This window comes from Equus przewalskii, chromosome 11 (assembly GCF_037783145.1).
Source record: "Equus przewalskii isolate Varuska chromosome 11, EquPr2, whole genome shotgun sequence".
Taxonomy (NCBI): Eukaryota; Metazoa; Chordata; class Mammalia; order Perissodactyla; family Equidae; genus Equus; species Equus przewalskii.
In genome coordinates this window covers 12,862,156-12,934,244 of record NC_091841.1, presented here as the reverse complement: position 1 = coordinate 12,934,244, position 72,089 = coordinate 12,862,156, and the positions used below count along the sequence as shown (strand labels likewise).

The following is a 72,089-nucleotide window of genomic DNA, read 5'->3' as shown; positions in this document are numbered from 1 at the left end:
AACCTGTGCCTGCCCAACTGGAAAACAAATAGGCAGCCAGAAATCAAGATTGCAGTGCATATGTCAGAGACAAGACACAAATAATTATCCACATATACCACAAACTCTAGATGCTAACCAAGTCTCTTGTCGTTCAGACATTTGCGGCAGTGTCTAATGGATTAGTGGATCCTAAGGATGCAATAGAAGGGAAACCAACCTATGTACTATTGTTTTTATAAAGAAAAAACATTTTTAGTTGGACAAAACTAGCTCAAGATGTTCTAGTAGAGAGATACGGTCCCTTACATAATTCTCTGACCTAGGCTAGTTTACAGCCACCGAAGCCGTAGAACGATGGGGAGGAAGTCTCTCTGAGGAAGGTCCTAAAGCTAGGCCGACGTGTACACTGTAGATATTCCTCTAAGCCGTCTTCTGGATGGCTTGTAACCATTTAAGAGGGTAATCCTGCATTGGAAAACGAGAAGTACTCAGATCTTCTGAGGGTTACTAGATACTGGCTCTGAACTGACACTAATCTCCAGAGTTGGAAAAACACCAGAGGTACACACTCACCAGTGGAGTTACTGGAAACAACGTGAAAGATAATTTTGGCCTGAGTGTATCTCTTAGTGTAGCCAATGGGACCAGATATATAGCTGACCATTATTTACCCAGATCCAGAAATCATTTTGGGCATAGACATACAGAATAAAACAGAATCTTCATTTTAGTTCCTCGTACTTGACCCTTGGAATGAGCATTATTATTGTGGGAAGGCTCAAGTAGAAGTCCCTGAAATTGCCCCCCGCTCCCCGCAGACATCCACTGCTAATACAGGAAACAAAATGAAATACTGCACCCCTGGGGGAGGTGGAGAGATTCATGTTCTTATCAAAGACTTGAAAGATGAAAGGGTGGGGATCCCAATTCATTCTTTTTAATTCGTCTCTTTCTCTGAGGAGAAAAGAATTGAGGATCTTCACGGCGGAGGTCATGTGTGAGCAATTTCACAGGTAGACAAGTTTGAGAAAGAATGCAGGAACAGTAGCTTTTGTTTTGGGGGAAAAATGTAGGAAATCAGTTTGGAGTAAAAATAAATGTATAGCCTCAGAAACTGTATAGTTGATCAGGCTCACATTAGCACTAAGCAGTTGTAGCCTTTGAGGGGTAAATAATGCATTTTGAGGCAATTGGGTTTGTAGTGGAGGCTGAGAGACGATCATATTTTATTAAATCTTCAAAGTCATAGCCTTTCTTTGCATGTCTAAACCCTTTATGCTCACACATATGTAAAGAATATTCCATACAAGCATATATTGGGAGTCTCTCACTCATCAAGTGGATGCAGTGGCATAGTCTGTGAATGTTAGTCAGCCTCTCTCATCACGCACCTCAGTTCATGTACAATGGGCCCTCATATAAAGTGGCCATAGAATTTGGCATGGGCTCAACAACATGGTCTTCTTCTCACCAGAGTTCATGTTTTTATCACTAAAACATGTAAGTTCCAGAGATTTTTTGCATGGAGAAGAGCACCCATAAAATATTCGTACTTTTATTTATTTTTTTTTTTTTGAGCAAGATTAGCCCTGAGCTAACATCCACAGCCAATCCACCTCTTCTTTTTCTGAGGAAGATTGGCCCTGAGCAAACACCTGTGCCCGTCTTCCTCTACTTTATATGTGGGACGCCTGACACAGCAAGGCTTGACAAGCAACGCGTATGTCCACACCTGGGATCCCAACAAATGAACCCTGGGCCGTCCAAGCATAACGTGCAAACTTAACCGTTGCACCACTGGGCCACCCCAACTATTCGTACTTTTAAAAAATGTTTATTAAAACTCACATATCTAAAAGACACAACTTACAACTTACTTTTTTGTAAGACTTCAAGCTTCATTTGTTATTTGAGTAATAAAATTCCCAAGGAATTCATACAGTAATTTCAAATTAATATGGAAGATTCTTTTGAAAGTTTCACAACTATAAACTGCAATGAAACTTTCCCAACAGTGAGTAAAAATCTTATTGCCAAATTTATACTTAAACATATTCTACAACATTTTCTAAAACAATCAATGCTATTTGTTTAATTAGATTTTTATAAGATTCTTATTTATGCTTATGTCTTCCTAAAACTATTATTAACTGCACTTTATCTTCTTACTGGGGTATCTTGGTAATGTGATTTAGAGTTGATTCCGGAGTTAAGATTACTTATCCATACACAAAATAATATAATTGTATACTTAGGCCACTGAAAGTTACAGTATCTGAGTTTATATTGATAATTATTTGGAGAATAAGACTTGGCTGCTTCTCTTAAAAGACTTAACATAAGAGTTCTTAATTTCATTTTTTGTACCTGATGTTTCCACTGGAATGATATATTTTCTAGTTTCATGTAAACAACATTAAATAACTGAATTTCTGCCACTCTAATATACCACCTAGATCTATTAATATTGTTTTCAAAAATATGTGCTACAGGAATTTCATTATTAGTGGGAAGCACAGAGATATCTTTTAGAAAATAAGAATTAGAGTTGACATAAATAACTTTCTGTTTTAGAACATTGTCTACTTCAAGCATCTTGGACTCATACTGTTGGGTCCTGTGTCTATTGGGTTACTATGTGTTACAACTAGTACTGATTATACACCTTGGATTTACTTTTCTGGTTAATGTGAGTCACTGCCAGTGATAAATCTTTCCTACTCTGCATGGAACTCCTACGTTTTGGGGCAACTACTTGCTTAAATTTCACTTTATTGCTTTTTCATTCTAGTTACTGCTTATACTCATAGAAACAATATAGTCATGCTTTATTGACATAAATTATATCAAGATTGCCTCACTTTTAAAAGCCAAACTTAAAAGCAACTCATCATGTCTGCCCTTTTTGCTTTATCACTACCTGTATATATTCCCTATAAAATTTTTTTCTCTTTTGAGTAATGTGTACTCATAGACTTTTATTTCTCAGTTGTTTCTCCTCACTACAGTTATTATTTTTATTACAATAATTTTATGTCAGTTGCCACAGTTTGGATATAGAAGTCCTTGCAGGTTCACTCCTATAAAATAAAAGAGAAGCCCTGGTAGTTATTTAGTGACTCATAAAAATAATATCTGTGAGGACTTGACCATTTTTTCTTAATTGAGGAGCTTATGTAGGAGACCTGTATGTTGGAGAGATCATGCTTGTTGAGTCTAGTTGTACTGAGTTATTTCACAGTTGCCTCTGGATCTTTGTGCTAATGCCTCTGGGGGCAAAATTCACATATAAAAATGGCTAAGAAATTTAGTTAATGGAATGGAAAGTGGTGATTTCAACTAGTTAATAGCTACAGGAAAATAATAAAAATTAATTCAGCATATTTGTTCCTATTTCTTAGAAAGAACTATAAAGATACATTCTATAAATATCAGTCAGCCAAACATAGTCTTATCCTAAAGGAGTAGGCTGTTCTGTCACATTATGAAAGCAGAGGACAGTTTTTGGTTTGGTTTTAAGTTTTTGTTTTTAACTTAGAATAATATGAAATTAAATACAAATATTTATATTTTATATTTAAATTTTATATCCTAAATTGCCCTAATTTTCTCATCTTAAGTTGCGTGAATTGCCATGTATCAAGAGTGCAAATTCTTTAACTTGCATTGTAAGAATACTTGATCGTGATGCAACACAATGGCAGCTTTTCTTGAAATATAATAACCTGATCAAATATTGTCTCTGCATTCCTTTAGAAGGTGAGAATCTCAATTTATTTGAAGAGTTTATTCAGAGCCTCTTTTATATCCTTATTCCTCAAGCTATAGATCATGGGATTCAACATAGGGAAGACCACAGTGTAAAATATAGAAACTATTTTGTCCCTATCCAAAGAATAGCTAGATCGAGGACGAGAATAGATGTAGAGAATGGAGCCATAGAATAAAGTGACAGAGATCAAATGAGAGGAGCATGTGGAGAAGGCTTTGAGGCGGCCCTGGGGGGAGCGGATCCTCAAGATGGCGGCAATGATGAAGAGGTAGGAGGCCAGTATGAGCACAGTGGGAGTAATGACATTGGAGGCCAGGAGGAAGTACAGCACAACCTGGTAGCCATCTTTCCTGCCACAAGCCAACTTCACCAGGGGAAGCAAATCACAGAAAAAGTCATCAATGACATTATCACTACAGAATTCCATCGCAAAAGTTCTTTTGGTGGTGATGGAAGAGGTAATAAAGCCACCAAGGTACGAGGCTGCTACCAAAAATACACATAGCTTTATGGACATAGCCTGTGAATAAAGCAGTGGCTTTGAGATAGCCACATAGGGGTCATAAGCCATGGCAGCCAACAGGTAACACTCACTGTAGGCCAGCCCAGCAGAGAAGAAGAACTGAGCTATACAGCCAGCAAAGGAGATGGTTTTGTCTTCAGAGATGCAGGTCATTAGGATCTTTGGGGTGTAGACAGAGGAATACCAGAGATCCAGAAAAGACAGATTCCCAATGAAAAAATACATGGGTGTGTACAGCCGGGAGTCATTACAAATTAACATGAGGAGGGTGGTATTTCCTACAACAGTCATAGAATATACTCCAAGGAATACCACAAACAGGATCAGCTGCATCACAGGGTCTGTTGTGAAGCCCACTAGGATGAACTCTGTCACTGTATGATTGCCTCTCTCCATGGCGATAGGGAACCTCACCTAAGAGAAGAGAAAATGAGAGTTCCACTTAAATCACTGCACTGAATAAATAGAGTATATGGTAAATTAATAACATTACATCACTGCTAAACCTAGAAATCCAGGATCCAACAATGTGAATTGTTGTTTTAGAAAGAGTTTTCATTTTGCAACAAACCACTTAGACGTAATGACTACATATTGTTAAAAGACAAACAGGCACATTCAATTTTTTAAGAGTTTATGTGAGCTTACGTCGATTTGAATTGGGCAAGTGTCAAATCAAAAGTGGTCAGGAGATCTCCACCATCAAGAGCTAGGGGGCAGGTTTTCATAGAGAAGACACAAAAGGAAAGCAAGGAAATTATTTGATTGACTATAGCTTAAATGTTTGATTTATCTGGGAAAACTTAGCTGGAAGTTTGTGATGGGTTGCTCTGAAGTTTCATTTTCTTGGATTCAAGTGCATTTACTCTGTCTTAGATATTGGTTTGCTTACATAGGCTACCAATGTGTAAGAGCCACCTCAGTGTAATGGCCTCCTTGTTTAATTACTTTAACAATATTCAATTCCAAATTTCTGAAGTTGGTTATTTATTTTTTCCGTTAGGAATGATTATTCAAGTAAATAAAGATGTACTTATAATTTCTATTTTCTTGTGCTTTGGTCTTCTTCATAATGTCAATTTTCTTTTTTGCTAAATGTGTGACTTCTTAGCTTAAAGTGTTACTTATTTGGACGTGAGATTTTCAAATTCACCTGTTTTTAATCTACGTTTTGAATAATCAAGTATTTGTGTTTCTGTATAGTGAGACATCCTACACCCATTATAAATTCATATTTCATACTAATATCTACAGGCAAAAGAAAATACTCAGGAGTGTATAAGGAAAAAAAGAGAAATATGCAAAATTTTGGAAAAAAGTATACAGAAGAGTGATATGCAATGATGGCATGGTAAAGTAGACAGGATTTACTGTCTTTTGCATATATTCTAACAATAAATAATATATGACTAATATAAAATCAATTATGAATTTAAATAATTCATGTATATTACATAAGTAATGTAGCACGAGAAACTTACATTTTCATTTCTTTTATAATTTTTTATTATTAGGGATTTTTTCCCTAATGATAACAATTAGCCAAAAATATATATCTTGGAATATGATGATAAGACTCACTGTTCCATCTGATAACAAAGAAATCTGCTCACTGTCTTCAGGATTCTCTGCTTATACAACTATGAGTGCTGTATTGAAATGGATAGATGGGACTACATCTAGCAACTGTACATCTATATTACACTTCATGAGCAATTCCAGTCACACTAACTTCCCATCAACCTAAGTGGTTTTGTAGCCAAAATGAATATGATTATATATGCCCATACTCTTTGAACCCAGGAAAAAACTCAGTTTTTATTAGACTGTCAATGTCAGTGTTAATGTATACCAAAATTAATAAATTGACTTGTTTCTGAGTAAAGTATAGAACAATAGATGATTCTTCCACCTAGGTTTTTGCTACTAATACTCCACTGAATGTGCCCTCATCTAGGTTCAGTGACCACACATAACTCAATCCAATGACCATGTTTCAGTCCTCATCTGACCTGATTTATCTGCAGCATTTGACAGTTTATCAGTCCTTCCTGCTGAAAACACTCTCTTCCTTGGTTTGCAGGTCATCAAACTTCCCTGGGTTTCCTTCTGCTTCTGTGGCTTTGTGTTCTCAGTAGCATTATTGCCCCCAGCTTTTAATTTTGGAGTGCCCAGAATCAATTCTGGAATCTTTTCTCTCTTCCTTCCACCATCACTCCTTGTTGAGTCATCCGATCTAATGACTTTAAGTGATCTGCATATGTGAATCTTATTATTATTTTTAATCTCCTGATAATTTCTCCCTGAACTCTAGCTCATGGGTACAAATACCTACTTAGTATCTCCAACAAGATGTCCATTGGGCATTTCAAGAAAAACTGAGTTCCTAACAATCCTTCTTAAACCTGCTTTTCTCTCACATTTCTCCACTGCAGTAAATGGCATTATCTCAGTTTAGGGAAGATCGTTGAATATTTTTGACTCCTATTTGTCTTTTACATTGTAACTGACTAATCAGAAACATTTTGATTCTTCCTTCAAAAGAGATCCAGATATCTGACCAATTTTTCCCATCTTCAGTGGTTCCACTCTAGACTAATCCACCATTATCTCATGTTTGCCTTATTGCAGAGCTTCCTAATGGTCTCCCTCCTTCCTCCCTGCTCCTATGCTTGCCTACTTGACTCTTTCAACAAGGCAACTAGAGTGATCCTGTTAAAATACCAATTAGATGATGCCACTCCTCTTCTTCAAACACACCAATGACTTTTTAATTTATTCATAGTAAAAGCCAAAATCCTTAAAAAGATGTACAATCTTATTACTTTTCTGCTTCTGACTCTTCCTGTTCTCCCCTCCACTGTTGACTCCACTCCAGCCATGCTACCCTCCTTTCCAAGCATAGAATAAAGAACACATGCTCAGAGCCTTTGGAGCTGCTCTTCCCTGAGACTAGAATGCTCTTCCTCAGATATCTTTATAGTGAACTCCCTCACATTGTTCAAGTTTTAATTGCGACTAACATCACCCCTTTTCAGGTGTTCCCTGATCACCATATTGCGTTCTACTTCCATGACATTTCTTAATCTGTTTTCTACTTTATTATTCTCCCTAGCTTTGCTCATTATCTAATATTACACACATCTAGTTAATTTAACTTACTTTCCTTTCCCTTCAGTAGCATATACTGTTCCCCATCTCCTTTTGGTGGAAAAATATCAGTTCAATGTTTATCCCATTTTAATTAGTATATCTCTTATGGGATTTTGTGGGCTGTTTATTTTAAATGAATCACTCAATGCAAACAGAACATTTTGTGGCTGCGCAAAATCTCTGAAAAGGAGTTTCCTGGGAGAAAATGTTGAAAACCCCTGGACTTAATCTTAAACTTAGTGTCTCCTGATTCTATTGTTCTGACTCTCATAAGTCTCCCAGGGTTTGATCATTTATAAAAATAATAGCTAACAAATTTGAATACTTTATTCTAAGTCAAACACTGTCCTTAGTGTTTCACGCATTATTTTATTTTCTCCCACAGCATCCATCATAGGTATGTTTAAATATTAATTAAAATAAATTTACAGATGACTAAACTGAGGTTTAATAAATAATTAGCAGTTACACAGTTAGTAAGTGGTGTTGTCTTACTCCAGAGACCGGGTATTTAACCACTAACCACTTCCTTTTATCTTTGATATTAGGTTAACAGTTAATTTTGTGCTCCATGGGTCCCTCTCTTTTTGTTATAACACATTAACTAAAACCAATAAGATAATGCTGAAAGATTCAGATGCTATCCCATCTGAGTACCTCATACACGTGGGGTCAGATAAATGCCTCCAAGTGGTGCCAAAATTATCTTCTGGCAGAGTCCTGTGTCTCTTACCTTTATAGCCAACTCTGATAATGAGTGCAGAAACATTCTACTCACCTCACCCAGGACCAGGACACTGCAACTCTCACAGTCCCAACGAATAAAGGACAACAACATGGATTCAGATAACTTGTACTTGCTCAGGCTCCCCAGTGTATGTGATCCCTTAAGAATCTTAGGGGCTCATAGCTTTGACATTCTCAGAAAAGACAATTAACCAAAGAGTATGCTAACTTTATTTAGGAGAATCTCGCTCAATGCAAAAGGAGAGAATGACTTAGAAAGTAATAATAATAATCACTATATTTGGAGGAACTACTCCTTGCAAAACACCTCTTTGGGAACTTATTTAGTTACCAAAAAACTCTATGGAGTCTGTGTTACAGTTCCCATTATAGACAAGAAAATAGATCCAGAGCAGTTAATTAACGTTCTGAAGGTAAACGCAGAAGTAAGTGCAGGCAGGATTGAAACTCAAGGAGATCTAATTATAAAATCCATAGTCTTTCCCCTACCAAGTGTACTTCAGTCATAGTCTTTGAGTATCTATTTAGCTATGACTATATTGTTTTAGAAGTGGATTTCACTTATCCTGAGTGTCTATATAAACAGATTTTTGTAACAAACATATTGTCTCACTTTTCATCAACTCATTTCCCAATTTTTAAGTGACAAGAATGGTGTCAGATTGGCCAAAGTCCCCAAAAGCAACTTGTTAAGATTCTCCATTATTTATCATAATATTTAATGAATACTTAGTATGTGCCAGGCACTCTGCTGAGTGCTTTAAAGGAGTCATTTTATTTTAGTCTTCACAATAATCTTATGAAGTAAATGTGATTGCTATTCCCATTTTACAGATGAGTTATCTAACACATAGAAATGTTTGTACATACATTGTTCAAGGCAATGAAAGTTGAGGCTTGTAGAGCCAAGATTCAAAACCAGTTCTCCCAGTGCTCATCATCTGTCCTCAAACCAGCATATCTTCCTAGCATTTGCTATTTTCTAAATACTCTGCTAGGTACTACAAACAACAGACAGAACTAAGGCATGGGACCTGACCTCAAGAAGGGTGTAGTTTATTGGGAGAAACCAAATCTTTGTAAACAGTAAGTATAATAGGTTAGGATAGAATAATCTATCACACCTGAAAGTGGGAGGCAGACCAGAGCAGACAGCTTACTAGGAGCAATGAAGGAAGTGTTGTGTGTGCTGTGAAACATTTCACATAGGAGGGAAAAACATGTTTGTGTGCTTGGAGATGCATGGACAGCTACCATGTGGGAGGGAGATTTCTGGCAAGGAAAAAGAAACTACAACCATCAAAGCACAGAAGCAGGAAATGGAATGACTGGAGGGTGGAGAAACTGTCAAGAGGGTGTCAAATCTGTCTGGAGTATGTAGTGTATTTGTTGGAATGATGTTAGATGAGATTGCAGAGGGCTTTTCATGTCATGCTGAGAACATTCTCTGAGACAATGGCTTCACCTAGACCAGCATTAAATGTTTGACATGTTTGCAGCTGTAGTAAAAAGCTTGGTGGTGTTAGGCAGGCAACTAGAACTGCTCGAGTCAAACCATGTGCAACAAGCCTGAAAAATGAATGCGTAAACATTCTACCCCACCCCTACTTCCAGATCAGAAAAATGAGGAGAGACATCCTAGAGATGCAAAATGGCTACTGGGAACTATAAAGCAAAGCAGTGGGTATGACTGAGTCTAAAACTCAGTGCCCTTGACTCCTCATTCTGTGCTCTTTCTTGCACAGCAAATTCCTCCTAAGCCTCCTCCTGCCATGACATAAATCCTCCTGACTTTTAGGCATTTTTGCTCTTAGTCACATCTTCAAGAGAAGCTGCAAATAACCCTTTTCCTCCTGAGTCTCATGCCCTAATCCACCCTGTGTTCTCATAAAGATAGTTGATAATCCAGTGAGAGGGGAGCATAGGTGGAAATGAGATAGCTTTGCAAGGCAATGGGACATTTCTTTCTCAGTAAAACTCTTGGCTAGATGCCTGTATTTCTGTGCATGAACTCTGCACACTTATAAGTACACACAGACTTTATTTGTAGCCCAAAGGGCATTCGCATTTGAAATATTTGCACTTGCTGTTCATCTTGCTTAGAATATTGTTTTACTTTCTTTAGTGGCTCAAAAACATATCACCTTCTCTGAGAGGTCTTCCCTGATCACCCTTTTCAAAATTGTGGCCCCTCCACACTCCCCAGCACTCTCTATCCTCTCTGCCTACTTTATTTATATTTTTATATTTAAATACTTGTACAAGCAGGGCATGCTTTGTTGCTCATTTTGTTCACTGCTAGATGCAAGTGCTCAAAACGCTATCCAGCATAGAGTAGGCACAAATTATATTTGCTGAATGATTGAATAGATGGACTGTTCTAATTCTTGAGAAGGATGTCAATCAAACACACATTCTGATTTCCTCTAATGATGGCATTTAAGCCTTAAAGGAATTGTTTGCTATCCCACCTTACTTGCAGTATCTGAGTATTCTGTGCTGATTACTGGCATGTGAAAGAAAAACCAAGAATAAGAAGTCAGAGAATATACAGTCTGACCACTGAGATATACAGCCAAATTGTATTTCAAAATAGAATGTATTTGTGAGGTAGGTAGTTTCCATTTGAGCAGCAAATTATCTTTCATATTGAAGAGCTATTAGGAACCGTGTCTACAAAATCAGTGGTGCCCATGATTAGAGGATAGTCAAAGCAGAGACAGCATTGGGTCTTCAGGCTGATGACATGGATTTGAATTCCACTTCACTGCTTACCAGCTATCCGAAGACCTTATACAAGTTACTTAATTATATCATCTCAACTGTTTCACTTTCAAAACAAGAAAAATACGGGGCTGGCCCGGTGGTGCAGTGGTTAAGTGTGCGTGTTCCACTTTGGTGGCCCAGGGTTCATCGGTTTGGATCCCAGGTGCGGACATGGCACCGCTTGGCAAGCCATGCTGTGGTAGGCGTACCACATACAAAGTAGAGGAAGATGGGCACGGATGTTAGCTCAGAGCCAATCTTCCTCAGTAAAAAGAGGAGGATTGGCAGCAGTTAGCTCAGGGCTAATCTTCCTCAAAAAAAAAAAGAAAAATAATTGTAATTATTAGATAGGGCTGTTGTAAAGATTAGCAAATACGATGTTTTTAAACTACTTATCAGAGGACTTGAAACATGAAAAACTTTCAATACATCAGTGGCCCTCTAATTCAGAGAATGTAAGCATCAACTGACAGTTGCTAAAGTTGCTGCTTCCTGGGTCTCAACCCTTAGAGATTCAAATTCAGTAGGTCAGAGTTCCAAGGAACCTCCTTCCTCTCAAGTTGCCCAAGTGATTCTGATGCAAGTTGATGCTATGCAATATTTTAAGCTATTGCAATATTGACCACTGTTATCAGAAAGACAACAGTCTTTCTTTACAAGGGTGTGAAGATTAAACGAACTAATTTATCTATATACACAGGTATTTTGCAGGAGAGTAGACAATAATTTTAGGAGACAATGTGGACTGCTCGGCATGAGATGTGCAGTCAGACAGACCTGAGCTGACTTTTGACTTCAGCCTTCTATAACTAGGCCACTTTTGAAAACTTATTTAATCTCCCCAAGAATCAATATCCTCATCTGTAATGTAATTCACTTCTCATCTGTAATAATGAATTTCTATAAAGTTGTAGGGAGATTTAAGGAGATTAGAAGAGTGTTTGATATCCAGTAATAGATATTGTGTGTTGAGCATTTAATATTACGTGGGTTATTAACATGATGTAATTACAAAATGGTGAAACCTTTATTATACAGAAGAGGGACGGTGGTAAAATTGGTGGAAATTTAGCCCCTTTTTATTTTTGCTATCTTCCTCTGCTAGCCGCGCCTCCTATCCTTTGGCCCAGAGCTCTCTTGATGAATCTAAATTGTCCATCATGGGGCCCACTTGGCTTCTATTTATTTGTTTATTTCTCTGTCTTATGCTCCATTTCTTTAAAAATAATTATACACTTTTTTTTAGGTCACTAACACCTTTCAGAACTTGAACTCTGTGGATTTTCTCAGTAGAAAATGGTCATACCACAACACAAACACAAACAAAATGGTTCATATATTTTCATTGTATTTCCCTTGAGGCTTAAACATTGATGCTAGGTTATAGGTTAAAGTTTTGCTTTAAGAAAGGAATTTTCTGGCTAATCTGACCTGGCAGCTATGGCAACCTGACAGTCATAGTAAGCTGTTGTTTAACATTTTTAAAAAATGTACCTGTGTCTTCTTGCCTTCTGGGACAAACATAAGTTTTGTTTTGTTTATTTGTTTTTATTGAGTTAATGATAGGTTACAATCTTGTGAAATTTCAGTTGTACATTAACGTTTGTCATTCGTGTTGTAGGTGGACCACTTCACCCTTTGTGCCACCCCCCACCCCACCTTTCCCCTGGTATCCACTAAACTGTTCTTAGTCCATAATTTTAAATTCCTCATATGAGTCGAGTCATACACAGATTATCCTTCTCTCGCTGTCTTATTTCACTTAACATAATTCCCTCAAGCTCCATCCATGTTATTGGAAATGGAATGATTTTGTTCTGTTTTACAGCTGAGTAGTATTCCATTGTAAATATGTACCACATCTTCTTTATCCATTCATCTGTTGATGGGCTCTTAGGTTGCTTCCATGTCTTGGCTATTGTAAATAATGCTGCAGTGAACCTTGGGGTGCACAGGACTTTTGGGATTGCTGACTTCAAGCTCTTTGGATAAATACCCAGTAGTGGGATAGCTGGATCGTATGGTAGTTCTAGTTTTAGTTTTTTGAGGAATCTCCATACTGTTTTCCATAGTGGCTGCACCAGTTTGCATTCCCACCAGCAGTGTATGAGGGTTCCTTTTTCTCCACAACCTCTCCAACATTTGTTACTATTAGTTTTAGATATATTTGTCATTCTAATGGGTGTAAGGTGATATCTTAGTGTAGTTTTGATTTGCATTTCCCTGATGATCAGCGATGATGAGCATCTTTTCATGTTCCTATTGGCCATCCGTATATCTTCTTTGGAGAAATGTCTGTTCGTGTCTCCAGCCCATTTGTCGATTGGGTTGTTTGATTTTTTGTTGTTGAGTTGTGAGAGTTCTTTATATATTATGGAGATTAAGCCTTTGTCAGATATATGACTTGCAAATAATTTTTCCCAGTTAGAGGGTTGTTTTTTTGTTTCAATCCTGTTTTCATTTGCCTTGAAGAAGCTCTTTAGTCTAATGAAGTCCTATTGTTTATTCTTTCTATTGTTTCCCTTCTCTGAGAAGACATGGTGTCCGAAAAGATCCTTTTAATACTGATGGCAAAGAGTGTACTGCCTACGTTTTCTTCCAGAAGCCTTATGGTTTCAGGTCTCACCTTTAGGTCTTTGATCCATTTTGAGTTTATTTTGGTGAATGGTGAAAAAGAATGGTCAATTTTCATTCTTTTACATGTGGCTTTCCAGTTTTCCCAGCACCATTTTTTGAAAGGACATTCTTTTCTCCATTGTATGCCCTCAGCTCCTTTGTCAAAGATAAGCTGTCCATAGATGTGTGGTTTTATTTCTGGGCTTTCAATTCTGTTCCATTGATCCGTGCACCTGTTTTTGTACCAGTACCATGCTGTTTTGATTACTGTAGCTTTGTAGTATGTTTTGAAGTCAGAGATTGTGATGCCTCCCGTTTTGTTCTTTTATCTCAGGATTGCTTTAGAAATTCGGGGTCTTTTGTTGCCCCATATGAATTTTAGGATTCTTTGTTCTAATTCTGTAGAGAATGTCATTGGGATTCTGATTGGGATGGCGTGAATCTGTAGATTGCTTTAGGTAGAATGGACATTTTAACTATGCTTATTCTTCCAATCCATGTACCTGGAATGTCTTTCCATCTCCTTATGTCGTCATCCAATTCTCTCAGAAAGGCCTTGTAATTTTCATTATATAGGTCCTTTACTTCCTTAGTTAAATTTACCCCAAGATATTTTATTCTTTTTGTTGCAATTGTGAATGGTATTGTGTTCTTGAGTTCTTTTTCTGTTAGTTCGTTATTGGAGTATAGAAATGCTACTGATTTATGCAAATTGATTTTTGTACCCTGCAACTTTGCTGTAGTTGTTGATTACTTCTAACAGTTTTCCAATGGATTCTTTGGGGTTTTCTATATATAAGATCATGTCATCTGCAAACAGCGAGAGTTTCACTTCTTCCCTCCCTATTTGGATTCCTTTTATTCCTTTTTCTTGCCTGATTGCCCTGGCCAGTACCTCCAGTACTATGTTAAATAAGAATGGTGATAGAGGGCATCCTTATCTCGTTCCTGTTTTCAGGGGGATGGTGTTCAGTTTTTGCCCATTGAGCATGATGTTGGCTATGGGTTTGTCATATATGGCCTTTATTATGTTGAGGTAGTTTCCTTCTATGCTCATTTTGTTCAGAGTTTTTATCATAAATGGCTGTTGGATCTTGTAAAATGCTTTCTCTGCATCTATTGAGATGATCATGTGGTTTGTTTTCCTCAGTTTGTTGATGTGGTGTATCACGTTGGTTGACTCGCGGATGTTGAACCATCCCTGTGTCCCTGGTATGAATCCCACCTGATCCTGATGTATGATTCTTTTGATGAATTGCTGAATTCTGGTGGCCAAAATTTTGATTAGAATTTTTGCATCTATGTTCATCAGTGATATTGGCCTGTAGTTCTCTTTTTTCGTGGTGTCCTTGTCTGGTTTTGGTATCAGTGTGATGTTGGCCTCATAGAATGTGTTAGGAAGTATGCCATCTTCCCTAATTTTTTGGAATAGCTTGAAAAGGATAGGTATTAGATCCTCTCTGAAAGTTTGGTAGAATTCCCCAGGAAAGCCATCTGGTCCTGGGGTTTTATACTTTGGGATGTTTGTGATTGCTGTTTCAATCTCTTTCCTTGTGATTGGTCTGTTCAAATTGTCTGCCTCTTCTTGAGTGAGTTTTGGGAGATTGTAAGAGTCCAAGAATTTATCCATTTCCTCTAGGTTATCCATTTTGTTGGCATATAGTTTCTTGTAGTATTCTCTTATAATCCCTTGTATTTCTGCAGAGTCTGTTGTTATTTCTCCTCGCTCATTTCTGATTTTGTTTATTTGAGCTTTCTCCCTTTTTTTCTTTGTAAGTCTGGCTAGGGGTTTGTCAATTTTATTTATCTTCTCAAAGAACCAGCTTTTTGTTTCATTGATCCTTTCTACTGCCTTTTTCGTTTCAATAGTATTGTTTTCTGCTCTGATTTTTATTATTTCTCTCCTTCTGCTGACTTTGGGCTTTATTTGTTCTTTTTTCTCTAGTTCAGTTAGGTGTACTTTAAGATTGCTTATTTGGGATTTTTCTTGTTTGTTAAGATGTGCCTGTATTGTGATGAATTTTCCTCTTAATACAGCTTTTGCTGTATTCCATATTGAGTTGGTATGGCATGCTATAATTTTCATTTGTTTCCAGGTATTTTTTGATTTCTTCTTTAATTTATTCAATGATCCATTGCTTGTTCAGTAGTGTGTTGTTTAGTCTCCACATCCTTGTGCCTTTCTCAGCTATTTTCTTGTAATTAATTTCTAGCCTTATAGCACTGTGATTGGAGAAGATGCTTGTTATTATTTCAATTTTTTTAAATTTGTAGAGGCTTGCCTTGTTTCCCAACATATGGTCTATCCTTGAGAATGTTCCATGTGGACTTGAGAAGAATGTGTATTCAGCTCTTTTAGGGTGAAGTGATCTATATATGACTATTAAGTCCAATTGTCTTAGTTTTTCATTTAGCTCCATTATTTCCTTGTTGATTTTCTGTCTGGATGATCTGTCCATTGATGTGAGTGGGGTGTTGAGGTCCCCTACTATTATTGTGTTGTTTTTAACATCTTCCTTTAGGTCTGTTAATAGTTGCTTTATGAATCTTGGTGCTCCTGTGTTGGGTGCATAGATATTTATAAGCGTTATTTCTTCTTGATGAAGTGTCCCTTTGATCATTATATATTGTCCCTCTGTGTCTCTCTTTAGCTGTCTTATTTTGAAATCCACTTGGTCTGATATGAGAATTGCAACACCTGCCTTTTTTTTCCTTGCTATTAGCTTGAAGTATTGTCCTCCAACCCTTCATCCTGAGTCTGTGTTTGTCCTTGGGGCTGAGGTGTGTTTCTTGGAGGCAACAAATTTTTGGATCTTGTTCTTTAATCCATTTTGCCACTCTGTGTCTTCTTATTGGAGAGTTCAATCCGTTTACATTGAGGGTGATTATTGATGCATGTGGACTTAATGCTGTCAATCTGTCACTCATTATCTTGTTTTCCTGTGTTTCTTTTCCTGTGTGCTTTAGACTACCCATTTAATACTGTAATTTCTTATGCTGGGTTTCTTAGATTTTTCCTCATTTATGATTTGTGACTCTGTTCTGTACTTTATTTTAGTGTCTACCTTGATGTTTGTATTTAGAATCTCCTGTATAATATAGTCTTTTCTCTGGTGGTCTCTTACTTACTTGACCAATACTGATTTAGACCCTTTGCTCTTCCCCTCGTAAATAATTATTTTCATTTCTTATTCCAACTCGTGTTATGAATTTGTTGTTAGAGTGATAAGATCGTCCTTACTTTGGTAGTTTCCTTACCTTTACCCTAATGCTATAGTTGAATATTTGCTATCCTGTTCTGGTTCTATCCATCGGTCTCCCTAGTCTGTGGATTGCAACCCCTTTCTCCCTTTTTTCTTTTTTCAGGCATGAGAGCCTTCTTGAGGTTTTCTTGTAGTGGAGGGCTTTTAGTTACAAATTTCCTTAACTTTTGTTTGTCTGGAAAAGATTTAATTTCTCCCTCATATCTGAAGGAAATTCTTGCTGGATAGAGTATTCTTGGCTGAAGATTTTTATCTTTTAAAGCTTTGAACATGTCACTCCATTCTCTCCTAGCTTTTAAGGTTTCTGTAGAGAAATCCGCTGACAGTCTGATAGGGTCTCCTTTATAGGTTATTCTCTTCTTTTTTCTTACTTCCCTGCATATTCTTTCCTTATCTTTCCTTCTTGCCAATTTTACTACTATGTGCCTTGCAATAGGTCTTTTTACATTGACAAATCTAGGAGATCTGAAAACTTGCTCTACACACATTTCTCTGTCAATCCCTAGATTTGGGAAGTTCTCTTCAATAATTTCATTAAGCACACTTTCTGCTCCATTTTCCTTTTCCCCATTCTCGGGAATTCCTATGATCCTTATGTTCTTACGCTTCATTGAATCCACTATCTCTTGGAGATTTTCCTCATTTTTTTTAATTCTTAGCTCTCTTCCTTCCTCTGTCTGGAACCATTCAGCCTGTCTATCTTCAATTATGTTAATTTGCTCTTCTATGGTGTCTACACAGGCATCCATGGAATCCGTATTCTGTTTTATCTGGTCCATTGTGTTTTTCATCTCTAGTAATTCTGCTTGATTCTTCTTTATGATTTCAATCTCTTTTGTGAAGTAACTCCAGAACTCGGCTTATCTAGCTTTCTCTCTACCTCATTGAGTTTTTTTTATTATAGCTGCTCTGAACTCATTATCACTTAGTTTACCTAATTCCAAGTCCTCAGGGCTTAATTCTATGTTTTTATTGTTTTCCTTCTGGTCTGGGGCTTTTATAAATTGCTGAATGGTAGAGGAGCAGTTTTTTCTCATGGTGGTAGAATTCGCTTGCAGTTACAGCCTGTCGCCACTAGATGGGGGTCGAGAGCCACTTGTTCTGAGCTCTCCGGCCTTCAGGCAAGATGGCTGCACCCAGTGGCTTTGCTGGGAGGGAGGGGCTGCTATTCTTGCGCCCTGATCTGGATTCAGATCAGTTCTGTTCTCTGGTCTCCCAAGACCCTGGATTTATGGGCTCCCTGCACATGGATGCTTTCCCCCCATCAGCGGGTTTCCACTGAACCAGTGACAGGAGTCCTGGATGATTCTCCGGTCATGTGGCCCCTCCCCTGCTCCTTCCCGACCCGCACAGCAGCGATCACAGACCCTAGGGGAGGGAGCGATGTTCTCTCCTATCGCTCCAGTGCCTCCGAGGCCGTAAGTAGGGTTTATGATCTCTGCCTTCTTGGTATTGTAGGTCTCCAACGTGTTGGCATTAGATTTATTCTCTGAAATTCAGTTTTTCCAATCCTTTGTTGTATTTTGGAGGGGAGAGAATCCCGGGTCAGCTCACCCCGCCATTTTGCTCCACCCCTCCAAACATAAGTTTTTGAAAATTAAACTGTTCACGTTTTATTTTGAGCATGAGTATAGGCACCTTGCTATAATCTGCTGCCCTGTAGGTCTCTTGAGATATTCATAAAAGTTCATTCCTTTAGTGAGTGGCTCTCAAAAGCTATTTGTGTGTGTGTGGGGGGGGTCAACTGTTTAGTTTTATTTTTCATTCTTTCCTTTAATATAAATTTTCCTTTCTCACCACAAATAGTAAAGAATGCTGAGTCTCCTTTTTACTCTCAACAGTTTCAGAAGACGCCATAGAATAATGAAGGGATATGAAAATGAGGCTTTGTAGCTCCTGTCATACAGCAGAATGTAAACAGGTGTTGAGTCATTGTGGGAATAAAACAAAATTTCTGTGCCACTAGTAATACCTGAATCACACAACTTATCAAAACTCATAGGACGACCTCATTCCAGCATTCCAATATTCAAATCAGCTTCTAGAATCTCTTATAACAGTAGATCGCAAGGGTTTTATATCAATGGAATTCCTCATGGCTTTGTAGCTTGGAGGAAATAGCAAACAAGGCAATTAAACAAAATTATGCAATGGCAAACATGGGGCAATCTTATTGTAATAAGACTCAGAAAAGTTTTGTTTAGAGACTTTGGTTTCCCAGTGATAGATGCATCCAACCATAATTTTGGTTGCATGCTACAGTAATCTGGAAAGCATACATGAGATTTGGTTCTAAAAGTGTGAAACCAAGAATGAAATGTAAGGGTTAATCAAGCCAAATTTATCAACACAGGTGCACCCATATAGGATTCAATAATTCACTGAATTAAATAACTTTATGAATTTATACTATAATTAAGCATTCAATATGATGGATTCTTTTGACTGTTTAAATACTTAGTGAAGACAAAACATTCCTAATGCAATGATGACAAAATGTATTATTAACATCAACACCATAGCCTTAATTAATTTCTTCATTATGTCTATACTTAGTGTTATAACTTCCTAAGATTATTTATATGCTAATTGTATTTTTTTATGTTTTATTAATATTATTAGGACCATTCTTGGAATTAAGTCAATTAAGACAAATATCTTCTCAGGTCAGCAGTGGTTTCTTATTTGGAATATAAAACAGTTTTCCTAAAGTAAATAAAACAAGAGCAACGTGCCAAAAGGTTTATTTTCCTTCTTTATAGTTAATATAAATTTTATACTTAATGTAAATATATTCAATGTATATTTTGTTTTTTTGAGGAAGACTAGCCCTGAGCTAACATCCATGCCAATCTTCCTCTACTTTATACGTGGAACACCTACCACAGCATGGCTTTCGCCAAGCGGTGCCATGTCTGCACCCGGGATCCAAACTGGTGAATCCCAGGCTGCTGAGAAGCGAACATGTGAACTTAACCCCTGCGCCACTGGGCCGGCACCAGTATAAATTTTATATCCACCATTTTAAACAAAAGATTTTTTATTCTGTGAAATGATATCTCCTTATAAAATTATTTTTTCATTTCTCAGCCATCATTAAATAAACCATCTTATGTTATTATTATATGCTAACAATATACGAGAATTATTCAAGAATGGTTTAATCTTGTAGTAAGTTTATTCCAATTAATAAATATACTCGATGTTCATCTATTATATCAGAGATTGAGTCTGTATAATTAGCTTTCCATTTAACATTTTGGAAATACCCTGTTTCAACTTGGTTATTCTGTTTGACAATTGTTGCTGATTATGACTATCATTAGTACTCAGCAGCGCTGACTATTCCTTCCTGATCTTTGTATACCGCCTAATTTTACTGGAACTAATTTTAAAACATTGTTGCTTACACTTATTATTTGCTGCTTACACTAATAAAACATGGGCATATCTAAAACTATTCAAATTTCTATATATTTCTATACACTGTATACCTATTTAATCATGTGTTACCTTTTAAAATTCAATCAAAATGTTATAATCTATTATATTTTGCCTTCTTTGGTTTTATTACAACCCTCTAATATTATATATATATATATGTTTTTCTTTTCATTTTGAGTATCTTGAAAGCCTTGCCTTTCATTAGTTCAATATATTACAATTAAAAGTATATTATTTTGGTTATTATCATTATTTTTTTTTGATACTCAGAATGTCACGATTTCACCAGCATGAGACTGTTCAGGTTGATTCCTTTCGACCCTGCCTCTATCATTTGTAGAAGGATCCACGTTTTCTAGACACAACAGAAAATTTCAGGTACATGCTATTTATTTTTTCACTCTAAAACATGGACTGAACTCTATAAATCCTCTAAGAATATCACTACCATCTATGAAATCTATCTATCAAACTTAATAAACAATTAAATCAGAATCTCTTCAGATGGTACCCAGTTGAGTCCTTGAAGGCTTTTTTCACAATCTTTTTACTAGAAAAAATATATATATATTATAAACATTGCCTGACTTTATTCTTTGACTAAAATCATAGCTACCATGAGTTTATTCTTAATTTGAGCTCAAGACTTAAGAAGATTAGGACTTAACAAATAAGAATGGTTTATTTGAGTTTTATCAACATTTAACAGTGCTTATTATGTGCTAAGGATTGGAAAAACATTTAAAAAATGACAGGATCCCTAGAAATCCATAGTCAACAGAAGAGATGATAGTCTAATAAATATTTATTCACACACACGCACAGACACACACATACATACAACAATAGAGTCTGTTCGAAGGATGGAAATGTTTCAGCAGAGGGGTGTCTGATTTAACTCTGTCTGGGTGAGTTACACATACATACAACAATAGAGTCTGTTCGAAGGATAGAAATGTTTCAGCAGAGGGGTGTCTGATTTAACTCTGTCTGGGTGAGTTAAATTGAGGGGTGTTTTAAAGAGGATGCCTGTATGCCTAGTATTTAAAGGCCTGAATAAGAGTTTTCCAGGCAGACAAGTTGGAAGAAGGCATTCGGCAATAGTAGCTTTTGCCTAGTGAGGTAAAATGAAGGGTTTACAGGTAACTAGGTGATTGCTTGCTTGATTGAGATGCCTATGTAGAATCTACAGGTAATTAAAAACACCTAGGGCTTTTGCAGCCCCATATTTGATTTGAAGAGTTTGCTTAATATTGTGGATGTCATATTTATATGGAAAAGCATCCTTATTCCTTGTATGCTTATGTTGGAGATACAACTCTGTGTGCTCTGATAAGAATGGAAAAAAATTTATATCCTGAAAAACAGAATTGAATAGCTTCTAGCTGACTTTCAGTCGTTGCAGGCATAAAGTGACTAAAAATGCTCTTTGAGACAGCTTGCATTTAGAGGATCTAAGGGACTATCTTATTTTATTTAGTCTTCTAAATATAGACAGTGTTTAATTGTTGAGCCAATATATTTATGTTCCTTTATGTGAACACAATTCTACATACAGATACATGCCTATGGAACCAAGACTATTATTTTTGGTGTTCTTTTTTTTTTACTATAGATATAGGTATACATATAGATATACTATATACATTGTATTGTAGGTGCTTACATGTATATTCAGTAGTTCCTTTCATGTGGTTTTGGGCAAGTTGTTTATTGTCTTAAAGCCTTCGTCTGTCTGTCTTTCGAGGGAGAGCAGGGAGTGCCAATAATTCTTGTTCTGTATACTTAACAATCATCCTCTAATGAGGATCATGTGGATCATAATAATAATAGTTAACATATATTGAGCACTTACGATATATGTCTAACTCTCTTTTAGGTGTTTTATGTGCATTATCTCATTTACTTTGTCCATCAACTCCATGAGGCTGCTACTCTTGCCCCCATCCTACAGATGAGGAAGGTTAGGCATAGACTGTTGGCTTGAATTGTTCTAGAGCTCTCAGCTGATGCGTGGTGGAGCCAGGCATACAACCCCAGCTCTCCAAGGGCGGATCCCATGCAGTTCACTACTAGCCATGTCATCTCCTGATTGTGTGCCATCTTGTTGTCAGCTGAGAAACACACTGTGAATGCCATTTGTTGCCATTATAATCCCTCCTAAAAATCATTAAAACATTTCTTAATTTGAGGAACTATTTACCGCTGTTTGGAGGGCCTGAAGGGAACTCTACAACCTCTCCTGCTTACTCCCTTTCTTGCTACTTCTAATAAAACAGGACTGCGACTTAACTTCTGTCTCTCCTATTTCCAGGCCTCTCCCTCCTTTATCCCTGGACTTCATATATTAAATAGTGTAGTTAACCAGTTCATTGAATTATTTGATTTGAAAAGCCCTGACTTAGATCAAAATATTTAAAAAAAAAACCCTCTAAAATATATTACATGCAAATCAATATTGTTTGACAATGCATATTTTGCATAAAGTGATCTTTTTCATGGTGCACAACAACTTGCTTGGTTCTTAAATGTCACCTTGATAAGATTCTCCACTCCCTCAGCAATCAGTTTTTTCCCTTCATTGCAACTTTCCAGTGGACCATAAATTCTACCAGAGATTGAAAATGTCTATTACATGTACCCAGAATGTGCCTAGCATCTGGTAAATATTAGATTATCAAAGAGATATTTTTGGAAGGAAGAAAGAAAGTAAAAAAGGAAATGAACAAATGAGTGGATGAATGATTGGCAGCAGCTTCTTGCTATTTTGACTGTGCCTATCTCCAGAAGTCTTCATTACTCTATATCTTTGTAAGTTGCTGCTTTTAATTTTCTGATGGGGTAAAGGACAGTTAACCAAACATAGTAAATCTATGCATAAACTAAGAGTAAATAGACACAGAGTGGTCACTAAGGAGCTCTCAGTGAATAGAACTAGTATTTTTTAACTTGTCTGGATCTTTTTTAATAATATTATTTCTCTGAAATGGTTTTTATTAGAGAAGTGAATTCCAGATAAATGTAGTAGTACTGGGCTATTAATAATAGATGTTATTTGTGGATTGTTTCCAACATGTAGACATTGTCTTAAATTTTTTATACACATTAGTTTAATCCTCAAAAAATCAATTAGATCATTATTTTCAATTTATACATAATGAAACCATCCAAGACACTCCAATATGGAAGTGGTGAAGCTGGGATAATTGGCAACTAGTGTGATCCATGGCTGTTTTTGCTGTTGGTGTGCTCAGTCTTTGTCCTTTATGGTATCACAGTGTCTAAGCACTAGAGGGTCACATCGGGATGATACAGAGGAACAATAGGCTGCTATTTCTGCCTTTACTTTTAAGTTAATGCATGTCACATGAGGCAATGTCCTTCACTGCTTTTTACTTGAGTGCTGAATCATGCTGCTATGTTGATAGGTGGAGAAAAAAATACATAATAGGATATTTTTGAAGAAATGAGTCATGAGTAAGGCTTTGAAAAATAAGTAGGGTTTAGAAAGATTATGAATGGGCAAATGAGCATACTCTTAGAGAAAGGGCAAAAATATCTGCTTACCTTAATCAGTACTAAAGTTTAAAATTCTTAATCTTATCAAGAGAATATTCCCTCCAAAATCCAAAGGACATATTTCCATTTGTGGTACAATTCAGATACTCAAAAGATATAATCCCAGACCAATACTTCTCCTTGCTTTCTTACTTATGTCTTGAATTTCCAACATGGTGACATAAAGGGCATTTGCTCTCTGTCTTCATGTGAGTAGATGGTTCTGTAAGAGGGAGGTGGCCTGAAAAATGGATATGATAAAAAAAAAAAAACTTCACACTGACTGAATTTGTGTTCCTAGGGCTCTCATCTCAGCCAAAGATGCAGCTCATTCTTTTTATGATGTTCTCGTTATTCTATTTACTAATGGTGGCTCGTAACATTATTATTATCACCATTATCCAGATAGAACCTCATTTCCAAAATCCCATGTACTTTTTACTTGCTAATTTATCCTTTCTGGATATCTCCTACACGTCCACCAATGTCCCACAAATGCTATCCAACATGGTGGGAAAAAAGAAGACCATCGCATTCTCCTGCTGTGCCACTCAGCTATACTTCTCCCTCTCCTTTGGAACGATTAAATATGTTCTCCTTGGTGTCATGGCTTATAACAGATATGTAGCCATTTGCCATCCTCTTCATTATACTTCATTATGAACCAAAGCACTTGTGTTCAATTGGCAGCCATTTCTAGGTCCAGTAGCTTCATGAGCTCTTTGATTATCAATTTCCTCCCTTTGAGTTGGCCCTATTGTGGGCCCAATGTCCTGAATCACTTTTTTTGTGAGGTACCTTCTGTCCTGAGATTGGCTTACACTGATACCTAATTTACTGAGCTAGTTGTTTTTATCTTGTGTATTATTATTACCTTCATTCTTTTTCTCCTCATTGTTGATTCCTATGCTGGAATCTATCAGTTCTCAGGATGCAGTCAGCCTCTGGGAGGCACAAGGCACTGTCCATCTGTGCCTTTTATTTTACAGTGGTGACCTTATTCTACAGAACTGCCACCTTCATGTACATGAGACTCCAGTCGAAGTCCTCCAGCACTGGGGACAAGACCTTTTTAGTGTTCTATGCTGTGATCACACCTATGGTCAACCCCTTGATCTACAGCCTAAGGGCGCAGGATGTGAAATGAGTTTTAAGGAGAGATATTGCAAGACACAGGACATGAGAGCTCTTAAAGGGACACTACAGTTAACTGTTAATCTAAGAGAACTGACTTCTGAATATGAAGTGAGAGAGTAAAATATAGATTGGACTGTCCACATCTGCCCTGTAGTTCTTAAAAAACACATAAATCCAGCTGCAAATTCAACAGGAAATATGTCTCCCCCAAGAACAAACCACAGCTTTAATGTGTCAAAACAACTCCCTTCATTGAGAGACTACTGTTTCTCTACTTTTTGAGAAATCTCGGTTATCTAAAATGATAGATTATCTGGAAGTAATTGTTTGAAATTATACCAGTAAGATGAAACTTCTCACTCCCGCCTGTAGGATCTAAAGCACCTTGATATAGAGAAGAATTATTAATTTTCAACTCAGGAGCAGAACTTCAGATAAGTGCTTTCACATCTTTCTTAATTTTGTAGTTTCCAAGAAAACAAGACTCTATACTTACTTTGTGGTTTAGATCTGATTTTGAGCCCTTTACATACAGCCCTGTTTTGCAATGAATCTGCCAAAATATTGCCTCATTTAAATTTCATCTTAACTCCACCCTCCCCTCAAAATCCTGGTATATTGTATTCCTCTTTGCAATGAATCAATAAATCTGATTTTATCTTCTTGTTCCTTGTGGTCTTAGGCTGATTATATGGACAGGGAGATAACGGCTATCATAAGCCGAAGATTTGGTCAAATGTTCATTAACAGATTAATTCATCCATTCTCTACATATTACTGAATGACTATATAACATAATGTTAAATAAAATAGAAACACTTCCTTTCCTCATTTATACATATATATTTATAATAGACATGTAGTATACACACTTATACTGACAAATTGTGATAAATGCAATAAAGGAAATGATCATCAAGGGACGTGACATTTAATCTTACAGGATTAAGCACACAGACACCTATATAGCTGCTTCTAGAGCCCCATATATGGCTGTACATTTTTGTGGTGCATGTAGCTGTTTGAAACAGTCTAGCCAACAAACATGTCATCTCACTCCTTTCCTTTTGTAAGCATTCCATAGGTGTCTGTTATGAGCTCACTATTGCAATGGGAGAAACCCACATACGTCTTACATAGTGTCTCCCTTTATGATATTTACACACGTACGTGCAGCTCCCTAATATCCGCACGCAGAACCATAAGAAAGGTATAAATTAAAGGATGTTGTTGTTCTGAAGAAGTGTTTGTTTTTTGTTTTTGACCAGTCCAGTAGCTCAGAAAGGGCTTTTCAAGGAGGGATATTTAAGCTAGTCCTTGAAGGAAGAGATGTATTTGGACATTCTGAGGCATGGACTCGGAACTATCAAAGAAGCAGGGAATGGAGAGAGGAGAGAATTGGGAAGGATATAGAGGTAGAAAAGTCTGAAAGTCTCAAGAAATGTTTTTACAGAAGAATCTGCTTCGCAACAAGAGCAGGGAGGAATAATATCAGAGGGTTAGTTTAAGGAAGACGGAGACCTGGAAATGCTGCACAGAGGACTTTGGGAATTTTATAGCTCCTGAGTTAGGGAACAGGGGTAGTTATAGGATAGATAAAAAATCTTAGACCCTAATTATTCCAGCTATCCTATCTATGGCAGAGATTAAAGGCATGGACTTAAGTTTAAATTTTTCCTCTGGGAGAAGACTAGATTTAAGGCTAAATGTAAGTGCTTTATCCAAGCTCCATTAAGAAAAGCACACAATCCAGAACCTGTTGAAGTAGCAGAATCTACTCAGATTTACCAGCCTAAGGCTATAGTATAGTTTGGTTTCCCCAAAAGTTGCTCTGCTAATGGATATGTGACAGAATTTCAGAGAGCAAGGAGGAATCTTCTCCAGAATCCACAAGTGATAAACTCCAAATTCCTCAACAAATAAGTTTCATGTCCTTACATTGGTGCCAGATCTTCAGCTACATTCCAGCTTCACCATCAAACCCTTCCATTGCACACCCAGGCAAAATGGCCCATGGACATGTCCCATAGTTCCAGCCTCTTTGAATGTTCTCTATGTTTTCTCCATCTGACATTCACTACCTCATTTGCTTCCTTCTTTAATTTTGGCCCATGCTTCAAAAACGACTAAGTTGCCCCCTTCTTCAGAAAGACATCTTGTTCCCCCAAGAGAAAATGCCATCTTTCTAGTTTGAGCTGCCACAGCACTTTATCTTCAATTCTCTTTTAGCATTTAATCATTATTTTTTTCCTGTAAATCAAGATATTTGCATTTATCTTATCTCCTTATGGATATTATTTGCATGAGGTCAGGAAATACATACATCCTTGTCTATATCTACCTATTACCTATCTATCTATCTATCTATCTATATTTAATATCATACTGTCCACCAAGTCTTACCCACAGATTGTTTAAAAAATCTCACCTGAGGGGCTGGTCCAGTAGCACAGCAGGTAAGTTCACATGTTCCGCTTCGGCAACCTGGGGTTCGCTGGTTCGGATCTCGAGAATGGACCTATATACAGCTTGTCAAGCCTTGCTATAGCGGATATCTCACATAAAATAGAGGAATATGGGCATGGATGTTAGCTCAGGGCCAGTCTTCCTCAGCAAAACAGGAGGATTGGTGGGAGATGTTAGCTCAGGTCTAATCTTCGTCAAAAACAAAATAAAATGTGACCTGAGGTTATATAACTTGGCCAAGGAGGAAGCATAACTGAATCTCAGCTTCATCTCACTCTGATATATCCCTTCTTAGCCAATTTTGCATCAATTTTTGCCTCTCACAGCCTCTAGTACAGTGATTAAAAACTCTTCATTGATTGAAAAAAATACTAACACGTGATTTTTGCAGTCTATTATATAGAACATGATTGACATATTTACCTTTGTTATGATTTTTTTACTGGACAGATTTTAATGTATGAAAGAATATTCAGTTCTTCTCAAACATAAGGCATTTATTTATCACTTAAACTAACAGGATAAATAAGGTATAAGTAACAGTCATTGTTTTATTGATGAAGAAACTGAAGTACAGAGCTATTAAGGAATTTGAGATAATTGTTGGTGGGGGTGGGAGTAAGACCAAGGTGACCTCATTTCTATCCATTTATTTTGCCAATATAAGTTGATATATATGCTCTACCACCAACTACATGGAAAAAATTAATTTCCTAATTTCATTGCATAATTATGGATAGTTAAGATATAAATGAAGGAAAATAAAACCAAATAATGTTTATTAAGTATTTTCATTTGACAGATTATTTATAGAGATCGCAGTACATCCATTGAAAAACGCTACAAGATAAGCATTCTTATTCTCATTTAGTAAATGAAGAAACTGAGGCTGATGTTCATCAAGTAACTTGCCCAAGATCACATAGCTGGAAAGTAGCAGAGACAAATGAGAACTTCTTTCTAAATATTCCAAAGCCTGAATGTTTGTGATTAGTCAGAAGGGAAAGAACTGCCCTTGGATCAGTTTTTGATTCTATTGTTTAGCTTTGAAAGGTTTGCTTACCTGTCTGAGCTTTACTTTTATGATTTTAAAAATGAGGATAAGGCCTATCTCTAATAATTGTTGTAAGAAATTAATAAAATTCAAAATGCTGTGTTTATTGACTGGATACGACAATCAATTAGGAAAAAGAAAAGGCGGTCCTCTCACAACACTGTCACTGATTAGAGATGTAAAAGGAGATTCAAAGATCTTCCTGATTCTAAAGCAACTGCTCTTTTAATTATAACATATACTTGTTATAATATATATGTCTTTCAAAAATATTAATTTTTATTTCCTTCAGATTATAGAGTTAAGCTTTACAGAAAAATCTTCAGGAATTAAGATTCACTCAGGAAATGGATGATAATTTGGATAGTGTTTACTGGAAAGTTATTTGCATTTTCTATCTGGTGCCACTATCCTTCAACCACTATCGTCTACCTGTGGCGATAAGATATTTTCATTTTTGGTTATTATTGAGATTTTCTGCCAATTAGTTTTTTGAAACCAGCTTTCACATCCTTGCTCCATAAACAGTAGATGAAGGGATTCAACATGAGGATGATAATAGTGTGGAACACAGAGGGTCACTTGTCTTGGTCCAGGGAGTAGCTGGATGTTGGCCACAGATACATAAACATGACTATGCTGCAGAAAAGTATGATGCCAGTGAGATGAGACCCACAGGTGGAGATAGACTTAAGGTGGCTTTCAGCTGAGAGCATTATGATGATTGCCATGAGAATGAAAGCATAGGAGATGGAGATGATGAGAATGGTGCTGAATTCAATGAATCCACCCAGACTGAAGAACAAGATACTGCTGATGTAGGTGTCTAAACAAGAGAGGCCAAGAGTGGTGGTATTTCACAGAAGAAGTGATTGATGATATTGGAACCATAGTAACTCAACCTGAAAGTGAAGGAAGAGTGAATAACTAAACTCACCAAACCAGGCATGTAAGTGCCCAGCATGAGAGCCAAGAAGACTTGCTTGGATATGAGAGTGCTATAGGGGAGGGGTCGACAGATGGCCACAAAAAACCCATAGGTCATGGAACTGAGTGCACAGCGTGCAGCATCCACAAAACCCATGAAGAAAGCAAAATGAGTGGCACAACTGGAGAACAAGATAACTTGGTGTTTTGTTAGGAAGTCAGCCAGCGTTCTGGGGCAATGGCCAAGGAGTAGCCCAGGTCAACAAAGGAGAGGTTGCAGAGGAAAAAATACAAGGGTGTATGAAGCTGAGTGTCTTTTATGGTCAGGATAATCATATCAAGATTCCCCACTATATTGACCAGGTAGACCCAAAGGAAGACCGAAAAAAAGATGATCTGCAGTTGAGGGTCCTGAGTGATGCCCATAAAGATAAATTTAGTCACCAGTGAGTGGTTTTATTTATTGTTATCTTCAATTTTATGTGTGCCTGGACTTTATTACTTGGGGTGATTCTTAAAAATCTTTCCAGTAATTAGATTCTGTGACCCCTGGAATAAGTCAAACGACTTTGGAGAAGGTAATGGTCATGGATCCTCTCCAGGTGCCCAGTAAAAATAGGAGAGAATGTTAGCGTCTTGGGGATAGTAAGTTCGGCTTCTCTGAAGACCTTGGTGCTCTGAGGTCATTTATCACATGGTACCCAGTGTTTGACCTTATCTGTGCAATTATTTGCCTTATTAATTAGGAAAGAACAGCAGCTTTGAGTGTCTTTTCCTTCTTTCTAAGACAAATCAAATATGAATACACATAATGAATAAACATCAACTTTCATTGAAGGTAGGCACGAAAAGAAAAGCGAAAGACTCAGGGATCTCAAAGTATAACATATCATATGCACACATATACAGAAAGTTAAATACTTGGAGCAAAAGGTGAGCAATATTAGAAAAGGTAATAGATAATTACAGTTTTTAAAAAGCCAAGAGTTACTGAGTGCTAACTATATTCCAGTGTTGAGTCCTTTATACATTTCATAATTTCATCCTCACAACAACTCTATGAAGTAGGTACCATCATTATCTCCATCTCATATCTGAAAAGAACAAGACTAGATATAAAGTAACTTTAACAAGGTCAACAGTCAGTAGGTAGCAGAGCTGGGTCTGTTTGACTCTAGAGTCCACTTCACTTTATTGTCTTCTGTGTATATGTGATTTGATGGAGGTTAAACCTCTCTATTTTTGTATCTAACTTTCTTTTTCCTGTCTTGCCTATCATGCATGTAGACAGAATTAGTCTTTTGGTTTCCCTGATCTTTAGAAGCACCCAGTGGTTTGGGATGGGACATGATCAGGGTGAAGACAGAGCTGTGTCTTTAGATAATTCTATTGTCTAACCAACAGGTTGTTGTATAGCTCAGTTCAGAGTTAAGATTCAAGGATCTCTCACTCGATGGGAATAGGGAAGGCATTATCCAACTCTGTGGTCACACATGAGCGTGCATTTGTTATACATTTTTGTGTTTGGTTGGATGAATATCTAGTCCACTGAAGAATTCTAAGAAGGGAGAAGGCAACACTAAACCCAAACAAACCAAATAAACCACAAAGTAATTTAGAAATAAGTAGCATCCTCTACCTAAACCTGAAGTGAGAACTTTGGCTTTATCTACTTTAACTGGTTTACGGCTCAAGAAAGACAAGACAGCAGAGTATTATAATGTGTCTTTCACAGGAGAATGGACATTCACAATAGATTATCTTAAATACTAGGGCAGTTGAAAGTAGTGCTGCATCTCTCAATTTCTGCATAGAATATAATCAACTACAAGAAAGAAGAGAAGGGGCTCTAATAATGAATAATCAACACTGTATATCTGGCTAAGATTTTATAGTTTATAAAGTACTTATATCTGTTCAACTCATTCTTAAATGTTGTGAATGTGTTCATCATTTCATATATTAGGTCAGTTAGGAAACAGAATGAAAAGACAAACCTTGGAGAAATTATTTTTAAAACATATTTAGTATAAAGAGCTTATTTCTCACAAAGAACTTTAAAACAATAATAAGAAAACAATCCAAAAAGAATGGGCCAAAAATTTGAACAGAAATTTCAGCAAAGAAAATATATGAATAGCAAATAAGTGCTTGAAAAATGCTCAAATAATTTGTATTAAGGACATGAAAATCACAATGGGATATCACTACAAATATGTTAGAATGGTTAAAATTTAAAAAGATGAACCATACTAAGTGTTAAGGAAGTGGAGGAACTGGAACTTTCATCACTGTTGGTGGGAATGTAAAACAGTACAAACACTTTTGCAGTATGGACTCCAACCTACACATAGCTACCCTACGATCCAACCATTCTAAAAAAACCTGGGAACAATCCAAAGACCCATCCATAGGTGACAGGATAAACAAATGATAGTATGTCCACACAATGGAATACTACACTGCAGTAGAAAGGAATAAACTATTGCAACATGCAACATGATGACAGAATCTTAATATAATTAGGCTGAGAGAAAACAGTCAGATAAAAAACGGTATACTTTATAAGGTTTCATTTATAAAAATCTAGAAAATGTAAGCTAATTGATAGTGACAGTCAATCAATGTTGGCTGTGTGTGAGGAGGAGCAGGAAGGAAAGATGACCAAGGGGCATGAAGAACATTTGGGGGGTGTTGGATTGATTGGGTGATAGTTTCACGAGTCTATACATATTTTAAAACATATCAAATGTTACACTGAAAATTTATTCAATTTATTGTATGTCAGTTACACCTCAATAAAGCTGTCACCTTCCCCGGTTCAGCTCCTTCTTACTACATGTGAATGAATATGTCATTTCATAGGTTATGTTAGTGAGGAAAGAAAAACTTTGGCTGAGGGGACTTTCAAAGACACACACACAGTTATTTTGTAAGTTAGTTACAGAATCAGCAATTGAATGTGAGACTGCCGATTTCATATATAGTGCTGTGTTCCCCCACCTGTATTCATTAGGAATTTTTAAACAATTCACCATGAAAAAAGAACAAATAAAAGATATACTGTAGTCCTTCCATTTATCATCTGTTCTTCCACTTTAGTGAGAGAGTAAAAAATCTACTGTTGGAGCCAGCCTGGTGGCACAGCACTTAAAGCTCTCAGGTTCTGCTTTGGCGGCCAGGGTTGTCTGGTTTGGATCCCAGGTGCAGATGTACACATCGCTTATCAAGCCATCCTGTGGCACGTGTCCCACATATAAAGTAGAGGAAGATGCGCACGAATGTTAGCACAGGGCCAGTCTTCCTCAACAAAAAGAGGAAGATTGGTGACAGATGTTAGCTCAGGACTAATCTTCCCCACCTCCCAAAAAAAGTCCTATTGTTGACACTAGTCCAGTATCATAATTTTATAAATGAGGAAACAGCCCCAGACACCAAGCATGAAAATGCAGGGTTGATGCCAGACTGCAATACTTAGAGGAGTACGAGATGCCTGGTAGGAACAAGGAGTCAGGACAGATGCACAACTGGGTATGTGCTGACCAATTCATTGGTTTCAGTTAGAATATGTGATTAGAAAATCGCTCTCTCCTCCCTTATAGATTCAAGGTTCCAGTTAATTGAGGAAGGATATGAGGAGATGTTTCACTAATCATAAAGCACCCTGCCTGCTCTCTCTCACAGTGTACAGACAAATCCAGGATTTGACACTTACTCCTATTGATTTCTAGTACACTACTATCTTCTTGGAATCAGTTTTACATTTGTTAAATGAGATTAACACTTAGCTTAATAACTTTCCACAAACAAGTTGGTTAGAATACACACACACGCACATGCGTGGGCACATACTGGGGCATTCAGTGACTGTAATGTGCTCAGTGCTCATGAATTTAGCAATTGTATGTGAGTGTAGATGATTTAATTCAGCAGATGAGTGTCCACTCATAATTCCCAGAAAAAAAGTTTCAATGCTTCTCCACAGGGGTGGTGTATCATGGATTGCCTCAACCTATAGGAAAGTTGTAGTTTAATTCTACAGCACTTCTGTTAAAGGATAAAACAAGCAGAGATGAAGCTATAAAATTCAAAATCATGTCTGATTAAGACAAAAGATAATAAAACTTTTATTGTTTTTCTTTTTAGTCTCATGTAACTAAAGTTCATCAGATCTCACTCTTGAAGAAATGGTAGAACAGTGAGTAAATAAGCATATTCCATAGTTACTAAATTCAAATATTTTTAAAAGACCAGCAAAAGTATTGTCATAAAAGCAAATACAGGCCAAATATATTTTAGATTTCTATGTATTGCCATCTTTGGCCTATTTTCATGAAAAGAATACTGAAGTAAGAGTCTGGAATCCTGGCTGTAGTTTTGTTTTTTTGTACTAACTAACTGATGAATTGTTATATTAGTTACAGTTTCCTTATCTGTGAAGTGAATGGTTTGAAGAGTGCAACCCCTACAGAACTTTCCAATTCTCATATTTTCTGCATTTGGACTTACTATGAGATACCTAAAAGCCCAACTCATAGTCTATTTCTCCTTTTGGCATTTTAAAATGGCATTGACCTGGTGCCAAGCAAACCCCTGCTCAAAGGAACACTGGGCAGGGGAATGCTCCATTCCCAAAAGGTCATATCTCTGTCTCTTTCTGTCTGAAATACTCACCTGTGATCTGACTCGTTTTCTACCTGTTGGTAAGAGTTCGAATATGTCTTCTTTTCTTGACAAGTTATACCAAATAGATATTCTGAGAAGAATCCAACGATAGTGAATCACTCTGATAGTTGTCTCTGAGCTAACTACATGCTCATCCCACCTTTGCTCCTTTGTGCAGGAGGTATTTAAATCTCAGAGTAACAAATAATCCTCAGAAGAAATGTGATGAAATGCGCTCTGCACTCACAAGAGACCCAAAGATTTGATGAATTGTCATCCCCTAAGGAATTTAATTATGTTTTCCTTAAGCCTTAATAATAAAAGAAGGAAACACAAGAGGATTTTTCAATCATTCTAGTTGTGATGATTGAATCAAGACTAACTGCTACAGTGACTTTTCTTTACCAGCTCAAACCTGCCTTGTTGTTGTTGTTAGTGCCTGGAGTTAATTCTGACACCTAGCAACCATATGTACAGCAGAGTGTGGAACCTTGCTCTGTCTTTTTGCAATGCTATATCAGACAGTGCTCTCCTGCTATTTATAGGTTTGCATCCCCAATTTTTTTTGAAGTACATGGCCATATACTTCTTCCTAGTGTGTGTAGTCTGGAAGCTCCCCTGAAACAAGCCACCATTGGTGACCCTGCTGATATTTGAAATACCAGTTGCATACCTTTCAGCAGCATAGCAACACGCAGCTGCAACACCATGGCAACCAACATATGGGTGGTGTGGATCCCAGACTTGGAAACAAATCCAGTCTATGGCTGTGAGAGCATTAAATCTTAACCACTAGACCACCAGTGCTGGCACAAAGCTGTCTATATGTTGTGACTTTGGCCATAATTTAGAAAGGTCTGTTTGCTGATGCCAGAAAGTCCTTTCAAAATGGCTGATTCTTTCCATGTTATATGAAGTGCCCATATTTAAACTATCTTAATCTGCCATGAGGGACACATGTCTGACTTAACATCACAAAACAAATTAATGAGATTTTATCTTTTTTAAGACCATAGTTTGGTGAAAGGGGAAAGGACACTAACATGTTTTGAGAACATGTATTTGCTAGAGACTCTGCAGGGCACTTTTCTTTGTGTGATCAGTTAGAAAATATTCTCTGAAAGTAGTCATAATTTGTATTTTATCTTATTGAGAATAGTATGCCAGATAATTTGTATTTTATCTTATTGAGAATAGTATGCCAGTTATACATTTTTTGTCTCAGCTCCAAATCCATCCATCTTTGCCTTGCTTTAATGATACTGGACCTGGACACTGTAAACATTTCCCCTTCTCCAGCCAGAGAGTATTATGCTGGTCAGTGGAGAACAGTGGAGGGACACTGCAGGAGGAAAAGGCTCTCTTTCTGATAGTGGTGTGCTATTTCCTTGTGGTTCAATGGCATGTTGTAGCCAGCAGCATGTGGGATACCCAGTGGTGCTCACCCTTCATAAAGGTTGACCAGCACTCCCAGAAGTAGCTTCCCATCAAGTTTCATCAGCACCACAAAGGTGGCTTTTTAGTAACTCTTGCTTGCACCCCAGGGGATGGCTACCCAGTAGGTTTCAGTGGAACCCTATTGAGTGTTTCTTTGTTGTGCAGACCTGGCCAGGGAATGTCTCTGCCATATAGCAAGCTACAACCACACCCAACAAAACCATGTCTGATGGAGTCTTGGAGGTGGGGTCCTCTTCCAAGTTTGTTTCTTCCTTTGTGCTAGAGGTCAGCATTACCTCTATTAGTTGATTAATTGCCCAGAGGTAGCAGCAGCTCCCTATATCTGTTCTTCCTGTAGACTTTGGACTTTGCTTGATCACTTGATAGTTAATCTCCTGTTGTCAGGTACTAATCTTTATATTAAATTTTACCTGATAAAATTGCTGAGTGGTGTTCTGTTTCTTGACTGGATGCCAACTGATACAAATGTTTATTACATTTTCACATATTTAAGGGCCATTTGCACTTCTATTTTTGTAAAATGTTTATTCATGTTTTTGTCCATTTTTCCAAGGTATGTTTCTTCTGTATTTTGGATTTCATCACAACGTTTGTCTTACTAACTTTTAGGTATTGTTTATATATTGGGGACGTCACCTATTGGTCTAGTCCACAATTTTCCCCAATTTATCATTGTCTTTTGATTTTCCTAAGAAGTTTATTACCATAGGTTTCTTTTTCTTCCTTCCTTTCTTTCTGTCTTTCTCCTTCTTTCTTTCCTTCTTTCTCCTTTCCTTCTCTTCTTTTCTTTTTTCCTTTATGTTGTCAAATTTATCAATTTTTTATTTTATTATTTCCAGATGTGGAGTCCTATTTATATTAAAATTTCAGATGCAATTAAATTTATAATTGGTATATTTGATAACGTAAAACAAAAAATAACTGTTGTTTATATATTAAATACTGTTTCCATTTACAAAGGACTTCTCTGTGTTTTCTTCTAGGACTTGTATGTTTTCTTTTTTTATATTTACAATTATGATTCATTGAAAAGTTGACAGTATCTCATAAGAAGAAAAGACTCAGTTTTCTTTTTTTCCTGAAAACTATCCAGTTGTCTGAACAAGTCATTCAAAAATTTATCTTTTCTCCACTGTTTTGATATGCTATTATCATATATCAAATTTTCATTTCATTTCATTTGTTCAATATTTGTATTTTTTATTTTATTACATTGTTCTCTCAACAGTTCTATACAATGAATTTGTCAATAATACATTGTTTAATTATATAAATATTATATATATGTATAAATATGTATATAAATGTAATTATGGCTCTTATATAATATTTTTTATCTTCCACTTAAACTTTGTAGTCAACTTATTTAGAAGGAAAATATGAGGATATTATTACTGGAACAAGGTTAAATCATAAATTAACTTAGGGAGAAGTGCCACATTTATGTCACCAAGTCTTGCTATCAAAAACACGCATGTCTTCATATTTATTCAGAGCTACTTTTGTATCTTTCTGAAGTTTTATTCTTTTTCTTCACAAAGGTTTTGACCATTTGTTATTAGGTTATGCTTAGGTCTTTTCTGTTTGTCAATCATAAATGGGGACATTCTCTTCCATTTAAGTTTTGTTACTGGAGATTTGTTTGTTTACATGAGGTTAGTAGGTTAAGTTTACATTTGCTAATTTGCTAACGTTTTTTCTCTATCTTTTTTTATTGGTAGTAATAGTAGTGATGATGTTTATATGTGGTGTATTAAAATGTAGCTACATCTTACACTGGCCAAATGAAGCTTTATTTAAAATAAAATGAGCCTCCAAAGCCCAACAAGAGAATCTTCTTTTTGGTTTTGGCAAATGACATAAAATTTATTAGGAGGATATCTATTTGAAGAGTGACTAGTATGTAGGTGTCCTATGGAATAGTGGATCTATATTCTTTCAGACCCAAATGACATCTTTTTATAGCAAATAGTTCACATTGACCCTCCATGCTCCTTAATGACATTCATAGATAATTTGCCTACACACATATTTTAAAGAGGAGAAATAAAAGGTAAATAATTTATAGTAAAATAATACACAGTTTAGGAAGTAACTGGACAGACATAGCTACATAATGAAAAAGGCAGATGCTTGGATATATATTTAAAATCTCCATAAATGTGACGGTTAAAAATGCAGGCAGATACAGGTTTTTGTATAGGCATCTCAAACAGTCTTGCAACATTCCAGCTCATGAAATAAATTTCTGGAATGATGGACAGCTCTTAGTAAAGTCCCAAGCAAGTTTTTCTCCCCATGAGCTACTTAACAGGTGCACTTGTGACAAATTTGTTATATACAAAATCCATTCAATAATACTCCATATTTATATATAAAATGTGTTTACATGTAAGAAGGAGGAAGATTCAAGCCTTAGATAATTTGATCACATACATCAACTGGCAGGATATTTGAAAATCAGTTGAGGCATGGATAATTCTTTGTTGTTAGGAACTGTACTGCATATTGCAGACTTTTAGCATCCTTGTCCTTTACCCACTGGAGGCTTTAGTGTATCCCGATCACTGTGACATCCGTAAATTTCCATAATGTTCCCAGAGGAAAAATACCACTTACATTGAGAACTTCTCCTTGAATTTCTAGGCATCTGATATTACATAATCCTTCTCAACTAAGAGGCGATATACCTTACTAAATTAGACGTTTAGCTACTCCACCTTTCCAATCCAATACCTCTGATTCACTTTTTCTCTGAGCAATGAACACCACCAAGACTTCTTTATTAGTCAGTGTTCTCCAGAGAAATAGAACCAATAGGATAAATAGATAGACAGAGAGGCAGAAAGACTGGCGGATATAGATAGATAGATAGATAGATAGATAGATAGATAGATAGATATGAGGAGATTTATTGTAAGAATTGGTTCACACAGTTATGAAAGCCAAGCAGTTCTATGATCTGTCATCTGTAAGCTGAAGAACTAGGAAAGACAGTGATGTAATTTAGTTAAAGTCCAAAGGCCTGAGAATGGGGTGGGAGTGGGGGTTATGATATAAGTCCTGGTGTGAATCTGAAAGCCTGAGATCCAGGAGCACTCATGTCTGAGGGCAGGAGAAGATGGATATCTCAGCTCAAGCAGCGAGAGAGAATTCACCCTTCATGCACCTTTTGCTCTATTCAGACCCTCAAGGTATTGTTCAATGCTCACCCACATTGGTGGGGGCTGATATTCTTTACTCAATCTATAATTTAAATGCTAATCTCTTCCAGAGACACCCTTACAGACACAGTCTCTTAGCCCAGTCAAATTGTTACATAAATTAACCATCATAACTACCATACATTACCCCCTAGTTACCCTATCCTGTCCAGAGGACATCTAACAAGCCATTACTGTAACCATTATTGCAGTTTATGAGTAATGCATATTTATCACACAAGGATATTTTTCACAAACTCTTTGCTACTTTTGGGCTGCAGTAACACAAAATGATTAGCAAAGTACATTCTGGAGTAAGAAAAAACTGTGTTGGAATCCCAGTTCTGATCTGTATTAACTATTTGGATAATTTACTTCTCAAGTCCCCAGTGCACTTACCTGTGAGAAAGTGCTTAATAAAAATCAGAAAATGCATATGCTTAGGAGGTACATGCTCAGTTAATATTAGTTGCTATTATTACTCAGCCATAGTCTCCTCTAATTATGACCTGGAAGAAGCCTGGCTGAAAAGGTTCTCATCATTATTAATAATTCATATTAACACATAAGCTGCTCTAGAGGAGGAGTCACACCTTTATTAGATAGAAGTCAGCGTTACCTCTATTAGTTGTCCAATAAATGTCTGTTGCTTGCTTCATGGACTTTAGAGCCCAGTGGTTCTCCATGAACCCTAACTATCAGTGATTTATCCCCTATGGTACCAAGATCACAGCCACATATTCACAGTGAATTCTCAGAATGCATGGAGATCAAATTGCAGACTAAATTCTGACAATCCCCATCCTGGGGATAGAGAGATATAGCATCACTTAGTGACTCTTTGAATGACACTCTAGCTAGGATTAAAAACGAGTTCTTTTCTTATTCTGAAGCTTGTTGAGATTTCCTTAGCCTGGGGCTGACTAGGACCCACCACCTCTGATGCTCATGACTAATTACTCCTTTGTTGCCCAATGGTCTCCTTTTACCACTCAGTTATCACCTAGAGTCCTAAAACCTGTGTCCCTAACCACTGACCTCTTAGTGCCATGTGATCTTTCTGCAAACTTCCATCCGTGCTCCAGTTGCACAAAACTTAATCTCACTTAATTTGTCACAATTTGTTCCTATATAATAATGAATTCACATTTAATTGAGGAACATTCATTTATTTACTAATTAAACAAATCTTCATTGTTTTCTAATTATGCTTCAGACTCTGTGTTGATAGAGGCTTACTTTATTTTCCCTCAAAGGTAACAAACTATAAGTGGGGGGTATTAGACTTAATCAAAATAAAGCAAACCTTGTCTGAACTGCTAGAAATAAAGCAACACATCTTTTAAGTTTTTGTCTCCCCCAGAATTTAGTGCAAATTGCACTGATTAAATGGTACTGAGAGACAAATTAATTAGTGTCTTCTCAAAGTGGCATAGATAATGTAAATGATCATCAGATATTGATCGATTTGTTTCAGACTATGTGTGTTATATATGGAAGATATATTTGGGCAAATGGGGAACCTGGTAACTTTCCATCTAGGCTGCCTAGGCAGATAACTGTTTCTTACTCTGGACACTAGGGAATAGTGTCAAAATGAGGAGACTCTTATTTATTAACCATCTATCTATAGGCATTCGATGCAGCAACTCACATTCCTTTATTTTATCTACAGACTTACCCTCTGAGATAGGCATTAGTGTTCTCACATAGAAATGAAAAAGTTAAGATGCAAAGAGATTTAGCACAATATCCAAAATCTACACTCTGTGAGACATGGAGCCAGGATTGAAATCCAAGACAGCCCTGTTCTCCTGGTGTCAGACCTTCATCATGATCCAAGTAGAGTAACTTCTTATATGTACACAAAGTCCTTAGAGAAGGCAGGACCAGAGGTACAGCTACTACCTCTCTAATAGCTAACCTGCAATTTTGCGGATTCTTTCAATGGTGCCAAGGGGACCTGACCACCAACTCTCTGGGGAGATAGAAAAAGGATATTTAATTGAGGTTAGGAATTTAGAACTGAAAATTCCTTCTCCATTGGGCCCAGGTGTCCTGAGGGTAAAGGAGAGAAATGTGAAAAGGTCGTGTGATTCTCTTAGTTTCAGAAGGGAAAAATAAGTAGATAAAATGAGGTGACATGAGGGATGAAGTCCCGAGACTAAAGGACAAGAAATATATCTTATTTAAAATAGCTTAGGATACTTACTCCAGCGTCTAGTCCAGAGACTCTGCAACTGGAAATAACTACAAAAAAAAAATATTAGAGCTGAACTGACATGATATATTCTATATTTTGAAATGTATTTTACTCTGATATAACAAATTGCGATATGTATCTTTAGGGAAAAGTAAAAGAAAGAAGAACTCAATCTCTGTTGAATTCAGAGTAACTGTCTTATGACAGGGAAGGTATAAGAGTTTCAGTTTTCCTATCTCTGTAACACATCGTGTCTAAAGTCCATTCCAACTCTGCCTACAGCTTAACCTGGGAGAATTAGAGTGAATGACTTTGCTAAGAAGATGATTTTCTACTTTTTGTTTGTTTGGTGAATTTAGGCATTGGATACAAACAAGCAAAGAGATCAAGTAAAAATCAAGAGTTAATAAAGGTAAGAAAAAGATATAAAGGGTTTTGCCTATGTAACTTACTGACCTAAAAATAAAATTCACAATCCCGTTAATTTCTCCAGTCACTCATAGACTCAAAATAGCAAGAGCACTGAGAAGCTAAGGCAGTATGTTAATTAAATGCTGTGTTTCTTTTTATCATAACAAGATTTGTAAGTCAGTAGGATAATATAACTAGCAATAAATAATATGATTTTAACACGTGTTTAAACAAAGTAATTCTCATGAAATCTTTTTTATTATTTTCACAAATGTTGGAAATTGAAAACTCAGATCAAGAATCTCTGGACTAAAGGGTTGATTGCAGAATCTCAGCAAGGGGAGGTGTATTCCTGCAGAGAAATATATTTGCCAGAGTAGAGGGGAGATAGAAACATGTAATTCAAACACCAGATGTTAAAATAATGGCATTTTGCTGATAATGCAATTAATGAATGTAAGTTCTAAAAAAGACAATTTTTTAGCAACTGTAATTATGTTTGTTCTTTAGGACATACATGGATTTTTTAAATGTAACTAAATGTATTCTAGCCTATTAATGAAGCTCTGAGAATTACAATATCAATTGTTCTGTGTATTAGTGCCTACATCTATAATCAAGAAGATCATTCTAAACGACCTCAAGTGTTAAGAGAAAAACAGTTACATTGGTTGGGTATAAGTTAGACTCCCTTAGCCTAACTCTGTGATTCTGGGCAAGAGTCATACGTCTTTTGTACCTTTTAAGTGAAAAAATAGGATTAAAAGACTGCCTATGTCATAGGATTTGAATAAAATATTGCAGAGAGCCTGGCCCAGTGGCATAGTGGTTAAGTTTGCATGCTCCACTTTAGCGGCCCGGGGTATGCCGGTTCAAACCCTGTGTGTGGACTTATGCACCACTTTTCAAGCCATACTGTGACAGGCATCCCACATATAAAGTGGAGGAAGATGGGCATGGATGTTAACTCAGGAGTAATATTCCTCAACAAAAAGAGGAGGACTGGCAGCAGATATTAGCTCAGAGCTAATCTTCCTCAAAAGAAAAAGAAATATATATATATGTAAATATATAGCAGAAAAGTACTTAACACAGTGCTCTTGTGCAGGATAGGAAAGACTAAACATATTTTAGTAGATTTTACTATTTGCTATTTTTACCCATGAATACTTTTCTTTGTGAGTCTAGCACACACACACGAAAAATTTCTCTGGCATTTTTTTCACTATTTCTGATAAAATTATACAATCAGTGAAATTTGCTGGTTGAGGATGAGAGTAAAATATCAATTCCTTATTTTTTATTCCTTCTGGTGATTCTGTCCTTTGAAGTTGAAAGAACAAGCTTGTTCCAAGGAAGAAGACCCAGGCTCTATTATCTGTCCAGTAAAGTAGAGAGAGAGGCAATGTAGTATTGAGGAATAACAAATAATTTTGCATTGAGAGATCTACCATCTAGGCCAGGATTCACCACCAATTAGCTGAGAAAGTCCTATACTTCACTCCCTCACTGATTTGTTGTGAGGCTCAGATAAGATAATGAGTGCAATGACACTTGGAAAACATTATATTACTTTATAAAATTACTAGGTTTTTTTTTTTTTTTTTAGGGTATTGAGCCCCTATCCCAACGGAAACTAGGTGGAGCAGAGCATGGGTAAGCACTTCTGTGTATGGCATTGTCTGTGAGAGTGGAACCAGTTCCTGCCCACTCTTCTCCCCAACTTTGCTGAGTAGATCCATTATCTTCAATGTTAACACAGCTGTTAGGTTACTTTGGTCACATGTTTTAATTTTAGACAGTGTCAAATAACTTCCTGCTGTGAGAGATAAAGGATTTAACACTTTGAGCTATGATTTGACAGTTAGCCTAGTACAGTTTTATCTATTGTTCAATAATCTAAGGTCATAGAAGGGATAGAGGACTGACGTGAAAGTGAAGAATTCCACTGGAGCTGTTGCTAAACTTTTACTTGTAAGATCTAGGTTGGGCATCTATTTTGAGTTATCTTTGTCCTTTTTCTTCTTTTTTTGGTCCTGTATTTGGCTTCATTATAGATTATGAGGGGTGGATCTTATTTCTGCTTAGATGATCTGGAGGTAAATTATCCCCCAGTTCAGTACAGTGGCTGAAATATTCCACCTGCTGCTTGGTGTTTTCTGGTTCTGTTGTAATCTTGTGAACCTGAGTGTTAGGCAGGGGTTTTCACTGTTGTGGCTTGTTCTATTACTTTTGTCTGGGATTTCTACTCATTCTTACAATCTGATTATCTAAATAATGGGGGTAATTATTCAAAATTCTCAATATTTAACTCACACCTTTTTTTTTTTTTCTGTAGATGCTGACACTAGGAAATTAGGGCAAGGTTTGATCCATGACAGCTACATGGGAATATCCTGTTTCATTACATGGCCATCAATTTTTAAAGTTCGCCCTATACCCCAGGAAATTCAACTCTTTCTTCTTGTTTGACACCGTTGATTAATTTTGCTAACTTTCAATATTTTTTATTTGTTCCATTAGTATTATCATGGAATAATCAGTGGCCTGAATTCGTTTCACCATGTTTCTCCAGAAATTGTGTGTAGAGGGCATGTTGATATATCAATTAATTTATTTATCATAAATAGGGAAGACAAATACTTCTTAGGGATAAGTTCCTGTAATTTTTAAATAAATAGTTAATGCCAGACCTGATCTTAGTTAATGTTTCAATATCATTAGTTAGTAGATAGTACACAAAGAACACAGACCCAGTCTTTTGATGTCTTTTGACATGCCATCAAGTCCAACATACTTTTTACTATCTTTTTCACTTAGCACTCCTCTGTAGAATTTGTATATGTATATGTCAGTAAAAGATGTTTATATCTCTGTCATATATTCATCTGACCCAATACCACTTTCCATATTTTCTCTTATTGCAGCTAAAATGACGGGATATATGAAAAAGGTCCAAGGCAGAAATCAAACAGAAGTGACAGAATTTATTCTCTTAGGACTCTCAGATAATTCAGATCTACAAGTTGTCTTCTTTGAATTGTTTTTGTTAATCTACATGGCAACCATGGTGGGTAATTTGGGGATGATTGTGTTAATTAAGATTGATCCCTCTCTCCACAACCCCATGTACTTCTTTCTCAGCAGCCTCTCCTTTGTTGATGCCTCTTGCTCATCTTCTGTAACTCCTAAGATGCTGGTGAACCTTGTGGCTGACAATAAGGCCATTTCTTTTAACGGATGTGCTGCCCAGTTCTACTTCTTTGCCTCTTTCTTAGGGACTGAATGCTTCCTGTTGGCCATGATGGCATATGACCGCTATGCAGCCATTTGGAACCCTCTGCTGTACCCAGTTCTTATATCTGGGAGAATTTGCTTCTTGCTAGTAGCTACCTCATTCCTAGCAGGCTTTGGAAATGCAGCCATACACACAGGGATGACTTTCAGATTGTCCTTTTGTGGCCGTAATAGCATAAACCATTTCTATTGTGACACCCCACCCCTGCTCAAACTCTCTTGCTCTGACACCCACATCAATGGTATTGTGATCATAGCTTTCTCCAGTTTTATTGTCATCAGCTGTGTTACGATTGTCCTCATTTCCTATCTGTGTATCCTCATTGCCATCTTGAGGATGTGCTCATTAGAGGGCAGGCACAAAGCCTTCTCGACCTGTGCCTCCCACCTCATGGCTGTCACTATATTCTTTGGGACAATTCTCTTCATGTACTTGCGCCCTACATCTAGCTACTCAATGGAGCAGGACAAGATTGTCTCTGTGTTTTATACAGCAGTGATCCCTATGCTAAATCCTCTCATATACAGTTTGAAAAATAAGGATGTGAAAGAGGCCCTAAAGAAGATCTTACAGAAATACATCCTGTAAAGCCATGTTACATACCATCCTGTTAAGAAGAAGAAAGTATATTTTCTTATTAATTTTATTTTCTGATTACTGAAGCTTTTTTTTCTGTTTTAAAGAAGATTGTTTAAAATGAGGGCTACTTCTTAATCTGCTGTTGTCATCAATGTCTATCCTTAGGCCTACATTATGAATCAACACAGTGGGGGAGGGTGATGTCTGGTAAAAAAAGTATCAAAATACTTGGAATTAGCTAATCCGGGTTTAAGTTCCAATTTACATATTTATCTTTTATTAATCTTAGTTTTGTTATATGTGCATTGATGTCTTTGATGGAGATCTGGGCAAATAGGCTCTGAAATAGATATCTGTCTGCCAGAAGTTTACTGGAGAGTATTTCCAGGAACAATACCTGCGAGGGAGTGATGGAAGCAGGATTGGATAGAAGTTGAATTGTTATGAAGTTGCAACACAGTACTCAACCAGTGCCACATGGAGCTCTGGAACTGAGATGATACTTCAGAGATATCCCAAATTGTGAAAAAAAGAAGGCTATAATGACTAGTTTGTACCTCCATAATGACCAGTTTTGGATATGAGTCACCCACTGGGAGACGGTATAATCTGGGGCATTGCAATTCATTTCAGCAGGGACAATTGCAAGAGCAGAATTCAGCTGTGAAGTGTCAGTTGCAATACACTTAGAAGGTGGGGACATAAATACTTCAATGCTGAAAGGCAAATCTGGGTGGTGTACTACATCATCCATAATAAATAATAAAATGTTTCCACTCACATGGATGCCAAGTGTACCAGGTAAGATACAAGAAAGAGCCTTATCAAGTTTTATGATATATGGTGCCACAGCAATAACAGGAATATTTTACTGACTTTGTGAAATAATTGGAATATTTTGAGGGTAGTAATCAACATAGATTAACTTTTTATCTCCACGTCTCTCATATTTCACATAGTTTTCAATAAATATTTATTAAATTAAATTATCTGTTGCTCATTGTAGTGGGGTGGGGTGCTGTCAATGTAGGGACAATGGGGAAACAATCTTTTTTGATGAGATAGCATGTTGAAGGAAGCCTAATGATTTGGAATCAGGTAAATGCCTACTCCCTGTTTCTTTCAACTCTACTATCTATGCCAGACCCTGAGGGATTATACTAGTGCTCCACATGCTTCAAGTGAGACTACTTCACCCCTGAAAAAGACTAGTTACACTATAGTTTTAGTTATAGGGAATAATACTTGTTGCATCTTTCACTGGAAAAACCAAGTGACACGGAACATGAAAAACAGAACATAGGATTGGCGTGTGGAGGCTGAATTACACCAACACCAAGTTTAGTGTGATGCAAACCCAAAGCAAATTTTGTTAGTTGATCCCAGGACACAATCAAAATAACTCGAGTTTGAGGAAAAATAAAATTGTTCAAATCTGATATTAACAAAATAAAATATAACAGTCAGGTCTTTCTCTAGAGATGTACTATCTTCAGGGTCGCGTCTAGGGGAAGCTTCTTAATTGCTTCTTTTATCCTAAGGCAGGCATTTAAAGAAAGTTCCCTTGTGGACTTCCACTTTCTCTTTTGCCTGGTATACGTTGTTTACCATCCCTCATGTAGCATTCACTTGTCAATTCTGCATGCTATCTGAGGATATTTCTCTTCATTCTGGGGTTGGTATAAAAATGCATCTATCTAGAATTGTCTGATGAAGCTTGCATCTTAGATTATACATTTTACTCTTTATTAATTACCAGTAATTAACATTAATTAGTCTATAAATATTATCTGTGTAGATGTGTATGTGTTTACAAGAGAGAGAGAAAAATAAATTTTCTATAGAGATTTCATTATTTGATTATTACAAACTCTTCATGCAAGCTACAATTTCCAGGAATGCATTTAATAATAATTGTGCCTTGCATATTTATTATGTTAATGTGTAATATCACTTTTCTTTTAACCACACAATGAAATTAATGCTATTATTAATCTTGCATCACGTTAAGGCATAGAGACATCAAAAACATAATGAAACAAGAGTAAAAGCTGCCCAAGTTCATAAAATAAGCTATAGAGCCAGAATTCAGCAAAGGACTGACAATAGAAACAGAATTCTTTAAGAGGAATTCTCCTTATGCCTGGTCTGAGGGAAAAAGTCCTCATTTTCTAGGAATTTAATTTGAAATACAGAGTGAGATAATATGGGAGGTTTGTGTATATATGTTTCCTTTTAGATTGTACGGAAAATCTTCTAAGTGCTTCAGAGGTCCACAAACCCTCTGCTTTTTTCCAGACCTCATACTCCCTAAGATGAGATCTAACCATTCCACTTTCCCCACAAGTTCACCATCATGATCTGTTACCTGGCTAACCACCACTCAGGTTTTGATGTATTCAGCTTTTGTGAAGAACTAACGTCAATATCTTTTATATCTTTTTTTGTGCTAATATCTTTGGCACCATGCTATCAGATTTGACTTTCCAAAGAAGAATTCCTCTATAGCAAATCTTTGAAAAATGCATAAAGGTGAAAACACAGGCAGCTGTAGGTGTATTCTGTTGATTCAGACATCAGCATGGTCTGTTGACATGTTTATAACCTCTTTTTAGATACAAAAATCTCTCTTCTTTGTATTTCCTCTACATCTATGATGGTGTCTAAAACATATTTTTCACTAATTTTTCTTTGTGCATGAACCTGTGAAACTTTAAAATTCCAATTTCTTCTTGGTTAGGGAGTTTATTTGTTTCAAAACTAAATGCATTTTTAAAAAATAAGCTAGCATTGCTTGAGCAGTCTATCTGTGACCTGTTTTTCTTGTTCCTGTTCCTGTGGACTGGACATGTTCACGAACAACTCATAATAATGCTCAGCACGCTTGAGACAAATAATCAAAACACGTGTCCTCTCCTTTCCAGAGCTTTAAGGAGCATATCCAAACCTGAGAACACAGCAACACTCTACAGAGCAGATACCCAGCAGAGAGGGGGATTACTTTATCAAGTCGTCTTCCTGCTTGGTACGAGCTTTTTTTCTTTTCCCCTAAAAAATGAAAACAATTTTTTGATGAACAACTAGTTTATCGTTTTAGTGGGCTTCCATATTTAAAAATTAGCTTAAAATTAGGTTTATATTTATATAAGAAAGGTTCTACAGAAGTTCAAAAGAGAAAAATAAACGTTAGGGAGAAGTGAGTCATCACAGGTCTTATATGAAAGCACAGTAGCAGTTTATAACACATTTACTTTACACTGTTGGGACCAAAGCAACGCATCCATCATATTCACTTAATTGCTAGTCAAAATGCAACTGATTTATAATTTTTCTGCCTTTAGTTTTCATTATTTAGCTTTATGAATGTTGTATAGGAGCTGGCCTGGTGGTGCAGCAGTTAAGTTTGTACGTTCCACTCTTCAGCAGCCTGGGGTTCGCTGGTTCGGATCCCAGATGCAGACACGGCACCGCTTGGTAAAAGCCATGCTGTGGTGGGTGTCCCATGTATAAAATAGAGGAAGATGGGCATGGATCTTAGTTCAGGGCCAGTCTTCCTAAGCAAAAATAGGAGGATTGACAGTAGTTAACTCAGGGCTAATCTTCCTCAAAAATAAAAGAAAGTTGTATAAATGCCACAGACAATTACCATACATATTTGAGAAAATATGTAATAAAAAACCCAAAACAAAATATTATTTTATGTTAATACTTTCTGCCCTGTGATTTCATGCTATCTTTTATTGCTCAAACACTTGAAAAAACATTCCTTTAAGACGGTAATTTAAATTTTGTAACATGAATGATACATTGATAGATAAAGAATTTTGGCCAGTTTATTAATACACATGCTTTGATTTGAATGGTGAGCCGAACAGTAACAAAGTGAGCACCATTGACTTAAACTTCAATATAATTTAATGGAAACTCTGCTTTACGCACAGTAGATTGATGCTCAACTCCAAGTCGATGTGATCATGTATATTCTCAAAGCTTCATTTCTCTCTGTAAATCTGTATGTAAATCTGTATGCTTAAAACCAAACCATGTCATATTGACCATGGAAAACCTCTTTGACAGGAGAGTGAATCCAATAAAGTTAACATAAACTTTTGAGGCTGAGTGTGGATGGGGAGAAGACACTGGGATTATACAGAAATACTGGTGTTCTTTATATCATAAAACAAACAATTTCGTCTTATTTATTTTTTATATGTGGCCAATTAATATTTTTATTGAGGTATAATCAACATATAACATTATATTAATTTCAGGTGTAGAACATAATAATTCTCTGTTTGTACATAATGCAAAATGGTCACCACAATAAGTCCCGTTAGTTATCCTGATGTGTAGTTGCAAACATTTTTTTTCTTGTGATGAGGACTTTTAAGATCTATTCTCAGTAATTTTCAAATATGCAACATAGTAATACTGACTGTAGTCACCGTGCTGTACATGATATCCCTATGACTTTTTAATTTTATAACTGGAAATTTGTACTTTTTAACCACCTTCACTCTTTTTGCCCACCTCCTACTCCCCACCTCTGCCAGTCACCAGTCTGTTCTCTGTATCTATGAGCTTCTTTGTGGGGTTTTTTTGTTTGTTTTAAGATTCTTCATGTAAGCGAAATCATGCTGTATTTATCTTTCTCTGTCTGGCTTATTTCCCTCAGGATCATGCCCTCGAGGTCCATCCATGTTGTTTCAAATGGCAAGATTTCATCTTTTTTTTACAGCTGAGTAGTATACCATTGTGTGTACTACTTTATACACATCTTTATCCACTCATCCAACAATGGACATTTAAGTTGTTTTCATATCTTCACTATTGTTAATGCTGCAATGAACATGGGGGTGCATATTCCTTTTAGAATTAGTGTTTCCTTTTCTTCAGATAAGAAAGTGGAATTGCTGGATCATGTGGTAGTTCTAATTTTAATTTTTTGAGCAACTTCTGTACTGTTTTCCATAGTGCATGTACCAATTTACATTCCCATCAACAGTATACAAGAGTTGCCTTTTCTCTACATCCTCGTCAACACTTATTTCTTGTCTTTTTGTTAGTAGGCATTCTAACAGATATGAGGTAATCTCTCATTGTGGTTTTTATTTGCAATTGCTTGATGATTAGTGATGTTGAGCATCTTTTCATGCACCTGTTGATCATTTGTTTCTTTTCTTGGGAAAAATGCTTATTCATATCCCTTGCCTATTTTTTAATCAGATTGTTTGTTTTTTTGTTATTGAGTTAATTGTGTTCTTTATATATTTTGGATGTCAACCACTTATCAGATATGTGATTCTCAAATATTTTCTCCCATTCAATTGGTTGCCTTTTCGTTTTGTTGGTGTTTTTTTTTTTTTTTTTTTTTGCTGTGCAGAAGCTTTTCAGTTGAATGTAATCTCACTTTTATATTTTTGCCTTTATTGCCTTTTCTTTCGGAGTTGAGTCCAAAAAATTATCACACTGTTTATATCATAAAGCAAATAATTTCAGAGATGAACTTACCAACTCCGTAATAGATTTTCAGCATATACATAAATATATTCCAAGGCAGTTTATCCAATTTTAGATAACTTTAACTGTTACTATTCTTAACATTTTTAAACCATTAACACCTCATTTTTTCATTAATTAGCTTGAGACTCCGCAGTATCTAGTCTCAGTCTAGTATACTTTGGTTGGTAGCTTTCTTTCTCCTGAGAAAAAGTGTCTTTACAATCGGGTGAGTGGTAGGCAATAGATTACCTGTGTTGATAAGAACCTATTTATTTTCACTATGGGGATAAAGTTTATCTTCTCAGCTACTCTTATCTTTCCTGCTCACCACCTAGTGATAACTACGAATAAAGTCCATCAAATTGTTGTTGAACTAAGTATACTCCTGGAGGTTAAAATAAGGCTTTTAGGAATAATCAATTTTCCTATAAACGACATTTAGCATTTGGAGGGCTTATCACAATCCCGTCTCCAAGAAATTCATTGTCCTGTTGAAAGGCTGTCTTGAGAGTCTTACCGGATAGCATTACACTCGATGTTCTACAGAATGTGAATATTCATTGATGCTGATGGAATCTCTCTCTCTTTCTCATATTTTCACGATAAGTAAATTCTAGCTAGACTAAGCATAACAATTCTTTCCCACAAAACTTCTCATAGTTGAACTTTATTAGGTACATTGTCTATCTCTAAGAGATTGAATAAGACACGAAGATTTCTCACTATTATTTGATGAGTAAACACTTGTGGATTTTTCTTCATGATACCTGTTAACATGAGGCAAGGCACTAGTGTTTCCTCAGGAAAATAATTAGTGAACTATTGTTCTGGGAAAAGGTCGATATGATACCATTTATATTTGAGAGGAAATTTGAAAAATATTCAAGAAGCTTTCCTAGAAGTCCACTGGATTTCCAAAGAAGGGTCAATCATTACCCAACTTCTGCCCCCACTATAACTTTGTAACAATATATCATGGTTTTAGAAAGTTTATTTACATTAATACTGCTATGCATACTGACATTAATTTCTCTGTCATTTCTCTTTGAATATTGAGGACATAACAGTTAATGATATCTAGAAGATTATAATTATGTGTTTGATTTGCAAAAGAGTCCATATCCAGAGAATATGCATGATGTATTAATGTGTATAAGTGGTTTTATCCTTGGCTTTGAGGACTACTGTGATCTGTTTGTTTCTCCTCAATTTAAATAAGTGCAAGCATGAAGTTAGATTCAAAGGATTTTTTTTATCTGCCATTTAGGGCTGATAAGTTATTTGACTAAGTGGCTTCCACCTCTAATCATGGGGAATATGCTTAGAATGAAAAAGAGGTGAAGTAATTATTTTTGAGCTAAGTCGAAAAGAAAGCTATAACCCTTATAAATATCTTACAAATATAAAACTACCAAACACAGCAGTATTGGAAACAAGGAATCTTTAAGAAGTCTTGGGAATTTGGCTAATCACTATATTTAGTACTAGCAGGTTTCAATCACAATACTTCGTATGCCTACTGAGTAATAGGGCCTGTGTATTTACTCATCTTAGTATCCTCTAGAGAGTCTGTTACCTAGCAAGTCTTCAGAAATGATTTGCTGAAAAGAATGGCGAAGTGCAGTCAAATATTTAATAAAGGAAACAATGAAAAGAGGCAGGGATAAAGATATACATTAATAAATAATCAATACTTGATTTCAAAATTTATCTCCTTTTAGCTATCAATGGAGTTAGTAATTAATATTGACTTAGAACTGAGGAAATGCTCAATTTCACTGATGTGGCAAGAGTTTATTCTTTTGGGACTAACCAGCCATCGGGAATGGCAAGTTCTCTTCACCCTCTTCCTGGTGGTCTATGTTATCACCATAGTGTGTAATATTGGCATGATCATGTTAGTTAAGGTCAGTCTACAGCTTAACAGTCCTGTGTAGTTTTTCCTCAGTCACTTGTCCTTTGTTGATGTGTGCTTTTCTTCTAACGTCACCCCTAAATTGTTGGAAAACCTGTTATCAGAGACAAAAACTATTTCTTATGCTGGTTGTATAATCCAGTGTTTCTTCTCCATTGCCCTTGCCCATGTGGAAATTTTTATTCTTGTTGTGATGGCATTTGATGAATATATGGCAATTGGAAACCCTCTGCTCTATGGCAGCAAAATGTCAAGGGTTGTCTATATTCAACTGATTTCTTTCCCTTATAGATATGGTGTTTTGATTAGTCTGGCAGCAGCATTATGGACTTATGGCTTGTACTTCTGTGGGAAAATTGAGATCAACCACTTCTACTGTGCAAACCCACCTCTCATCAAAATAACCTGCGCTGGGACCTTTGTAAAAGAATATACAATGATCACACTTGCAGTCATTAAATTCACATATTCTCTGAGTATAATTATCACATCATATCTGTTCATTCTCATTGCTATTCTACAGATGCACTCAGAAGAAGGAAAGCGGAAGCCTTTTTCCACCTGTGGGTCCCATTTGACAGCTGTCATCATTTTTATGGAACTCTTATCTTTATGTATCTCAGACGTCCCACAGAGGAGTCTGTGGAGCAGGAGGAAATGGCGGCTGTGTTTTATACCACAGTGATCCCTATGTTGAATCCCATGACTTGCAGTCTGAGGAATAAGGATGTGAAAGAAGCCATGAACAAAGTGATCAGCAGAGCATGTTTAACAAAATAAAATAAAATTCAATTAATTTTGTCTTCTATGTTTCATCAGTATTTATTTGGCAACTGGTTATTGCTCATTTACAAAGTCTCAAATTCAGAGGAAAAAGTACATTACCCCATTCCTGTAGTTGTGAGTATAGGATTAATTAAAAAATAATAAATTAATTAATTGAAAAGGATATTTGAACTAAAGTTCATAGGTACATTAATTGAAATTTATCAACTATTTAGCTGAACAAAAAGCTTTTGTTTTTCTTATTCAAAAATGAAGTGGATGAGGGGCTGGCCCAGTGGTTCAGGGGTTAAGTTCCCACATTCTGCTTCTGTGGCATGGGGTTCTCTGGTTCAGATCCCAGGTGTGGACCTATGCACCACTTGTCAAGCCATGCTGTGGTTGGCATCCCACATATAAAGTAGAGGAAGGTGTACACGGATGTTAGCTCAGGGCCACTCTTCCTCAGCTAAAAAGAGGAGGACTGGTGGTAGATGCTAGCTCAGGGCAAATCTTCCTCACAAAAATAAATAAAGAGTACGAATTTGGGAAATACTTATCAATTTGCCCACTTAGAGAGTAATTTGGGGCAGAAAAGTGACAGCATATTTCATTTAGTTGTCCAGCATGAGGCCATAAAAATAGTCATCTCTCTGATGGTTATGAGATTGTTTAAGGTTTAAGGCTTCTTTCATTGTGAAGGTTTGGTCTGTCCAGAGAGTACTGCTTTGGAAATAGCAATGTTATTGTATTTAATTCTTTTTTACATTTTTGGTGTTTACAAGCCACAATATGATAAGTGTCTTTCTTTTACAGATTCCAGTAACCACCATATTTCAACTCCAATGTTGCCAGGGACAGAATTGTGCACTTCACATGTGTACCCGCCAAAGTGTCTTCGGTCTGACTGAAGAGTGGGTAGTATTAGTGGATAGATGTGTCATTTTGAAAGCACAGCTCTCCAGATTCCACTTAATAAATTGTATTTCGTACATCTGCAGCTAAGATATGGAACTTAAATATTTTAAAATAATTTTTGTGTTTGAAAGAAATAAAGCATTTAGAATGGCCTATTGAGAATTAAAAAATAACATATGCTGCCATAATATATTAACAGGACTTGGTTCACACTTTTATTCTACTTCATTTTTAGGAAGTACAAGCACGAGGCAACAATTTTGTCACTTGGACTTCCTTTGGTCTCTATGTCCCATAAATAAATATAAATAAATATAAGACACAAATAAATATGAACATACATACACACAAAAGTGTATTCATACATATATATATACATAGATGATCTTTTATTTTGTTGTAGGAAACACATAAAGAAATTTAATACATATATTTAAATTACACATTTAATTAATTGCAAATTCATCTGCAAAGAAGCATCTATAGAACAAAATTGATGCAATATGAGAAAAAACCCTTCTCTTTGTCCAATTTTGAGTTTTCATTTTCCTTAAGAGAAACTAGAAATGAATATGAACTCATTTTCACATACTCACATATATCTTGGGCAACACTTTAAAGCGATTTCCATATAAACACATTGCTATTTTAGATTAAATTATATCTCTGTGTCTATAGTTGTAAACTTTGAACTTCCTAAAGAATTTAAGAGCTAGCATACTTACTGTCACTTTTGAGGTGAGATAAAAGTTGTTTGTTTTGGTAATAAAACTATGTATTGGGGAACTCTTGATATGCCATATTATTTGCTGATGACTAATAAATTTCAAACTATGTTTTAAAAAATTATTTTGATTGAGGAATCATGGGTGTACAACATTTTATTATTTTCAGGTGTGCAGCCTAGTAATTCCATATTCGTATACATTGAGAAAGGATCACCACAATAAGTCTAAGTTAGCATCTATCACCATATATAGTTAATTTGTGTGTGTGTGATAAGAATTCAAAATACAAATTTAAAGCATTTTAATAGGTGTTAGCAGGTGGATTTGGATGACCTTTGTTATCTCTTTGTTTTCATATGTGAAATCCTTTCTCTACTTACTTTATTGGAAAGACATTTAGTTAGTTTTTTAAAGAGTGTTCCATGGAGAATTATGATGCCAACGTCAATGGTTAAACCATGTTTCTGGTTTGAGTTTACAAATTTCAAATTAATCTGTTGGTGACCTTGGAGAAGTCACTTTTTGCAATTCATCTAGTTAACTTCTAGCGTGTACTCTCTGATCTTTGAGGTCTCTATTGGCTCATATTTCCATCAGTCTAAATTCCTTGGCAGAACCTAAAGCAATTTTGCCATTTGCTAAACATTCAGAACAATTCCATAAAATACTTTTAAACGTGGATCTTATTGTTACATTTATTTCTAAATCTATCAACTTCATTACATTTAAGAATCTCCAACATCTAACCATAAAGCATATTTATCTCTTCTGTCAATCTCTCTATTTCTTGCTCTCTCTGACATACACACACACACACACACACACACACACACTTTCTTTTTTTCAGATGCACATTTCCTTGAGAGAGTGCATATTACATCAGAATTCCCTGGTGATAATGAGTTCGTCTCATAGACTTTCTCCATAATAACTGAGAAGGGACTCAGAAGTTCTGGGTACTTGGTGGCTGAAGAATGCAGAGGAAAAGTTTGCCTGAGCACAATAATTTTCCCTAATCTTCCAGACTAAATAAATGTAATTAGTATATAGTTTAGAGTCTCTTAACCGCCCAGGTTGGCATTCTGCTTCTTTAACCTACTAGCTACCTAATCTTGGTTGAGAATCTTAAACTCATCACTATCTAACATACGCATATTTTTTCTTCAACATAAGGATAATATTAGTCACAATACTATAGTGGTTGTCAGGTCATAACTGTAAACTGATTTGTGGTCAAACTCTCCAAATAATTTCAATTTTTTTAAGTGTTACATATGGGATAGGAATTGTGCTGAGAGTTACATCGATATTATTGGAGATCCTCACATCACTCTGTAAGATAGTAGTTTTCCGGTTCTAGTGATGAGTATTGATGCTGAGAATTGTTACTTACCCAAGATGATGTGGTTGAAGTGGGAGAGCCAAGGTTTTATTCCTGATCTGCCTGACTTCAAAGTCAATGCTCTACTGACACCCAGAAAAGCCTCAATTCAGTGAGACAAATTGTTCACTATAATTGGCTACTTCACCAATGACCTCTACTTGGACTCATTTTCCACCAGTGTTCGCAAGTGATTTACATTATCTAGGCATCTGACATCTATAAAAAAAAACTATGAGATGCATAAGGCATGCATTATGTGATTGTATATCCTGACAGGTGGTGCTCATTATAATTTTTTTTTTTTAAGATTTTATTTTTTCCTTTTTCTCCCCAAAGCCCCCCGGTACATAGTTGTATATTCTTCGTTGTGGGTCCTTCTAGTTGTGGCATGTGGGACGCTGCCTCAGCGTGGTCTGATGAGCAGTGCCATGTCTGCGCCCAGGATTCGAACCAACGAAACACTGGGCCGCCTGCAGCGGAGCGCGCGAACTTAACCACTCGGCCACGGGGCCAGCCCCCAGGTGGTGCTCATTAGAACTGTAGCACAACAGAAAAGAAAGTGACGGACCGAAATTTTACGTGGTGCAAACCAAGAATATTTTCCTGAGATGCATAATTGTTGAGCGTGAATGAAAGAGAGAAGAATTCGTGTGAAGGTAAGAGTTTATTCCATGACATCAAGAATTTTGATTTCTTAATTTTATTATAAGAATAATTGTTCCAATTATGCTCCTTAACTCCTCCTACCCCTGAGATACTTCTCGAATTTCACTCAATGTTTCTTCCGTAATTACCCGGACAGTTGCTTAAGGATGTTCTCAATGTTGAAGATTCAGTTATAAATAGTGAGAAATTTTGATCTGCTGTTCTCCTTTGCTGAAGGTGGGTCTGCAAATTGTATATGCTTTACAGTACAGATGAATGCAGTCAAATCTTTTAATCTTTATTTATATTTTGAAGAGAAGACTGAGACCTCATTTTTAGACTTATTCATTATCACAGTCTTCTTCTGTGTGGAATTATATTACTGGGAAATATTCTTATTTCTATCCAGAGTTTATTCAAAACATCGTAAGAATGCGCTTGTTACAAGCTCATTGTTACAAGCAAACTTACCAATTGCAAATTTTTTATTTATGATTTTTTACCCTTTGACTCTTCTCTACCAAGGCTATTGATTTTCATGTTGTTGTGTCAAAATCTATGTGAATGGAGTTGAAGATCTTGCATTAGTGGGATACTTGGACCAGTAATTATACCTTCACTGTTTTTCTTCAAGATAAATTATTGAAAGGTTAATAAAAATAGAGTTCCTTATTTGTAAATTATGCATCCCATCTTCTCCATTGCCTTGATGAATGATGCACATGTCTGTAATAAATTGGTTCTAACTCAGAAGTCATTTGGTTGCCTCTTCCCAAGTTTATGTGATCACCTAAACTTAGGGGAGTAGGGAGAAGAAGTGGTCCAATATCTTTGTAGTTTATCCTATTTCAGGGTCGCACTAAGGCTATCCTAGAGCCTCAAAGATGAAATACTAGAAGAGTAACTTTCTTGCGTCTTGGAGGAAAATCAAAATGAAATTTAAATGGAAAGAAATAGAATAGCAAATGGGTTATCAAAAGACCAGCAATATAAAGTTATTAAGAGTACAAGACTGCAGTCAAATTAATTGGTTTGCATCCCAATCTCATCAAATGGCAGACAACTGACCCAGGGAGACCTTCTTAGTCTTTCAGTGCTTCAGTTTCCTCATTTGTAAAGTGATGATGCTACTAGAACCTGTGTCATGCAAAAGGTTTAGTAAGCATTCAATAAATGTTGCTATCCTTACTAATATTATACATTTCAACCTGTTGCCCCTACAGCAATCTTTCTTGGATCGTTTAAATAATATTGGAATATTGTAATGTGATATGTGAAGCTGATCTAGACATCAATATGTTTTAAAAAAATCATATGTGTGAATATATTCCTGAATATCTGTTAAATGTCGCAAATAAGCTGGACAGTTTAAGAATTCCAAAATAAATGAGACAAAGAACACTACCACAGAACTAACAATTATGTGTAACGAAGAGAAATACACACATTATACATGAACTAAGATTGGAGAGGTACTAGTTTGTGCTTTTTAGATGCTTTGATGCTTTTTCTTTGTTTTATACTTAAAACAGTATAATAGTACCATTAATCGTTAATTACAGAGTTATCTATTCATGGAGAGGGACCAGCTGTTTTTACAAAGAGAAATTTCTGACCTTAGCTCTATTTCCCATACAGAGTCTGTAGCTCTCATCTGGGTAAGTATTTCCACACCTAAAAGGAGCCAAAACAGATGAGCTACAATCCAGGAAATCTATAGAAAAGGAAAGTTTAGTTCAGAACTAAAACTTTAGCGTCTACTATGTTATATGTTCAGTTTACATTAGGTATGGTATATTTAATTTCCATATTAAGCAATTTAAGGGTAAAAAAATAATTCGTAGAGATTAATTAACTTCCCAAATGCACTATGCTACTAATTGGAGGGGGTCATGATAGAATCAGAGCTCATATACTTTTTAATATATAAAGGAATATCTCAAGCAGCACTCTTTTTCAACATGCCAAGCTACTATTTCCTCTTCTGAGCTTTTGCATTTGCATTCCCTTCTTCCTTCATATGTCTGCATAGCTGGCTCTTCTTGCCAACTCAAGTCACCTCTTCAGAGATCTTCGTTGATCACTCTGTCTGTACCTCACCTCCCCTTATTTCTTATCTTACTAGCATGCTGTAGTTTTCTCATAGCAGCTCCACTCTGTGAAATATCTAATTTGTATATTTGTTTATTATTTACTCCTTTTTAACAAGAAGAGATCCTGATGCAAGCCAGAATCTTGTATTACTTGTTTATCTTCATATTCCCAAAATTTAGAATATTTCTAGATATAACAAATATATCTGACATATAATTGACTCTAATATTTATAATATGAATTATTATAAGCAAGTATAAACAGAAGCCCAAGTATAAATCAATACTGTATTCTTCACTGTTCCTATGGAGAATTTAAATTCCAAGATGATTCTAATCCTACAGACACATCCTTAAGATCCATGTCAAGTTTTTACTTCTTGAAAGAAGTAAACTGGGGAAGTGTATTAAAAGGAGAAAATATTGGAGGGAAAATTTCCCTTGTAGTGACATTAAATTTGAATACAGTAATTATAAATTGAATTGATTGCTTCTGAAAACCAGGGAAACCTCATGTGACACAGTGGTTATTAAAACTTGTCACCTAAACTTTGCCTCATGACCTTTATCTATTGACATAATGTTGATAGTGTGTGCTAGGTCATTGAACCACTTGTAGTTTACAACTGACAGAGCCTGAGCTGTTAAATCCCTTTACTGCTAAGAGTAGTAGCAATTAAACAAGCATAACGTTTAGCTAAACAAAATAAGATGACTAGGGATTTCATGTGTTGAAAGCATATGATATCATATGCTGCATCATGGAGGATAATTATGTCAATAACTAGATTGTAACACCAATTACCACTGACAAGTCCTAGCCTGGCTTTAGTCATACTTGAGCCCTGTGGTGATATCATATTGTAATAATTTAGCAAAGTAGAAATGTCTAATTTTAATAATATATGTTATCAATGAATGTAATATGCTATTTTACTGTTAGAAAACTGATAAACATTAATTGTAACTACCTATAAGTCTTATTAAACAAAACATTACACTTATACATTCTCATCTTGGACATTGTGCAAAATCTGCATTGATTTTTAAATTATTTGAATTGTAATAAGGATAAATGTGACTCAAAATTTTCCAGAAGGGGCTGGCCCCATGGCCGAGTGGTTATGTTCATGCACTCCCTTTGGTGATCCAGAGTTTTACGGTTCGCATCCTGGGTGTAGAAGTAACACTGCTCATCAAGCCACACTGAGGCAGCAATCCACATAGCAGAGCCAGAAGGACCTACAACTAGAGTATATAACAATGTACTGGGGAGATTTGGGGAGAAGAAGAGGGAAAAAAAAAGACGATTGGCAACAAATGTTAGCTCAGGTGCCAATCTTTAAAAAATGAAAAGAAAGAAAGAAAGCAGAGAAGTAATTGGTACAAAAAAAAAAAAAGTTTCAAGAATAAAATAAAGATATTCATGCTTTTTATTTGTCCTTAGGCAATACACATTGAGCCTATGTGAAGGCAATGCCAAATTTCACGGATGTGACAGAATTTATTCTTCTGGGGTTGACCAGTCGTCAGGAACTTAAAGTTCTCTTTTTTGTGGTGTTCCTACTAGTTTACATGATCACCCTTTTAGGGAATATTGGTATGATCATTTTGATCAGCATCAGTCCCCAGCTTCAGAGCCCTATGTACTTTTTCTTGAGTCATTTGTCTTTTGTGGATGCGTGCTTGTCTTCCAATGTCATCCCCAAAATGCTGGAAAACTTGTTATCAGAGACAAAAACCATTTCTTATGTTGGGTGTTTGGTGCAGTGTTACTTTTTCATTGCCCTTGTCCACGTGGAGGTCTATATCTTGGCGGTGATGGCCTTTGATCGCTACATGGCCATCTGCAAACCTCTACTTTATGGCAGTAAAATGTCCAGGACTGTCTGTGTTCGGCTCATCTCTGTACCTTATGTCTACGGATTCTCTGTGAGTCTAATATGCACACTGTGGACGTATGGCTTGTACTTCTGTGGAAACTTTGAAGTCAACCACTTTTATTGTGCAGACCCTCCTCTCATCAAGATTGCCTGTGGGGGTGTCCACATCAAAGAATACACGATGATTGTTATTGCTGGAATTAATTTCACATATTCTCTCTCAGTGGTCCTCACCTCCTATACTCTCATTGTCATAGCTGTGCTACGCATGCACTCTGCTGATGGGAGGAGAAAGGCGTTCTCCACTTGTGGGTCCCACTTGACAGCTGTTAGCCTGTTTTATGGGACTCTGATATTCATGTATCTCAGACGGCCCACTGAGGATTCTGTGGAGCAGGGGAAAATGGTGGCTGTGTTTTATACCACAGTGATCCCCATGCTGAATCCTATGATCTACAGTTTGAGAAACAAGGATGTGAAAGAGGCTGTCAACAAAGCAATCATCAAAGCAAACTTGGGGCAGTGAAACTGCAATAGATATTTTTATATGATGCTGCTACCTATTATAAATATCGAGGCATAAAAATTCTAGCTGAAGAAGGACTTTCTAAAGCCAACACTTACAAATACTAAAAGGTCCAATCTAATACCCTGAAGCTGTATCCCATGAACGGACTCTAATTACTAAGCTTGCTTTATCCTACGTATGTAATCATATTATTGAAACTGACATATTAGTGTTATTCACAATGTATTTAAAATTGTGCTAAGTCTAGTTATCGGAGGAACTTATAAATAAGTTTAGATAAAGAAATGTTAATTTTGAGGTACCCTTTTTAGAGTCAAACATGACGTCCTAGAATATTTTCTATATGCACATGCTCCTTGACCTAGATTTCACATGAAATATATACTTTCTTGAGAAAAAGAATAAGAATTCATCTCTTTTCCAGGACTGCAGGATGTTGATGGACCCTGATTTACCTAAAGTGTTCTGTAATATTTAAATATACAAGGATTTTTTTAAAATGAAATTGTATTCAGAATCTTTAACTATTCTCTCAGTACGATCACAAGATTTGTCCTCAGTATGCATTGTTCAATATTTAACAATGTTTATCTTTTAATAGTCCATTTAATTATCCTAATTCTATTCCTAGGTTTGGATCCTGATATACATTTCTTGATGTTAAAAGGGTGAAATATCTCTGATAAATTGCTTTCCTCTCCTCCTCATAATAAAAAAGTGAACTAGTATGAATTTTATGATATTAAAATAAGACCTTTGGCCATAGTACATTGTCCTGCTAAACCTTTGGTTGAAAATGATTTGAAGCTATTGTTTGATTCCAGTTTCTTCTCACTAATGCTACATTCTTTGGTTCTTTACTTAGCAGCTTAAATCAAACTTTCAGTGCCTAGAGTGTATCTACAAGGTTAGAAGCACTGTTTAACTAAGTGCTCTTATACTGATCATGCATTCAGATTTGATCAATATAGTTCAAAATATTATCCCCTTTGGGCTAGGTTGAAAATCCTCAAAAGATTACTGTTCCATTTATCTAGATTGGTGCATCTATAGCATACTTAATCTACCTTCCATTCTTGCTACAGGTAGAATACAACGTTGTCTAGCCTTGACTACTCTTGCTAATTTACCAGGATAAAGGAAAATGGGTATTAGAAGTGATTCCTGATGAGTGAGTTTATTTTTGGGTAACTGCTAATCCAATTAAAGGGAATGTACAGTTGAGGATGTGAAGGAGGACTGAGAAGTAGCATACAGTTGTGGTAAAAACACTGGCAAGATAGACTAATTCATGCAGAGTATTGTTACTCAGGCTAATGTACTAATTAACTGTGGGCAACTATCCTGTAAATGGATTTGAAGAGAGGCAGGTGGTGGTAGGGGGAGGAGAGTTCTCTTTCATAACTTTAGATTCTGAGCAGGAAGAAAGGGTACCATTGGATAGAATTGGAAATTATGTTAGCAAAGATTTTCATAATTTTGAACTACCCAAATTGGCTTCTAAAGTGTTAAAGTCAAGAGCAAAAAGCAGGGCTGCTCAAGGAGCAACTGCTTTCACAGAGACTGACATTATAACCTGACATTCTAAGATCATATTTTCTGGGATCATTATGGGAGATATTCCTTAGTCTCTACTATTTCATTTTTGCTTCTGGCAATAAAGCACTGGCCATTCAGCTATTGAACACAGTTTCCATCTTCCTTTCAGGCCAAGGATAAGACATTTTTATGAAATTTTGGCAATAAGCTTTCAGTAGAAAGTTATGTATAAGACCTAAGGGTCATCTCCTCAAGGTCAAAGGTGCTAGATTTGGACATTTTCCTCCCCCTTCCCACTTGAAAATGTCACTGAAGTGGTTGCCCTAGACTCATATATGGAAGCCATATATTGAGAGTCTAATTGCTTTACCCAAACCTCTCACTCACATTGTTGCCTGAGAAAGGAATAAAATTCTATCTTATTAAGTCAAGATACTTTGGAGGTTCACTTGTAATAGCACTTAGCCAGAATCCTAATCTTCCCTCCAAGAGTTCTTATAACAGCTTCCATAAACATGATCCTTGGCATCTCACCTCTGCATCTACTACTTTCTAAGGCAAATTTTGCTTTGAGGACAATCAAGTCTCCTCAGATGCTTGCCTATTCTGGTATTGAGTGCATTGCATCTGATGATCTGTGTAAATCAGAAGGAGGTAAAAACTCAACCTTCTGGCCATAGATATTAGGTTATATCATTTTTGCCACATTGCCTAATGAGTCTTTGGACTTGTCACAATCTCCAGTTGTCACATTAGTTGCCTGTGAAACCCTTTTGTCCCAACTTCTAGGCCACTTCTTTCTACTAGCATTTTCAGATACTTAACAACATACTTTCTTAGGATTAATAATTCTTAGCCATTTTCTTTACAATGTGTTTGTAGGTATAGGCTAAGTGAGCTTCCATCAAACATTTTAGCCAATGCACATCTTTAGCTATTGTTACTCATTATGGCTTGAATTGTGTCCTCAAACAAGGTATGTTGAAGGCTAACCCCAAGTACCTCAGAATGACATTATTGGAAAATAAGATCATTGCAGATGTAATTAGTTAAGATGAGATCATATTGGTGTAGGGTGGGCCATTAATCCAATGTGACTGATGTCCTTACAAGAAGAAGGAAGTTTGGACACAGACATAGAAGGGAGATGGCCATGTGAAGACAGAGGCAGAGGTTGGATTCATGCTGCCACAAGCCAAGCAGTGCCTGGGACTCCCAGAAGCTGGAAGAGGCGAGGAAGGATACTTCCCTGGAGCTGCAGAGGGAGTGTGGTCCTGCCAGTAACTGGATTTCAGACTTTAGACTCCAGAACTGTGAGAGAATAAATCTTTTTTGTTCTAAACCATCTACTTTGCAGTACTTGTTAAGTCAGGCTGATAAAACTAATACATTACTGTTTTGTTGCCATATTAGAACTCTGGTTTTCCTATGAGGCTCTTTTTCAGTCTTCAAGGCTATACCCTGGCAGGGTAAGCTATCATCCTTCCTCTTCTTCAAACTTAACTGAATGTTCTTTCGGGAACTGTGTGATTTTGCAACAATCTCACCTGATTCTGGTATGCTCCCCAGAGGAAGGGGCGCAAGATTCCTTTTCAAAAATTCAATAACTTTAAACTCTACTCATACTGCCTGCCAATCTCAGGTTGAGACTTTACTACTTGTGGTCAGGGAAATGGCTCTTTTGTCATTCTGAGTTCTTTCCTACTTTTCAGTTTATCATTTAACCTCTGTGCTCTTCTCTTACCTATTTAATGTTATGCTTTGGAATTACGAAACAAGCAAAACCAAAAGAACAGCAACAAAGATTTTCTCCTTTCTCCAATTTGTGCCCTTGGCAATTGACAATGACATCCAAGATTAGTTTCTCTGCTATGATGCTTCCTCAAATAAAATGAAGAAATCAGGTTAAGAAGTGGAAAGTCATATTTGTAACACTGCTTTCTCTCCAGAATTTATACAATTTGTATTCACTTCAAACACCTGATTGTTGCCTTAATGGTGGTGTTGGGGTAGAATGAGGCAGATATAAAAATAATTTTTGAAATGCGTAGTTTAATATTTCAATATTATGTCTTCACATAAACCTAAAATCTAAACTTAACCATGCAATCCATACAAAGATATTTTGAATGACTTAAGCTAACCTGGTTAGCACAGGCTTCTGATTTACTTCTATACAGTAATTTCTTTTGCCAGTATTTCCCAAAATACAATACATGGTGTAATTTTATATAGTACAAAGACATTTAGTTAATTGAAATGTTTGAGTATATATATTTTTGTTATTTTCTATTTATGGTAATTGACATTTTTCTCATCTGCAGTGGTTATATAAAGTTTAGTTTTCAGATTTATTTAAATAAAGTGCTAATCAATTTAAGAAAAATATGCTAATCAAATAATAAATGTGATATGCCAATGTAGGAAGAATCATAAATCATAACAATAACTAAAAGTCAGAAAACACAACCCTATGACAAAGTCAACACAATCTTACACACACACTCTCTCTACCTATCATATATGTGCATATATAGTTAGAGTATACACATTATATAGTACAATATATGTATATATTATATACAATTGTGTATATATACCCACATATATAATATACATAATATATACATGTACATATAATATATAAAATATATAATATGTCTGTGTATATATGTATATATATACAATTCTGTGTATGTTTATAAATACAGCAACCTCTTGGGATACAATTGCCTATCAGGCACTATTTCCTATTGGGTTTATAAATGCCCTATTTTCATTTTTTTAGAGTTCAATAATTTCTGCAGTTGCCCAAAACTATTAAGTGATTCAAGTGAGACTGAAAATTCAGTAAGTCTGTTGTGAAAGTCTCTGTTGTTATACTATTGGTTAATAATAGTCATATAATATTCAAACATATTTGGAGGGAACTCAGATATCCATTGTGCTTCCTTCATTGTTCAAGGAACTAAAAATCTAGAATAGAACCAACTTTGAGTTCCTGAGCTTTATGAGTACCACTCACCCAGAAATGAATGATGTCAAATCAACTTTTCATCTTCTTCCCACCACTCACAGGTGGTTTTGAAGAAGACAGAGACATTATCTAATGTCACTTAGCTAGAAGTGATGAAGCTTAGGTTTGAACTCAAGATTATAAGATTCCAAGAACTAGTTTCTTTCTATTTCACTGAGATACCACAGCTTGAATGCAGACAGATGTTGATCACTGGTCATGCCTGGGTCTGAATTGTGAGCTTTTTGGTGAGATGAAGTCAGGAATGACAAAATTAAAAGAGGAAATCAGCTCATGATCAGAAAGGGGTCATAGTAACCCTGGCATGTACCAACAGCGTGGCTTCATTTTGTTCATTTGATAATAAACTTCATTTTGTCCATTGTTCATTTTGTTCATTTTTTATTGTTTATGACTTGATTTTCAAATGAACAAAATACATTTCCTGGGTCTCTAGATCCATTCTGATACCTATTACAGTAGCACATAGGTCATAGTAACACAGACTTATAATTCAATACATTGATCAATACATTTACTTTGGAATCCATTCACAATCTACTTGCCTCATTTTTGGAGGAGGTCATCCAGAGGGTGAGACTGCCAGTTGACTCTCCAGCTGGACCTGAGCAATCAGAGGCTACTCACTCCCTCTTCTGTCCTGGAATATATGTTCCACTCACCATTCCCATAATGGAGAATGCTCCAAGGACATAGCTTTGAGAGAGTAAAGCATTGAGAACACCTGGACGATATATGTGACCTCACTCAGATAAGCCCTGTGTATAAACATTTAAGATTCTGGTGGATGGGTGTGGAGATCTCATCTTGCAGCCACCCAAGAGAAGCGTCATATGTAAGTTCCCTTCCTTGTTAAAGCTGCCACCTACAAATCTGGAGTGGACTGTCTCTTTCTTTGGTGTCTCTTTGCCCTCTTTTAGGGAGCTCAGTTTCAGATTTTTCTGGGGAAACTCCTGAGGTTGTGAACTAACAGTTACTTAAAAAATTATTTTAAAAAACCCACATAAACCACTCAAAATGGCTTAATAAAAATAAATGTCGTTTGTATGTTTGTTTTTATTTTTGAATAAAATCACAGTGATATGTTACAAGACTCAAGAGTGGGAAACATAACCAGGCTTCAAAAAAAAACGTACTTGGGCCCTGGACACTAGAAACAAAGATAGCTACACTCTTTCGTTTGTTGAACCCACATGGATTTCTCCCGTGTAAATTTATTTTTCTTTCTCTACAAACCAGCTTTCTATTTCTCAGTGTATAGGAAAGTATACAATGGAAAACTCACTCAGCTCCAGAAAGCACTTAACCTAAGATTAAGTGATCAGTTGAGACTCACTAGAATTACAAGATTACAATTTCAAATTCCCTTGAAAGACATCTGATTGGCTGGTCCTCAGTCACGTGACCACTCCAGTGTACTGTGCTTATAGGGGTAGAATCAGTAGGACAACAGTGGATGTCACATTCCACCTTTGTGAGGAGGGAGATTCTCAGAGGGGAAGGGTCATTGTAAGCAGGAAAACAGTCTAAATTGTGTCCATTTGGTTTGCTTCCTGACTCATTCACTCATTTTTCTGCCATCATTCAGAATGGTTACAGGGGTCATATTAGACACTAGGAGTCAAAAATTGTAGAAGATATATTCATCCTACAGTATCCCAGGAATTAAGTATGTCAGATTGGAAGGCTAAACTCTGTACACAAGCCACACTTAAGCATTTCATGACACCTTGGCAGACTGATGAGGCAGAAGTTATATTTACACTAGAGTCTGGTGGGCTTCACAAGAAAAAGAATCAAGATTGACAATTTGTCCCTTATTTATTTTTAACAGGCGTAAGACATTTCTTTTCCAAATTAGTACTGCCTTATTCCACATATGCCCTTGTTCTCCTAAGGGCCTGATGCAATTCTCCCATACTTGGAGGACTCCACAAGGTACTTGTGGCTAGTAGCTCATGCTACTGGAATTTTTGCCTTGTTTGCACATTAACTGTCTTAATCACCCTTCATTGACACTTTAGCTCTCTCTGAGTCTCACTAACTCATATTGAAATTAAACAATTATTTTTCTAATTATTTGATAGATATATGCCCCTTCTGCCAGACTATTAAGCACTATCAGGAGGAGAATGTGTTAGTTTTTGCTCTCTATTGATGGTGCACAATATCAAGCACAGGGTAGATGTTGAACATTTGACTTTATAAGTGAAACAGACAAAGTTCTTACTTCACAGTTGAAGGTTTAAGTGGGTTTTAGATTATGTTGCTTTATAATCACCCAACATTGAGCTACATTCTTGGAATCTAACAGCAACCATATCTATCACTTGGTTCTAGGCTATGCCTTCCTGTCCCCAAGACCATTGTAATTTCTTCATATCACCAAAACTTCAAAGGACATTGACAGAGTACAGCTTTGCTAAGGGAATTTAAGGATGTTTGCTTTTTTGCTTTGACAGGGTAATAAAAGGGAATATGTCTTTCCAAACACTAATCCTGACTCACAGATCTGCATAGTGAAAAATAACATTTTTAAAGGACATAATAATAATGTAATTTCAGGGAGTCATCACTAGTGAATCTAGTGGTGGTCAGACACAGAGTGAGGAATAGACAGGGTACAGTTGAGGATCAGGCTATAGCATAAAATGACGGGAGGATGGACAATAAACTTATCTCATCTCCTTTCTTGACTCCTTCTCTATCCTCCACTAATTCACAAAACAGAAACACTTTTGAAAGGAGCAGATAAATCTTATCATCAGTTGAATAGGAACTCTCCAGGTCAAAGCTATCAGTGTTACATACTCAAACAGCAGCAATTTGTTAAGAATTTAAATTTTATGGGGCCGGCCCGGTGGTGCAGTGGTTAAGTGCTCACATTCCGCTTCTGGCAGTGCTTCGGTTCACCGGTTCAGATCCCAGGTGCAGACATGGCACCACTTGGCAGGCCATGCTGTGGTAGGCATCCAACACATAAAATAGAGAAAGATGGGCATGGATGTTAGCCCAGGGCCAGTCTTTCACAGCAAAAAGAGGAGGATTGGTGGTGGTTTTAGCTCAGGGCTAATCTTCCCCAAAAAGAAAAAAGAATTTATAAGAAAGAATTTAAATTTTACCCCTTTAAACATTTCATCTTATTATAGACTATATGAAAAATAGAACTTATGTACAAAATAACTTTACTCATATAAAGAATGGTAAAAATGAATTTACTCCATCAAAAGATTATAAAAACAACATATCTACGTGTGGCATTGTTCTAAGACAGGCATTATTCCAAGTCGTTTCTTAAAGTTTGTTAGAGGCAGGACATAATATTTTTCAATGGGTTCCCTCAAGGCACTTTTTACCTCTTGGTGACTCAAACTCTACATCATGGGGTTCAACATGGGAATGACTATTGTGTAGAACACAGAGTCTCTTTTATCTATGCCAAGGGAATGGTTTGATTTTGGCTACAGAAAAATGAAGATCAGAGTCGCATAGAATATAGTCACAGCTGTCAAATGAGAGGCACAAGTTGAGAAAGCTTTGCAACTCCCTTCTGTAGATTGAATTCTCAAAATTCAGCCACAGTGTACAAGTAAGAACTATGGGCAGTGGGCAAAATGCTGATCATGTTAAATCCAGCAAGGATGAAAATCAAAATTTCTTTGAAGCTGGTATCTGAGCAGGTAAGGGTCATCAATGGGGTGTCATCACAATAGAAGTGACTGATGATGTTGGGGCCACAGTAGACCAGTTGGGAAGTAACTACTGTGTGGAGCAAAGCAACAGAAAAGCTGTCTAAGTACGGACCCACTAACAGCTGCATAAACAGCTTTTGGGGCATGATCACCATGTAGAGAAGTGATCATAAGCCATTATTGCAAGAAGGAAGATCTCTCATATAAAGAAGTTCAGGAAAAAGCTCAGCTGTGTTGCACATGCATAGAAAGTTATGGACCTGTGGTTGGCCAGGATGGTCTCCAGGAACTTGGGGACTATTGATGAGGGTTGAAATAGGTCTACAAAGGCCAGATTACTTAGGAAAAAGTCCATGGGTCTGTAAAGTCAAGAATCCAATCGTATTAATGAAATCATCCCCACATTCTCTACCAAAGTTACAGTGTATACCACCAAAATGAACAGAAAGTGAATGATCTCAATCTCTCTATGGACAGAAAAGCCTGAAAGAATGAATTCCATTACCCTTGTGCTATTACTTTCAGTCATTTATTCCAGTTTCTCCACTGCTGAAAAAGGACAAGATAGAGTCAGACAAAAATCATTGGGACTAAGGAATTGTCATCACACACCAATTTTTGTGTGCTTTAGCTCGAAAAACTATTGTTCATTGCAGTAGAATATCAAAACAAACAAATACATCCCATTTCAAACTCTCCTCTCTATCCGTTTATACATTTACAAGGACAAAAGTTGAGGGCCAATAAAAATAAATCAACTGAAAGCTGCACAGTAAAGATAAAAAAACAAACAAATCATTTTTTGTTTGTAAAGATATTTAATATTTTATATTCAGATCATTTAAAATTATATTTGATAAGGATAAGAAAAATTTTTATTTCCAGCTCCCTTATTTTCTTTTTGGTGAAGCAAAACTTGAGTGTACTAATTTTATATCTTTTTAAATAGATATTTTTATTGTAGTTTAACAAATATTTATCAGGCTAAATTAAAAGCTAAGAAGAATATTCAATGGGGAGAAAAAATGAGGCCATTAAAATGTTTCTACTTGTGAATCAGGCAAATTTTGAATTCATATGTAATTAACTTATTTTCAAATACTGCTTTCTAAAAATTAAAAAAATACAGTCATATTAGGGCTAGAATATAGATATTTTAAAAGTATAGTTCTCTATATTAACATGTTCTATAGTGTTGTATTTTAATCACTTCCAACATCTATAATCAAGAGTGTTTTCTACAATCTCTAGTAAAACTTCAGTGAAACAATAGTATACATCCTGCTTTCAAAAGCTAGTAATCTCTTGGACAAGAAAAAGAAGGATTTTCTGGAAGTAATACTCTGTCCTATGATATGTAACCTGCATGGTGTTACTGGGTGTTATGTACCTCTATCCACTTCTGAAACTGAAAAAGCAAACTTTAATTTTGGGAGGAAAGTAAAGAATAAGAAACTCTCAGCATATCAAAATAAAAAAAATAAAATGTGTAAAATAAGAACAATAATTCCTTTTCCTGCTCAAAGATATTGCCTAAAGAGAAACTTTTCCTTTTTAACAGTTTGGTGTGAGGGGTCAGAATGTCTGTCCTTTTAATTTTCTCTTCTCCTTGTACTGACAGCTTAATACTATAACTTGAACATAATATGTTCTCCAAAATCAAAACAAATATACACACACATATGCAAATACACATACATAACATGCATACATATATGCATACGCATATATGAAAACACAAACATATGTACATATACATGTGTACATGAAATCTCACATGAAAACAATTTTCTCCCTTATCTGTTTGCTTTTCGCTGAGTGGACCCAAAGCCCACCTTGTGAGAGGTGTGTTTGAACTGCCTTGTCTTCCTGAACTGGCATCTTAACACAGCTATTGGTACTATAACTCACTATTCTGGGAATATAATGAAGGAGGAAATGGGGAAGTATTGATTCAGCCAGCGTTTGCTCCCTTGCAGACATGGGAACATATTGAGTCTGGTCCCACTTTTGGTCTTCCACGATTAATATCACTTTGGGCATTTTAGAAATAATTAGTGGAAGTTTTTGTATTGAGTTTTTTTTTTTTGCTCATACACTGGAAACAGACTGATTTTACTTCTCTGTATATCAATAATAAAAGGAAAAAAACACAACTCCCACACATCCTCATCAATTTCAAATTTTGAAAAGACAAGTTCCAATTTTTGTATATTTCTTTCACTTAAGAATGTCTT

The 72,089-nt window shown here is 36.3% G+C and overlaps 3 protein-coding genes and 3 pseudogenes across 3 annotated transcripts; 4 read left to right on the top strand and 2 right to left on the bottom strand.

Moving 5' to 3' along the window:
* Positions 1-3,755: 3,755 nt before the first annotated feature.
* On the bottom strand, positions 3,756-4,685 carry LOC103567150 (olfactory receptor 9G1-like). Its single transcript, XM_008543767.2, has one exon. It carries the CDS (start codon positions 4,671-4,673, stop codon positions 3,756-3,758), a length of 918 nt encoding a protein of 305 aa, XP_008541989.2. The 5' UTR covers positions 4,674-4,685.
* Positions 4,686-24,094: 19,409 nt separating this feature from the next.
* Positions 24,095-25,007, top strand: LOC139074615 (olfactory receptor 5A2-like; annotated as a pseudogene).
* Positions 25,008-28,945: 3,938 nt separating this feature from the next.
* LOC139074614 (olfactory receptor 5AR1-like) lies at positions 28,946-34,783 on the bottom strand (annotated as a pseudogene).
* A 9,509-nt stretch (positions 34,784-44,292) lies between these two features.
* LOC103562668 (olfactory receptor 5AP2) lies at positions 44,293-45,234 on the top strand. Its single transcript, XM_008537792.2, has one exon. It carries the CDS (start codon positions 44,293-44,295, stop codon positions 45,232-45,234), a length of 942 nt encoding a protein of 313 aa, XP_008536014.2.
* Positions 45,235-52,492: 7,258 nt separating this feature from the next.
* Positions 52,493-53,422, top strand: LOC103562671 (olfactory receptor 5M3-like; annotated as a pseudogene).
* A 7,226-nt stretch (positions 53,423-60,648) lies between these two features.
* LOC103562672 (olfactory receptor 5M9) lies at positions 60,649-61,581 on the top strand. The gene has a single exon (XM_008537794.2). The coding sequence runs from the start codon at positions 60,649-60,651 to the stop codon at positions 61,579-61,581; it is 933 nt and encodes a 310-aa protein (XP_008536016.2).
* The last annotated feature ends 10,508 nt before the right edge of the window (positions 61,582-72,089 follow it).

Excerpts from the sequence above, each read along its gene's own strand:
- LOC103567150 (XM_008543767.2), bottom strand. The coding sequence starts at position 4,673 with ATGGAGAGAGGCAATCATACAGTGACAGAGTTCATCCTAGTGGGCTTC.
- LOC103562668 (XM_008537792.2), top strand. The coding sequence starts at position 44,293 with ATGAAAAAGGTCCAAGGCAGAAATCAAACAGAAGTGACAGAATTTATT.
- LOC103562672 (XM_008537794.2), top strand. The coding sequence starts at position 60,649 with ATGCCAAATTTCACGGATGTGACAGAATTTATTCTTCTGGGGTTGACC.